At 40.2% G+C, this 67566-nt stretch overlaps 2 protein-coding genes and 1 pseudogene across 3 annotated transcripts; 1 reads left to right on the forward strand and 2 right to left on the reverse strand.

Annotated features, from left to right (window-relative positions):
- Positions 1–391: 391 nt before the first annotated feature.
- CLDN11 (claudin 11) lies at positions 392–15863 on the reverse strand. Its single transcript, XM_080655127.1, has 3 exons — positions 15395–15863; positions 11908–12072; positions 392–1656 (listed from the first exon to the last, which is right to left on the reverse strand). The coding sequence occupies exons 1-3, from the start codon at positions 15618–15620 to the stop codon at positions 1424–1426; spliced, it is 624 nt and encodes a 207-aa protein (XP_080511253.1). The 5' UTR covers positions 15621–15863; the 3' UTR covers positions 392–1423.
- Positions 15864–19496: 3633 nt separating this feature from the next.
- Positions 19497–20283, forward strand: LOC308241304 (small ribosomal subunit protein eS4-like; annotated as a pseudogene). Its single transcript has one exon. The product of its transcript is annotated as a small ribosomal subunit protein eS4-like (transcript).
- Positions 20284–36523: 16240 nt separating this feature from the next.
- SKIL (SKI like proto-oncogene) lies at positions 36524–61672 on the reverse strand. Its single transcript, XM_080657407.1, has 7 exons — positions 61394–61672; positions 57967–59759; positions 43808–43905; positions 41208–41440; positions 39051–39292; positions 38543–38767; positions 36524–37660 (listed from the first exon to the last, which is right to left on the reverse strand). The coding sequence occupies exons 2-7, from the start codon at positions 59062–59064 to the stop codon at positions 37505–37507; spliced, it is 2052 nt and encodes a 683-aa protein (XP_080513533.1). The 5' UTR covers positions 59065–59759; positions 61394–61672; the 3' UTR covers positions 36524–37504.
- Between the last annotated feature and the right edge of the window lie 5894 nt (positions 61673–67566).

Below are 67566 nucleotides of genomic sequence, written 5' to 3' on the forward strand. Positions count from 1 at the left end.
GATTGCTGCCCATTCATATGTGACTTAAAGATGCCACTAATTTCACGCCACTCACCTAAGAAACGAGCGCATCTAGGTTACAACTTTTATGACCACACATTACCACCGTGATACAGTGAGTAGAATATAACTTGTTAATTATTCAAGGCAGTGCAGAATGACTTGTTCTTGCATCACTGATCAGGTTCCCTATAAAGTACTAGAGACTAATGAAGTCAAGTTTTTAAGGCAACAACATGGGAGGAGGCTGTTAAGACCACAAAATGCCAGACAGGATGCTTTTCTAGACCTTTGGCTTTGGAGCCTGACAGAGGAATGGGCCTCCCCCTCTAGTTGTTTACAATCAATATGCGATACCTCTGGATACAACAGAATACTAAAGGCCAGTTTTGCAGACAGTCTGTTATTTTATTGCACAGATTTCATTTGAGGAACAAAATGCACCATGAGTGTTTGGAGAGTCTGGGGTCTCAGATACTGATTCGCCGTCAGTGTTTACACCCGTAAAGCCAAATTCGACAGTACAATTTATGTTAAACAGTAATCACTTCAAGATGGCTAACAGAATAAAAACAGAGACGGGGAAAATAGCTTTTAAAATGTGTTAAGTTGAAGTATATGCATGTGTAGAATTAAAAAGTACATCAGACAAACTAGAAATCAAAAACGTTTGTGGAATGCCAGTTAGAGTTATACTTACGTGTGCTGTTATTTATCATATAATGAAAGTCTATTTGGTTCATTTCCTTCATACTGAATTGAGAATTTCAGGAAAACCATGGTTATAAAAATGATCAATCTTGAAAAAATATGTACAGATAAATGTAAAATCACAAACTAAAAAAAAAAAAAAATTTCCCACCCTTTGCCCTCAACTTAAAAAAGGGAAACTTTCCCATGGAGGGAAAGTTCCACAACTCCCTTCCCTCCCCCACCCCATGTCCCCAATTCTATCTTTTTCTAGCTTATGACTAAGTGACCTCAGAGCTGAAGAGGAGGCAGGGAACAGAGAGGCATCTTTATGAGGCTCCCAGTGTCATCTGTAACAACAGTTTGAAAAATGTTTTTTATTTCTCTCCCCCATACCCAGCTCAGCAATGTTTGCAAGATATCTGAAATTTAAAGAGAGAGAGAGAAAATACATAGAGGTGTAATTTTTATGGGCAAAAAAGAATGCCCAAGAGCTAACAGTGGGCAAAACCATGAGAAAACCACGTGGGCATTATCTGAGCTAAAGATTTATTTTTTAAGGCAACAAAATGGGAGGGGGGTGTTAAGACTACAAAATGCCAGACAGAATGCTTTTCTAGACCTTTGGCTTCGGAGCCTGACAGAGGAATGGGCTTCTCCCATCTGTGGTGAGCAAACCTAGGGCCCTGGGCCCAGCATCTACAGCACCTCCGTGGGTAGGCCGGCAGCTCTCTTATACGTGGGCACTCTTGGCGTGAGTGGGGGAGCTCGAGCCCGAAGAGTAGTAGAAACGGTTTTCACCAAAGGCCTGCGCATCTCCAGAGCAGCAGAGGATGACACAGCCACCCACAAGGCAGAGAATGGCACCAATCCAGCCCGCGTACAGCGAGTAGCCAAAGCTCACGATGGTGGTCTCTTGGTGGGCGCACACAGGGAACCAGATGGTCGCAACAATGGCGCAGAGAGCTGGGGAGACATGGAGAAGGCTGTGAGTGGGCATACCCATCACACACCAAGCACAGTGGGCGGAATACACTTCACTCCACACACACATGCCGCTGGCTTCCAACCAGCTCCAGAAAACTCCATACACACAGCTCTGCCACCCCCTACAATCTGAACCTAAAGGTTTGCATCTGTAGAATAAGTTGACCAAAAGCTGGTGTCAAACTAATAAGTCCTTACTTTTTCAACAGGTGAGAGACAAGGAACTCCAATGTAAAAACCTAGTAATAAATCACTTAAGTCCAAAAATATGTATTTATATTTGTTTACATATCTTGACTTTATATATCTAGAGTTATAATTCTATTATTGCACTTAACTAATTGGGTTATATTTATCTCTTTACATGTCTATTTTCCATTCCAAGTACTGAGTTCCTTGACAGCAGGGAACATGTCTTATCTTTGTAAAATCAGTGTTTAGCTAGTCCGTATGAAGCCCATAGTATGTGCTCAGTGTATATCAGTGGAATGACTGGACGAACTGAGCTATCCAGAAATGAGAATCAAGATAATGCCCAATTCAATTTCCCACTCTATTTTTTTTTCAATTTAGTCAATCCACATTACAAAGACCTAAAAAAGCTAAGAAAATTCTCTTACTGTGGTGAATTATTGCTAGACATCTGTGGAGTCTCAGCTAAGAGTTTGCATTTGTGTTATGTTGTTCACAATCACAAAAATCTCAGCACACAAGTCAACAGTTCTTGGAGCAAAAGAATTTACCCATCCAAGGATTTTATGGTAATAATATTTGCTGTCATGGATCACAATGGTAGAAATGTATGGTCCTGCACCAACCAATCTAACTTTCAGATTTGGTTTAGATTTTAAAGAATAAATTAAGAAATCACCTCTATCTCATTTAGTTTTTCCCCTCCTCCTAAACAAAGTAGCAAAACAAGGGCAAGCAGGAGCCTATACAGACTTGAAACTCCTTTAAACCTCTAGGCCAGCACTGTCAAATAGGTTAGAAATGAGCTACCTGGGCTACTGACCATTTCTCATGAAGCTTATGATACTGAAAAAGCAAATTCTGAATTTTAATTCATTTAAATTTAAATGACCACATGTGGCTAGTGGCTACTATACTGAACAACACAGGTCTAGACAAAGTAACTCCATAACTTCCTTTGTTAACATCTAATTTTTCACAACTATAAGCAGGACAGAAATTTTAGTTAAAGCTTTAAGTTAGAATGGCATATTAAGGTTGACAGATCAAAATAATAATAACAATAATGAGGTTTCCAATGGTTAGCCATAAAGCCTTCAATAAATTCTAGAAAGGTATTTCAATGTTTGCTACCTGGGGTACCCTTGTCACTTTCAACTCAGCAAGCTTCTTCTGATTTCTACTCATACTGAGTGATTTTCTAACTTCCCTCTATACCCACAGAGAAGAAATATAATTTTTCTTTAACACAACACTCAAATCTAATAGCACCATATATTAGTTCTAAACTAAAGAAAAGCTTTACCCATTCTCAAAGACCTTTTAAACTATCACGTTTCCTTTTTTGTAGCTTGTAAGATAGGTTTTTGTTGAAAACAGGTTAAGTATATACCCACATAAGCTGGGTTTAGATACACCTAAATAGATGTGATTCCTATACTTAAAAAATATAGATCCCAAGAAGAAGTCAGAGGGAAAAGTAAATTTGGGTTTGAATGGCTCAGATTGGATAACAGCCTAAATTCACTCCATTAATTGTAAACTAGTCACATATTTCAGTTTATATAGACTACCTAAAAAGCTAAAATCTATCCATATTCTAATGGATGCCTTTTTCCTAAAGAGTGAGGCCAATCATGCCAGCTTTTGTAATATCCTAATAAAAGAGTAATATGCAAATTGACCATCACTCCAACACACAAGATGGCTGCCCCCATGTGGTCAAAGGTGGCTGCCCCCATGTGGACACAAGATGGCCACCACAAGATGGCCAGCAGGGGAGGGCAGTTGTGGGTGATCAGGCCAGCAGGGGAGGGGAGTTGGGAGAGACCAGGCCTGCAAGGGAAGGAAGCTGGGGGAGATCAAGCCTGCAGGGGAGGGCAGTTAGGGGTGATCAGGCCGGCAGAGGAGGGAAGTCGGAGGTGACTGGGCCTGCAGGGAAGGGCAGTTGGGGAGGACTCAGGCCTGCAGGGGAGGGCAGTTAGGGGTGACCAGACCTGCAGGAGAGGGCAGTTTAGGGGTGACCAGGCCCGCAGGGGAGGGCAGTTAGGGGCAATCAGGCTGGCAGGGGAGCAGTTAGGCATCAATTAGGCTGACAGGGGAGTGGTTAGGGGGTGAGCAGGCTGGCAGGCAGAAGCAGTTAGGGGCAATCAGGAAGGCAGGCAGGTGAGCAGTTGGGAACCAGCAGTCCTGGATTGTGAGAGGGATGTCTGACTGCCCGTTTAGGCCCGATCCTACCGGGATCAGGCCTAAACGGGCAGTCAGACATCCCTCGAGGGGTCCCAGATTGGAGAGGGTGCAGGCTGGGCTGAGGGACACACACCCCTGTGCACAAATTTCATGCACCAGGCCTCTAGTTTTTGTATAAGATACCATGAGATATATTTTCTTTCTGTGACTAGAAAGTTCTCAAGAAGACCAGTGTTAATCAAATCTCCCCTTTCCAGCCCAGGGCTTTTAACACCTGAGATACAGGGCAAAGTCTTTTTCTTTCTCTTTTTCTGGCCACAGATTCCAAATCCGGCACTCTTGAGAACTGCTTGGCTATTCTCATGGTCGTACTCTCAGGGAGGCATAGATAAAAGACTTTTTTCTTTATCAGAGCAAGGGACAGAAGTAAAAAACTTCTAGAGTGTTTTGGCCAGAGAGAACTGCTCTAGTCTTTGTATCAGTACACAATCCAGCTACAAACCCTTAGACCCCCAAGTGAGAATTCATCTGCTATGGGCAAAGACAGCAAAATAGGGACTTTCAAACACCCAAGCGTGATTAGAGGGAAAAGGAGGGGAGTGTGAAGCTGAATTCCATAGGACAAAATGATTTGATTCCCAAACAACTGATTTGGTTCACTCAAACCAATATTGCCTATAATAGTTAACTGGCTTCCAAACAACAGTGTATGCTTATGGTTAAATTAAGTTTGATATTTTTTTACTCTTTATATTTAAACATAACACACACATAAGCAATCCCCACATTTCATGTAAACCTAACCTAACTTTCAGATTTGGTTTAGATTTTGTAGAATAAGATTAGAAATTACCTCTCATTTTATTTAATTCTTCCCCTTTTCCTAAGCAAACTAAATACACAAGGTTATCTTCATATAGGGAAAGAATCAGGCTCAATAAATATTCCAAAAGTAATCATCAATCTTGATTTTGAGTGTTTTGAGGGTTTTGTTAGATTTTATTCCAATATAATTATTAGAAAAAGGAAAATGTCTAAACATTTAAATAATGAACCTATAGGACTGGATGAGTGAATGGGTGAATAAATGGACAGACAGACAGATGAATGAGAGGTGGTCTCATTTCAAGTCTACTTTCCACTTTGTTCACACCAAAACTGACTTCCAAAATCATTATACCTTACTCATGACTTACCTCATTAAAGATTGCCTTCTTTTATAACCCAGGCAAAACAAGGCAAATGCACACCAGCAGGTTCTTTACTTCCTAGCAGATAAATGAACTCTGGGTGGAATTCCTGTGGTTCTCAAAGATGAACCACATCAAAACCACTAAAAGATGACAGACCGCCACACAACATGAAAGGAAATGAGAGGTTCACTGGAAACAGTGACCTTCAATTGAACTCACAGTGAAGAATGTTTACAAACTAAAAAAGGAGAATTTAGTCAATTTCAGCTGTGGTTTGAAGGGAAAAGGGGATCTATTTTATTTAATAAAGTTAAAAATCCAAGTCATTACTCAACTAAAAGATGTGAACCAATAGAACTGGCAATAATTTTTAACTTTCTTAAAGACATATAAGACCTGAGAGAGAGAGAGAGAGAGAGAGAGAGAGAGAGAGAGAGAGAGATTGTAAGGTCCTCTTGTTACTTAAGAAAAACTCTGTAAATGTTTTTCTTTAAAAGTCACAGTTACTTATAAGGTAAAGAAAACTGAAGAAACATAAAAGGAATTTTCATTGCTTTTCTCTTATGTCAACAGAATGTGTTTTTAAATTAAGTCTCTAAAAACAGGACAAGGGAGTTTTAATACTGATTTTTCAATTTGTTTTCTTTTCTACCTTCAGCTAATGCAATAGTTAACTGTACCGGGGCGAAAAAATCTGCCTTTTGTGGGGAGAGTACAAGGTGAAAATTGGGGATATTCTTAGCTTCAAAAACAAAAGGAGAGAAGGGAGAAAAAAAGCTTCACTGTGTAGATATAGATTCACCTGGACTTGGTCCTCTACAAGTAAAAATCGTTGCTCTTCATTGAATAAAATTGTTTGACTCTCTTGATAAGTTTCAAATAATGTGATACAAAGGTGTTTTTTAATTAATAGAATACACCCTTATTAAAAGTTAGCAATGATCTTGATGTAGCCAAACACAGAAAATATTTGGAATAATATAATGAAATAATTTTAGAGCAGTATAATGAAATAATTTTAGTCCCTTTAGGAATTAGATGACAAATAAGTGTGATGAAATAAAATAAAATTGGTACAGTATGTTTGGAGGTAACAACAAAGAGAAAGCCACACCACAGATAGACAAACAGACTAACAGGTGCAGAAAGACAGAAGAACACCAGACTGATATTTCTTCCTCCAGCCATGAGCACCTCTGTTCTCAGGTTTTGTCACTTTCAATATGAAGCACTGGAAGGATTGAAAGCATCATTTCTAACAGAAAGCAATATTTTCATTAAAATCACTTAAATTAATCTGGCTTATATTAGTAATACTGAAAAAAATGTTCCTTGATATTATAGCTGAGATTTGCTTCCAAAAAAATCTGGGGACTGGAAGAAAAGGGGAAATACATGGCTGAAGCCAGTTGGCCATGACTTGATCAATTTTTAGAATAAGTTTGTGTGCACGGTGGTTTATTAGACTATTCTCTCTACTCTGTGTATGTTTGAAATTTTCCATAATAAAAACTTATTTAAATCCCCCTCCATTTAACATTTTACAATGTATTGAACATCATCTTCTACAATCCATAGTATTATTACATACAGTCTAAATAGCAATCAGCATCAGCTTTTCACAAAGAGGCCAGTTAACTCAAGGCAACAAGAGATTCTAATGAGCTGTTGGTTAGATTCATATTTATTAATTGTTTCCTTATAACTTGAATCTAGAAAAAAGTTTTCTCTCTTTTTCATTTATCATTCTCTAAATTTTGACTTAAGAAAACATAGCTGCCAAAAGGCATATTCCTCTTACGTAGACTTTTATGACTATCTAATTTTTACAACGATCATCAAGTCAATGGAATATATGAGTACATTATTTTCCTGGCCTGCTTTCAGCACTTTTCCCCCTTTATTTCTATTCCATACATCATTATCTTTTTTTTCCTATAACCTTTTTTAAAAGTCAGTCTCATGGTTACTTGTTCATTTTAATCACAGAATTTAGAAACACCAGGGACCTCACAAAGCAGTCAATTCCTCCAATTTTACTGATAAGATCATTTTAAGCCACAACCATACTAAGATGCCACATCCTGTCCATTATCCATATGAAATTTGATTTAAATTAGGGATTTGTCTGTATAAAACTAATGAGTTTAGAGGAAGACTTTTCTAACAATTCTCTTAAGACCCCACAATTAAGGGCAACACCCAAGAATTCCCATTCCCATAAGACTTCTGATTCTGCATGCATGACAAGCTCAATCTGTCGCACATTTGCACACACCATTTATTTTACTACAATTTCATTATTAACCTGTAAGTTCTCAGTTAAAACAACTTTTTTCCAATACAAATAGGATTCCTGGGACCATATTTTGAAAAAGGAGAGGAGATTAAATGATTCCATTAAAAAGGAAAATACATTTCCTTTCTTTCCATTCCTACCCCATCTCCCCAAGAAAGACCCAAATCAAGTACTTTCTAACTTATAGTGAGATGATCATTAGACTGAATCAGAACTGAGCCTGAGTGTTTTCAGCTGAGTAGCTTAATGTGGCTTTTTATAATGGGACTAGAGGCCCGATGCACGAAATTCGTGCAAGAGTATGCTTTCCTTCTTCTGGCTGCTGGCACTGGCTTCCCTCTAGCACCCGGGACCTGGGCTTCCCTCGCAGTCCCAGCTTCGTCCAGAAGGTCGTCCGGAAAGATGTCCGATCTAATTAGCATATTATGCTTTTATTATTATAGATAAGCAAAAAACTCCAGCTATTGATCTCTATACTCTGGACCTGGAAATTATTATGCTAAGTGAAATAAGCCAGTCAGAGAAAGACAAATACCATATGCTCTCATTTATATGTGGAATGTAATGAACAAAATAAAGTGACGAACAACATAGAAACAGAAGCCTGGATACATGAAACAGACTCACAGCTGTCAGAGGGGAGGGGATTTGGGGGGCTGGATGAAAAAAAGGTGAAGAGATTAAGCAAAAAACAACCTTATAAACCATAGGCACAGACCACAGTGTGGTGACAGCCAGAGGGCAAGGGGGTGGGGGATAGGTGGAGGTGGGCAAAGGGGAGATAAATGGGGAAGAAAAGAGACTTTGCTTTGGGCGATGGGTACACGATGCAGTGTGCAGATGATGTTTTGTAAGTGTAGTTTTCACTTAAAACCCATATGGTTTTATGGCCCTATGTCACCCCAATAAATTCATTCAAAAAAAAAAGAACTTACGTATGTCAATTCACTATTCTTACTAACCTCAGAGGAAGGCATTGCTGTGCTCATCTTATATAAAGGTTTATAAACACTAAGTAACTGCCCCAGTTCGCGTAGCCGAGATTCAGGTAGTTGGTCTGACTCCAAATGATAAGACAAAGTGCAGATAGGTGTCTCCTGCTTCAGCAGGGGCTTGTGAAAAACCCACATTCGGCTCGCCTCAGCTGTGTTCTGCTCTGAGGAGCCTGCAGCTCCCTGAGCTGCACTTTGGGTTAGGAAGCCAGCAGCACCAGACTCCTGTTCCTTCCCCCACAGCAGGAACCAAGTCCTCACATCATTGAACTTACTCTGCTCAGAAGATAAAGCTGTTGGACAACAGACAACATGTTTTAAGCTTTTGGAAAAATAATTAAAGATCCTCAGGGTCACAAAAAAACGGATTCTAATTAACAGTGTTTACAATTTCCATACCAAGATTAACTTTGACACTGTTTCCAGTTCCACCTGGCCCCCTTTGGTCAGCGACCACATCTCAGCTGGAGTGCCATGGGTGACCCTCAGAACCCAGCGTGAGCCCAGCACGGGCTTCTCCCGGCCAGGGAGAGCGACAGAAGCCAATCCAGAGCAGCACAAAGGGAGCCTTCACTCTCTCGCGCTCCTCCCACCCTCTGCCAACAGGGAAAACAAGGCACTTGGGCTCCGTGGAGAGAAAACCTAGAGGAGACCAGCAGGTGCCACACTTGAGACAATGAGCTTTACATTTCCAGAGCTAGCTCGTTCCAGTCCAAACAACAGCCAACCCAAAGGCTGGTGGACACGCCTGAGAAATAAATCCGGACGGGGCAATCAAAGAGGAAGCAGGTAACCCTGGAAATGCAAGGCTGCAAGAGGGTAAGGAGCGGTGGTACCCTCCCTCCAGTCCTAACAGTGAGGGGCCAGAGAGGGGCAGCCCCCCTGGGGTTCAGATCTCTCACCTCCTCCATCGGCAGCAAACAGACTGAGGAACTCACATCACTACTCAGCCTCACTTTGCTTTCCTTTCTATGATTCTGAATACATTCCTCACCCCATTTGTAAAAGGTAAAGAAAGTTTCAAACAACTGGTTGTTATATTTTCAAATAACCCTTCTTATTCAATGGGACAGTTCAGTTGCTTTTAGGGATTTTATAAATACCAAGGTGTCTATGTGTGCCTTGCTTTTCTGTCTTTATTTTCCACAGGGTTTGAGTTTGGTTGTGTGGGGTTTTTTTAATGTATTCCCTTACTTATGGATATTCTGTGACACTTACATGGAAGGCCAGGATTTCTAAAAGGAACCCCTAACACAACGGACCCAGCTTTGGCTCTGCATCCTCAGAGCCCAAGAGAGAGCCTTCCGGACCTCTGTGAGAATGAGGAAAGTCACAGACACAGGCAAATGTCTAGGATGAGAAGGGTTTCTTCTGGTTCTACACACCAGTTTACTTGTATAGCTTTCTGAGGTCTACCTGTCGGAAAGGGAATCCAGATACAAAGATCTGACTGTCAAAAAGTATCCCTGTGGTCCCGGTCAGTGTGACAGGCAGTTGAGCACAGTCCTATGCACTGAGAGGTCACCGTTTTTATTCCTGGTCAGGGCACATGCCCAGATGCCCAAGGTTTCAGACTGCATCCCCTGCGGTGGGGGTTGGGGGGTGCAGGAGGCAGCTGATCGATGTCTCTCTCTCTCTCTTTCTCTCTCCCTCTACCTTCCTCTCTCTCTAAATCAATAAAAACATATTTTTTAAAAGTACCCCTGTGAGTTAGACGAAGCACTTGGTGCTGATTGTATGTTTGATGTGTCACTCCCACACACATTCTTTGTGACTGCAACCAAAATGTCCATGCCCAGATTCTTTTCTGGAAATCACAGTGGTATTCTGGTCTTTTCCCTCCTGTTAACACACACACACACACACACACACACACACACACACACAACCCACTCCTCAGAATTCTCCGTGGCTTCAGAAGCCCTGAAAACCTCCATCCCTTTGCCATCTTGTAAAGAGGTGCTGCTACCTCTCATGTCCCCTCATCTTACTGGTGTCACTGTGGGTGACCATCACTAAGTGGCAATGACCCGGACAGAACCCTGTTCTCTCACCCATTTCCCTCAAGCACATAGTCTGATACCAGTTTGGGGACAGGCATTCCTTGTCCAAGGAGACCTTGACTGTATATCTAACCCATAAGCACACCAGTTTCTCCTCAATGATGTATCAGTCCACTTTACAACAAGAGTTCTTAAAATTCATGTCTTCTATTAGGATTTAGAATGTGTTAATGAAATTAGCATTCAAGGAAAAAATAGAGAGAAATGAAATCACTGAAGAGGATGGAGCTAGAAAGACCCTCCCTAGGTGCTTAAATCAAGCCCTCTGTGTGTGGGAGCAATCAGCAAAACTGAACAAGCACATGCCATTTCCTGGGCGAGGAGTGTCCCTCCCTCCAATCCATGACCACCTTCTCTCCAACTCTCAAAACCCATCGCTGCTGGCTTCCTCTGGTCTGGCTTAGGTGTCTTCCAATGTGTGTGCACAGTGTGTGCAGCTCTTTAAGATGAGCACATGCCACACTCTATCTAGATGTCTGGGTACTCTCAAAGCATAGACTGACATTGTTCCAATACGCCCCAGTGTCTACAGTGGTGCCTGGCACTCAGCAGGTGCTCAATGAATAAAAGACTGAATTATCACCTAGTGATCTAGCCCTCTCGACATCTTACTTTTCTTTTTCTTTTAAACATATTTTTATTGATTTCAGAGAGGAAGGAAAAGGGAGAGAAAGATAAAAACATCAATGATGAGAGAGAATCATTGATTGGCCGCCTCGTGCACACCCCCATTGGGGATCCAGCCTGCAACTCGGCCATGTGCCCTTGACCGGATTCGAATCCCAGACCCTTCAGTCCACAGGTCGACACTCTATTCACTGAGCCAAACCAGCTAGGGCAACATCTTACTTTTCTATCGCCCTCCTCTTTCTCTATTCTTTCATTATACATTAACTGGCTTTATACCCAGAAATTCTGACTCAATGAACCTGCCGTGGGACCTGGGCACAGGTATTTTCAAAAAGGAATTCCCTAGTGAAGTCTGACTGAAGGGCCACTGTGTAACCCTTTTCTGCCCTTCTGGTCTCTTCCTTAGGTATTTCCTACCCTCAAAATCCTTTTTTGCCTTTTGTTTGTTAACTTATGATCATGTTCAGTGACCTCTGCCTCTCCCCCTTCCCACCTCCACCATAGATAGGACTTATCCCCATGAAACATAAAGAGATACACATTGAGGGGGTTCCATTCCACAGAGGATTCCTTGGCTTGCTTTCATGCACCTCAAACTGGATAAAGCAACAGGAAGATCTGACATTCATCACGTTTTTCGGAGTTGGGTGCCATACAGAAAGCTGTCTTACCCAGCAGAATGAGCAGAACCCCAGCCAGCTGGGCCCGCCGGTACTTGGCCACACCAGGCTCATGGCCCATGCGGATGCAGGGGAGAACTGTCAGCAGCAGGAGAATGGCCGGCAGGCCCAGGACTGAGGCTGCAATCATCAGGGCTCGGCAGGCCTGCACGTAGCCTACAAGCAAGAGAGCAGACAGGGCGGGTTAGACCAAGGGATCCCTTGGGTCCTGAATCCTGCCTCTCGGGAAGTCGTTACCACTTGCCTTCCTCCCTCTTGCCCATTCCAGGACTTAAAAGGAGTTAAATGTTGTCCATGACCACGTCACATGTTCAACTTTTAAAGTGATTCTATGACAAAAAAAAAAAAAAAAAAAAGGAGGTTGAGGGCTGGAGAGACTGAATGGGGATCCGATCCCAGGTTTAGGCCACTTGTCCAAACTTCCAGGATGAAGGGGCCAAGAGTCCAATTATTCTATCACCTTGTGAACGATTCAGAATAAAACTCAGATCTTCTAAAAAGCCTTCTGTGAGGGATGGGCTATTGGTTCCAGTCTCTTGTTGATATACTCAACCTGTATGACCTTGGGCAAGTTACTGAACTGCTGTGTCCTCAATTAAAGAGTGAAATAATAATAGTACCTACATTTCTCTAAAAGAATTCAACTAAGATTAAATTAGTTAATTCATGCAGTGCTTAGAACAGTGCCTAGCACATGCTAAGTACACTAAAAAGGTTAGCTATGATTAATTGGTGTTATTATTCCATTATCATCACTTTAAAGGCATCCCTCCAGCCCCACTGATTCCTAGAGGGCAGACACCTGGAGTTAACACAGTGCTCACAATAGACGATGTAAACATACAGTTATAAATGAAAGAATACCTGAGTTGAATAATAAGAGAGGAGCAAAACTACCAGGGCTTTATACTGTCATATAAAATGCCAGGTAACAACTTTATTAAGAAACAGATTACAATCTGTGCAATATTTATGTAAAATAAGTCTGACAAGATACTGGAAGAAGCTGACAAACTTAAATACATTGTTTCTCATTAAGACACTCTCCCTCCTTAAAAAAAAAAAAAAAAAAAAAAAAAAAAAAAAAAAAAAAAAAAAAAAAAGGCTGTATTTATTACTCTCTCTTTTTGGCTCAGAGCAAACTGGAGCTAGTGGCATGGCCTCCAAGAGGCAGAGTTAATGACAAAGTCAAAAAGCGAGCCTCATTTGCCCAGACCCTCAGACCAAATCTGGCCAGCCTGCCCTGTGCCCCAAAATGCAATTGCAACACTGTCTCTTAGCAGGATATGCCCTGCCAGAATTCAGACTCCACAAGGGTATGCTTCGGACCATTGTCCATCCCAGCTTCTTATGAATTAAAGGTAACTAATCAACCAAATAGCTATTGACTTGAACATCCCAAGAGAGCACCCACAGGAAGTCTGAGGCAGGATCTCTGACCGCAGCCCTATGCCTCCCCCCCCCCCCTCCAGCTCCCCCAGCTTGTAGGAGAGCCAGGGCTGACACATGGTTGGCTAGAAACTGAGGTTCTGCAATTCATGATGCAGGCTGTCCATGTGCTATGTGTCAAGGCCATGTCTGGAAATCAAAGATGGAGACTGAGCTCTGTCCCTGTCCCCACCCAAAGTACAAGGAACAGGGAAAGCAGGAAGGATTAAGCCCTCCCTAAAATGCACTCCCCTCGGTCAGAGGGTCTATGTTCTTTGAAAATAAACCACTCAGCACTGACTGCTTAGTAAACTTAATTTCAAGGAAAGGAAGCAGGGAATCGTTTTATGCTTCAAAGGTTCCTACAAATATCTTGCCCAGCTTTTAACAAAAAATTATAGCTACCTTTTATAGAGCATCTACTATATCAGAAGAGTTTTACATTTCTCATCTCGTTTAATCCTCAAAGCAACCCTGAAAGATAGGGGGTTGGTTTGATTTTAATTTTTAAAAGAAGACAACTGGGATTCTCAGAGGTTAGTCACTTGTTCAAATCACCCAGACTGTGAGCACGGGATCCAGCACAGGATCAGAATATGACCACGGTCTGCCTACACCAGCATTAGGTGAAGCTGGGTCCACACGTGGGTTCCCGGAACTCTGTCATTCTAAAAGCCCAAGATGGATAGTGAATGGAGGCCTGGCGAGCATTGTTCACCCCTGCTGTGTGCCAGAGCAATGCTGGTTCCAGGAGGGGATGCAAGGGAAGTAGGAAGCCGCTTCTATCTTCAGGAATTCCAAATGCAGCAGGAGACGGGGACTTAGGAACATGAGCAAAAATCAAGTCAAAATGCGCAGGAATGGGTAAGAACCAAAACCAGAGCAGCAAGGAGGAAGTGGGGGTGGTGGTTGATTCCGACGACAAGGACTAATTAAGGGAGGCTTCAGGGGTCATCAGAAAGGCTCATCCAAGAGGAAACACACACACACACACACACACACACGCGCGCGCGCGCGCGCGCACGAATCGGCTCTCAGACGGGCGGCGTGGGCCGAGTTACTTCGCTTGTTAAGGAAATCGGGATATGCCTCATGCCTTTACGTGAGCAGGGGCCCTGCGGGACATCAGACAATCATGTTCTATTGGCCAGGGCCGATACACCCGCCGGGCAGGGCAGAGATTCAGAGCAAAACCCGGAAGGGGCACCCGCGACCTCGCCAATCACCCAGCTGGCTCGAGGTTTAAATCTGAATTGGAACCGTTGCCCAGACTTTGCCAACCAGGCTGCCAGTGGCGATGGGACCCCTGGGCGGCGTCACTCCCTCCTCTCCCCGTTCTGAGATACAGCTGGCCGGGAGGGGGCGACCCTGGGCGGTGGGCCTTTCCGGGAGGGAGCCCAGTGGCCCTCCAGGAGCGCCGGCTCTCACCTAGGCGCCGGGAGCGCGCGGGAGCGGTGCGGAGGCGGGAGGCTGAGCAGAGCAGGCAGATGCTCGCACGGCGGGGGCACGGGTGGGGAGGTAAGACGGGCTCCGGGGGCTGCGGGAAATGACCCAGCGAAGCCAGTGGGCCCTGACTTGCCAGAGCGTGTCGCCCGTCCCGCGAGGACAGGGAAACTCGCTGGAATGGTTGCGTTTCTCTCTCTCCATCTCGCCTCTGAGGATAGAATCTAACGGGAAGGCAGGGCACCTGGCGAGGAGGCCTGGCCGGGAAATGAAGTCCTTCTGCTCAGGCGACAGTGGGAGCGTGGGGCGGGCGAGGAGACGATCATTAACATGGACTGAGTTTCTGCTATGTGTCTACGTCTCAGGTCATTAACGTTCCAGGGTGCCTGGGCCAGTGGCCACCCCTCTCTTCCCGAATTCCGGATAAGAGAGCTGAGGCTGAGAGGTCAAGTTCGCCACTGCCTAATTCCACTACAGCAAGGTGGGACTCAGGTGTCAAAATAGGCCCAATAGGCGCCCTCAGAATGTTTTGTCTAGCGGCCCCCCTCCCAGCCTGCCCAGAGGATGAGGGTTTGGGGACAGCCCCTTGCAAGGCGGGGGTCCTTACCCGGCAGGATGAGGATGTCCACCAGGGGCTTGCAGTGGTACAGCCCCGTGGCCATGACGCAGTCAGCCCACAGCCCCTTGGAGCCCAGCTCATCCAGCTTGCGGCACGTCGGGATGGTGTAGCCGCAAGTCACCACCCAGTCATTGGTGGACGTGGTGACGATGATACCGATCCAACCCACGAAGCTCGTGACGAAGCCCACAACCTGCAGGCACGTGGCCACCATCGCAGCCACCCCGGCGTCCCCGCGCCTCGGCCCTCACTAGCTGTGCCCGCGCCCCGGGCTGGACGGCGCCCACCCTGGTCCTCCCTCTCCCGCGCTCGCGAGCCGCTGGCCCTCGACGGCCAGTTGCGGGACGCTGGAGGCGGTGTCAGGCCACGAGAGGGTGCGAGCCTAGCTCCGTCGGCGCGACGAGGGAGCGCACGGCTGGGACAGCGACCCGCGCGCAACGCGGACTGGAGTGCGGCTGGGCAGCGCGCCCCCGCCCCCCCTCTTTAAACCCCGTAGCCCGGGCCGGGAGCACCAATCGGTGACGGCCCTGGGTCGGGCCGGCCAATCGCCGGCCGGGGTCTGGTGTGGAGGGCAGCGGGATAGGGAGTTGGACAATCACACAGCCCGGCCCCGCGGGCGTCTTGCAGTCAGTGTTGGAAAGTAAAAGAATTCTACCCAAGTCCAAGACGTGCAGAGCGCCCAGAGGGCTCGCGCGTCAGGCGCAGGTTCTATGTTGCCGGGAATTATTTCTCCTCTTGTTGCCTCTCTCATCTCTGTCCTCGGGTGTCCGCTACGCTCCATCCCTCCTTAACTTCTTCCCACCGGAAAGCAGGGAAGGCAGTCCTCCCGAGGGCTCCCAGTACAGTCCCTCCGCTGAGTTCTACTAGTTACTGATGAGCTGGGAATTGCCCTGAGGAGCAGACGCAAAGCATTCAGTAAACCATAGTTAGTAGTAGAAAGAAAATGATACTTTCTCTAGCCCCAAATCATCAGAGCTGCCATGACCATAATAATAGTGATAACACAAGCGACTCACATTTATCCAGCTGTGTCGTGCACTTTTGTGCATGCATTTATATTTATGTATTATCTCGTAAAATATCTCATTAAATAATTCTCCTAAAACCCCTTTATGGTAGGCATAACTGTTGACACATAATAGGCATGAAGAATGGGCATGAGAGAGGATAAGTTGCACACTTCACACAGCTAGGAAGAAGTAGACTCCAAGGGCCCATCTCACCACCCACCCTCCCACTAACCATTCCTGGTTACCACTTCCTGAAAATTACTAAAGGGCTCACATATCCCATTTCTGACACATTAAAAGCTGGGCTGACTGCTCTGGGCTCACTGTAAATAAGTTAATATCTGCACTCTACAGAGAATACTGCCTGGCCCAGGGTGCTCTACAAATGTAAGCTATCATCATCAACATTAAACCACCTCCTCTCCAGGAATTCAAATAGGGCCCATTATATGCACCTTTTTATCATGTAGAGAAGTCCTCCTTAGGCTACATTTATATTAAACAGCTTTAACTCCCTTTGAAACAAAGTGCATATCTATAATAATAAAAGCATATGCCCTGACCAGTTTGGCTCAGTGGATAGAGCCTCTGCCTGAGGACTCAAGGGTCCCAGGTTTGATTCCAGTCAAGGGCATGTACCTTTGTTGCAGGCACATCGCCAGTGGGGGGCGTGCAGGAGGCGGCTGGTAGATGTTTCTCTCTCATCAATGTTTCTAACTCTCTCTCCCTCTCCCTTCCTCTCTGTAAAAAATCAATAAAATATATTTTTAAAATAATAATAATAAAAGCATAATATGCTAATTATACTGGATAGCCAAACAACCTTCTGGACATCTTTCCGGATGTCCTTTCCAATGAAGCTGTGGCGGGGAGGGGGGGACGAGGCAGAGGCGGTTAGGGGTGAACAGGCAGTCAGGCGAGTGGTTAGGGGCAATCAGACAGGTAGGCAGAGTGGTTAGGGGAGATCTGTCAGGCGAGCAGTTAGGTGCATCAGGAAGGCAGGCAGAGTTGGTTAGGGGTGATCAGGCAGGCAGGCAGAGGCAGTTAGGGGCGATGAGGCAGGCAGGTGAGCAGTTGGGAGTCAGCAGTCCTGGACTGTGAGAGGGATGTCCGACTGCCAGTTTAGGCCCAATCCTGCAGGGATCCCTGGCAGTTGGATGTCCCCCTGAGGGTCCCAGATTGCAAGAGGACACAGGCTGGGCTGAGGGACTCCACCCCCACCCCGAGTGTGCCATTTTTGTGCACCGGGCCTCTAGTCTTATTATATCTATCACCAATCATGAGATTTAAAGATGTGAAAGAGTTCATCAAGCACAAGAACTTCCTACTCAGCACTCTAAGACATGTGTCATAAATCATAGGTACTGAGCTTTCCTGTAGCTATCCCCAGTGCCGGGATCAGGGCAAATCACCATGTCTTCTACTTTTAGGGAAGACTGGCCTGAAGGAGACCCCAAAGAAGTCAAGTGCACAAAAAGAAAAGGTCTGTAATAGATGACAGAGTGACAAGTACAAGGGCCACCATAATCACTAAGGAGAGCACTGGGGTCAGAATGAAAGCTGGGGTGTCTGCGTTCAAACCCTGGCTCCACTTAACTAGCTATGGGACCAAGTTACTTCATCTTTTTGGGCCCCAATTTTCTCATTTGTAAAATGAAAATAAAAATAGTGCCTGCCTCATAGGTTTCTTGATGATTATGTGAGTTAGTATACATATAGAGCTTAATACAATGTTTGATACAAAGTAAGTGCTCAATAAACCTGGGCTAACATTATCCTATCTAATAAAGAGGGAATATGCTAATTTACCATCACTCTGTCACAAAGATGGCTGCACCCACAGCTGAGGCCAAGTTCCCATAAGGAGCCTTAACAAGCAATCAGCAGGGACCTCAGGCCATGCCCCACACCTGGCAGGGCTTGATAGGGGACCTCAAGGTGCGCTTCCTGTCCTGATGCTGGGCTAGGGGACCTCAGACTGCTCCCCCTGCCCCAGCGCCAGGACGGGGGACCTCAGGCCGTGCCCCCCACCAGGTGCGGCTTGACAGGGGACTTCAAGCCATGCCCCCCACCCCGGCACCAGGCCAGAGGACCTCAGGCCGTGCCCCCCACCCCAGCACCGGGCCAGGGGACCTGAGGCTACACCACCCTGCCTGGCGGGGCTTGATAGGGGACCTCAAGGTGTACCCCCAGTGCTGGGTCAGGGGAACTCAGGCCACGCCCCCCACCCAGCGGGGCTTGACAGGGGATCTCTGGCCATGTCCCCCACCTGGCAGGGCTTGATGGGGGACCTCAAGGCACGCCCCCCCATTCTGGCGCTGGGCCAAGGGACCTGAGGCTATGTCCCCTGCCTGGTGGGGCTTGACAAGGGTGGGACTGGCCGGGTCTGGATCTTGCCCAATTTGGGGGGACGGCCAAGTCTGGGTCTCACGCGATTTTGAGGTGGATGTGGGTGGGCGGGGACTTGACTCTGGGTCCCATGGTGCGCCCCAGACTGACAGGAGGAAGGTTTTCATATACATTTTACTAATTTTCTTTCATCTCTGACACTTCTATTATAGAGAAAGGGCAAATAGCAATATTAAATTATTTTCTCTAATTAATTCCCTTTTAATGTGCACGAATTTCGCTCACCAGGCCACTAGTTATAATATGATAATTTAAAACTCTTGCTGTGTTCTTCCTGTATTCCTACAAGTTTGATTGTGGAAACTATTTTATTAGTGATCTATTCATTGTGTTTAAGAGCATTTCATCACCAGGGTCTATTGACCTGAATGTTTTCAGATATTTCCTTACAACTTTAAAAAAATAGCTATTGTACTAAGTACAACATAAAATATAAAACCCAAGCAACATCATTTCATTGAAAGGGCAGTTATAAAATCTGCACTCTTGTGACTCCATCAGCATTTAACATTCTAATGATAAAAACTCAACCAGTGAGGGCGGCAGACACCATTGTGTGAGACACCATTGCGTCGGAGACCAAGGCACGGCAGGTGACTACTTTCTTTTCATAAACTTCATTTTCTTTTTACTAGCAAAAAGAGAGTCCTCTTTCCGTGCCTAGTGCAGCCATGGCTCGTGGTCCCAAGAAGTATCTGAAGCGTGTAGCAACTCCAAAGCATTGGCTGCTGGATAAACTGACCGGTGTTTTGCTCCTCGTCCATGTACCATTGCTCACAAGCTGAGAGAATGTCTCCCTCTCATCATTTTCCTAAGAAATAGACTTAAGTATGCCCTAAATAGGAGATGAGGTAAAGAAGATCTGCATGCAGCGGTTCATTAAGATTGATGGCAAGGTCCGAACCGATATAACCTACTCTGCTGGTTTTATGGATGTCATCAGCATTGATAAGAGAGAATTTCTGTCTGGTCTATGACACCAAGGGTCATTTTGCTGTTCATCGTATCACACCTGAGGAGGCCAAGTACAAGCTGTGCAAAGTGAGGAAGATCTTTGTGGGCACAAAGGGAATCCCTCATCTGGTGACCCAGGATGCTCGCACCATCTACTACCCTGATCCCCTCATCAAGGTGAACAACACCATTCAGATTGATTTGGAATCTGGCAAAATTACCAATTTCATCAAGTTTGACACCGGTAACCTGTGTATGATCACCGGAGGTGCCAATCTGGGAAGAATTGTTGTAATCACCAACAGAGAGAAACACCCTTGTTCTTTTGACCTAGTTCATGTCAAAGATGCCACTGGCAATAGCTTTGCTACACCACTCTCCAACATTTTTGTTATCGGCAAAGGCCACAAACCATGGATTTCCCTTCCCCATAGAAAGGGTATTCACCTCACCATCGCTGAAGAGAGAGACAAGAGACTGGCAGCCAAACAGCTGGTGAAATGAGCTGACGTGACATGATTAGGAGAGTCTTGTACTTAATTAAAGATAATGCATCGGCGGGGGAGGGGGGAAGAAGATGGAGGAAATGGACATGCCCATTAAGATGCTAATAATTCATAACCTAAATTTCATTCCCCTTTCCTATGGGACTTAACAGCTAAATGAATATGACAGTCCCTTACCCTAAAGTCATTCTCACTTCAGCCTCTTCCTTTTTTAATATACCTGAGTTCGTTCATTGTACTTTACACTTTGTAACCAGCCATCAGCCCTGAAAAGCTCTTATTTCATTTATTTGTTTATTCCCTTTTAGTCACATTTCTTACTTCCTATCTCATAGCTGCATAAGCAATTACTCTGATGTATTTTCAATGTATATTTGAGTTTGTAGGTTTCTAGCAAAATAAATAGTTTTGTTTTGACTGTTTATGTAATTGCAATTGAAATGCAAATATAGATTTTAGTTCATGATAATGTATTAATAATGGTTTATTAAATGTAACAAATACACCATACCACTGTAGGATGTTAGTAATTGGTGAAACTGATGCCAAGTATATGACAGCTCTGTACTATCTTAATTTTTCTGTAAGTGTAAAATTACTTTAAAAAATAAAGACTATTAAAACAAACAAACAAAAAAAATTCAACCAGTAAGAATTCAACAATGCCCAGATCACCCACAGGTCACACATACAGAGGTATTTGTAAAGCCAGACTTCAGCCCAGCCAGTGTGCTCAGTGGTTGAGCATCAACCCAGGAACCAAGAGGTCTCAGATTCAGCCCGATCCCCAGTAGGGGGCGTGCAAGAAGCAGCCAATAATCAATAATATTCCTCTCTCTCATCAATGTTTCTATCTCTCTATCCTTCTCCCTTCCTCTCTCTAAAACATAAAAATAATAATAATAAAGCCAGACTTCAGAACTCAGGCACTGAATGGCAGAAAGAGTTGTCTGTCAAGTGGTTAAGATCTTGGAATGGAACCTCCTGAGTTCATATTCTGACTTCATCACTTGGGCTGTCCCTTAACCTTTGCAACTCTCAGGTTCTTCATCTACACAGTGGGGACAGCAGATGCCCCTACAGTGTTATTGTAAGAATTAAGTGGGATAATTTACACAAAGTGCATAGCACAGTATCCAGCATTGATGGACACTAATAAATATTAACCATGCCCTAGCCGGTTTGGCTCAATGGATAGAGTGTCGCCCTGTGGACTAAAAGGTCCTGGGTTTGATTCCAGTCAAGGGCACATGCTAGGGTTGCAGGCTCGATCCCAAGTGGGGGACATACAGGAGGCAGCTGATCAATGATTCTCTCTCATCATTGATGTTTATATCTTTCTCTCCCTTTCCCTCTCCCTCTCCCTTCCTCTCTGAAATCAATAAAAATATATTAATTAATTAATTAATTAATTAATAGCCACAGTTAGTGTTATTCATAAGCAATATAGAGCAATTGAAAATGTGAGTTGCCTTTGATAGAAGCTAAAGCAAAAATAATTACCTATTAATGGGAGAGAAACCATAAAATGAATGTCTAAATGATCGCAGCACAGATATACAAATGGCCACTCAAAGGAGACCAGCAAAGCATAACCTTTTCAATGAATTAGCCATAAGGAGAGAGAGAGAACGTCCACTGAAAAGTAAGTGGGGCAGTCAGGGAAGCATAAGGAACTGGGAACCAATAGCAGACAGAGGCCATGAGAATCCTCTGCTATCCACAGGAGACCGTGTGGTGGCGAGGATGCGGTCCCTTTGGCAAGGCTCTGTGTATAGTGGGGAAGTCCCTCAAGCTATCTTAGCTGAGAGACTTTCCTTAAAATCACCCACATTCCTTGGCTGTGACTCTACTTCCCAACGCCTCCCTGTGATTAGAATCTGGCTTCCCACATGGCCTCGTTTAACCAACTGACATTCCAGGTCTGCCACCATCCCAAACACTCTGCTAATTGTCAGTCTCTCAGTGCTCAGAACTTTCAGAAAAAGGTCTTTCCAGTCATTTTCTCTCTTGTCTTCACATTTCTGCAGCATATAACAGAACTAGTTAGATATACCTGAGACATGACACTAGGTCTTCCGACCTTAGGTCCGATAGTCTTTCCATTATGAAAAAAATGTAAGCATCTTTCCTATGACTTGAGCATAAATTCCTTAATCTTACTCTTATTTGAAGATATTTAAAGGGAAGGCTTAGAGAGCCAGTCAATGCTCTAAACCCCAGATGTGTACTAAACAAAGGAAAACACCTGATTAAATGTTCTCCCATTTGCCTAAAAATTATCCAAAAATGGTCAAACTAATGTGTGATCATGTTGCACTGGCAAATGTGTTCGCTGCAAGCATGGCAAGCCCACGTTGAAAGCAAAGCTTGGGACAAAGGAGTGGGCTCACAGTGACTACTAGTGGTTGTCTTTTATCATTGCATGGCGGGTAAAGCATTTTCTGTGTAAAAGAAACAAGATTAATGGCAACTTCCCACATTTCACCTGTGCAATTATTAGACCCAAATGAAGTGTACATTTCTTTGTGAAAACTTTCTTCATATATAAAAAAAGATGCATCTCTTTAAGAAACCAAACATATGAAAACAGAGGACATGTATGAAATTATTTAGGTCAGATTATTCAGTGAAAAGTAAAGTGCTTTGAAAAAGACCTCCATTTGAAGGATAAATTCCTCTGGCTAATTTAATATTTGATAATATGAAAATCCCACATACATACACATTTTTAGGAACATTGTAGTACAAGTTCATAGTGTGTGCAAAGGTATCAAACACAGCTCTAAAAAATGAAATGCCCTGTGAGTCTTGGGGTTTTGTCTGTTTTTCTGATCACTGAAACCTGAGTGTGGCACAGTACCTAGAAAACATAAAAGTGCTCGATACACATCTGTGCAGTGGAGCTGACTGGAAGGGTTCAAAAAGAGAGAGATTGAATTTGTGAGCCTCGGAGTTTCACCAGGCTACTCTCTCAGCTGGTTCCGGCTGCAATAACAGAATACCACAGATCGGGTGGTTTAGAGACAACAGAAACTTATTTCTCACAGTTTGGGAGGCTGGAAATCCAAGATCAAGGCACCAACTGGCAGATTCAGTGTCTGGTGCGAGTCCTCCTCCTGATTCATTAACAAATCGTAATGTAATGTTCTCAACCTGTGGGTTGAGAACCGCTGCTGTAGAGCCTAAGACCATCGGAAAACACAGATATTTACATTACGATTCATTAACAGTAGCAAAATTACAGTTATAAAGTAGCAATGAAAATAATTTTACGGTTGGGGGTCACCACAACATGAGGAACTGTATTAAAGGGTCGCGGCATTACAAAGGTTGAGAACCACTGCTTTAGAGAGCATTTTATTCCAAATTTCCCCTCCTTCAGCTTGGAGATAAAGCAAAATAATATAAACCTTATACCTGGAATGTTAGTTTTGAGTCTTTTCCAGAATGTTTTCTCTCTTCTGCCTTCAAACAACCAATTATTTACCTGTTTCTCTACCAGAACTTTCAGAACACACTGGATGAAATCATGTCTAATTCAACCTATGAGGTCATACTTTTTGGGGAACAGTAAAAGTCCTTATTTTTAGCTTAAAGTGGAGAGCACATTTTCTAAAAATATAATAGTAATAAAGTATGTAAGTACTAAAAGGAAAAATAAGAAAATTAATTAGAAAGCCGCACCATTAAATTATCTTATAAATTAAGAGCAGCTGTTTCCATTCAGCTACCTAGAACATCAAAATACAGAGCAATTAGTCCAACTTTGTCTTTTACTGAAAATGTATGAATTATAAAGTGATCAAAACTATCATGTCCTCTCGTTATTCATTCAATACAAACTATAAAGTCATCAATTATGTTATCAACACTATACTGCTCCATTAAAAAATGGCTAGAAGCCTATGTCTCCATCATACCAACTGTTTTCTTTTATTTGCTTGTTTCTTACATAAATAAAAATTCTTCTTTATGAAATTATCCTGAATGAGAACATTCTTGGACACCAAGATCCAAGGGAGACATAAGAGCAGGGTGTTAGGGCACTGGGTTGGAATCCTGGCTCCACTACTTACTACTTGAGTTACCGTGGGCAAGTTATTTAACCTTTTTGTCAAGTAACTCTGTTTAGTAACTAATATTCTATTTCCTGCCAGTAAAATGATAATAAAAATAATTATTATTTCATAATAGCCATGTGAGTTGAATGCATTGTTATATGCAAAATTCTTGGACAAGGGCCTAACACATAGTAAGTCTCAATAAGTATTAGCTTTTATACCAAAAAATAATTAATCCATTGTTTGTAAACCTGTTTGAAACCATCACAATCTTATTCTTCCTGTTACACAGCAATGGAATTCAAGACATTTTATAATCTGGTAGCAGATGAACAAGAATTTGAAAGGAAAGCAACTGGTATCTCTTCTCTAACTACAGGATAAGGTATTTCTAGTCACTCCCCTCTTTTTGCCATTAAGATTTAGCAACTAGATACAATTCCTTTTTAATTTCACTGACAATATTTTTGCAGAAATTAGCTTGGCCACTGGAGGGCTCTCACAGCCTCTCATTAATGCTATGTAAAAATGATTTGCTAAGGTTGTAAGAATGAACTTTATAAAATACCGATAGCACAACTGATACACTCCTTTTCAAAAGTAATCAGAAACACATAGCAAAATAATTTAAAATATGTATATTCTTTGATCCAGCTTCTAAAAGTCTAAGAAAATTTATTATTAAAGTGTTCAGGTTTTCAATTTACATTTCAATTAAGTGTTCAATTAAAAAGTAGCTATGCTATAAAATAATGAATTTCAAAATACAAATTGCTAAATTTTATTTCAAAACAACTATACAATTGGAGACTGGTTTTAAAATATATATAAATATATTTGGAAAATATACACAGAAATGTTAATAAGCAGTTCCTTTGGGTAATGAGACTAAGGATTTTTTTCTTTTGTTCTTTAGGCATTTTCCAGTTTTCCATAATGAACATGAGTTCATTTTATAACTTAAAATTTTTAATGTTTTTTAATTTAAAATATTTTCCATATTTTAAAATATTTATTACTAGTGGCTCAGTGCACAAAATCCGTGCATGGGGGGGTGGGGGTGTTACTCAGCCCAGCCTGCACCCTCTCCAATCTGGGACCCCTCAAAGGATGTCCTACTGCCGGTTTACAGGTATCGGGCCTAAACCAGCAGTCAGACATCCCTCTCACAATCCAGGACTGCTGGCTCCAGCCACTCACCTGCCTGCCTGCCTGATTGCCCCTAACCACTCTGCCTGCCGGCCTGATCACCCCCAATTGCCCCCCTGCTGGCCTGCTTGCCCCCAACTGCCCCTGCTGCTGGCCTTCTCACCCCCACCTCCCCTCCCCACTGGCCTGCTCACCCCCAACTGCCCTCCTGCTGGCCTGCTCACTCCAAACTGCCCCCCCCCGCTGTCCTGATCACCTCCAATTGCCCCCCACTGACGGCCTGCTCACCCCCAACTGGCCCCCCTGCTGGTCTGCTTACCTCCAACAGCTCCTGCCATCCCATCCTGGCCTGATCACCCCCGGCGACCCAAGGTCCCAGCCCATCCTTTTTTTCTTTTCTTTTTTTTTTTTCCAGCGCCTCCTTGAGCGGAGGCCAGGGCCAGCAGGAAGCAAGTATCTAGGATTTATTTATCTTCTATAATTGAAACTTTGTAGCCTTGAGCAGAGGCCAGGGCTGGCCAGGGCAGGCAGGAAGCTTGGCTTCCTCCATCGCCAGGGGCAACTCAAGCCTCCTGCTTGCTCCAGCTCCATGGCTGCCGCCATTTTTGTTGGGATTTATTTACCTTCTATAATTGAAACTTTGTAGCCTTGAGCGGAGACCAGGGTCGGCCAGGAAGCTTGGCTTCCTCCATTGTCGGGGGCAACCCAAGCCTCCTGCTTGCTCCAGCTCCATGGCTGCTGCCATTTTTGTTGGGATTTATTTATCTTCTATAATTGAAACTTTGTAACCTTGAGCGGAGACCAGGGTCGGCCAGGAAGCTTGGCTTCTTCCATTGTCGGGGCAACCCAAGCCTCCTGCTTGCTCCAGCTCCATGGCTGGCCGCCATCTTGGTTGGGTTAATTTGCATACTCGTTCCTGATTGGCTGGTGGGCGTGGCTTGGCGTAGCAGAGTGATGGTTAATTTGCATGTTTCTCTTTTGTTAGTGTAGATTATAAGGGTCTATAAAAAGTACTCATGCCCTAGCCAGTTTAGCTCAGTGGATAGAGCATCAGCTTGCAGACTGAAGGTCCCGGGTTCAATTCTCATCAAGGGCACATGCCCAGATTGCGGGCATGATCCCCAATCCCAAGTAAGGGGCATGCAGGAAGCAGCCAATCAATAATTCTCTCTCATCATTGATGTTTCTATCTCTCCTTCTCCCTTCCTCTCTGAAATCAATAAAAAAAATATTTTTTAAAAACTGATAAAACAGAACAACTGATTTTTTAAAAAAGAGTACTCATGTCCCTATACACAGTAGGGCCATTCTGATTGTTATGTCACCATCTCATTGGCAGTCCTCTTCACCTTCAACATAGTTCACCCCTTTAGAATCCCAGATCATACAGACCTTTTATGACACAACTCTCACCACAACCCCTCCCCACCAATGTGCAGCCCCCTACCCTAAAGCAATGTCCCTAGCAGTCATAATGAACTTCTTGGTAATTCCTCATAGAAAAGCGTCACTCTTTCTCATTCCCTGTGCTTTCCACCTGCCCTTTATCCTGCAGGAAATGACTGTCTCCACCCAGCTACTTTCCAGTCACCCAAAATTAATTAGCCTGAGAACTTCCTATGACAGGATTTTCCTGTATCTTCCTACGAAGTTCTGAAGGGTTCCCACGGTGCCTTAGGCATGCTTTTCTCAAAACATGAATTACCCAAATTATGCTGTTTAGTTGCTCATTTAACTGGGTGAATTGTTTTCTTGGAAAGTATTATATTGCACTCATTACTTAGCCTCCAACCTATCCTTGTGCAGTTCCTTCTGCCTATAATGCTTTCCAATAATTTCCCCTCCGCACAGCTCAGATCTCTCAGAGTTCTGTTCTGGTGTCATTTAGAACAGGAGCACACTTTGCCCTCCAAGTTGAGCTAAATGGACTCTTCATATTCCCCTAGCTCTCTGTTAAAAAAAAAAACAAAAAAACAAAAAAACTTAGCCATGCTGCTTGAAATAATCTGTTCAGGTTTCTGGAGTTTTTCAAAGGCAGAAGCTGTGCCTGACATTCTGGTAAGTCCAGTTTCTAGCTGAGTGTCAGTGTCAGGCCAGGGCAAATAGTAATCATTGTTATTGGAGCTAAACACCTTCCCTTAAAGCTTGCCAAACTGAAGTTCTAGCTTTAAGGTCAAAAACTCTGGATCTGGTCTGGTGCAGAGCCACTGGTCCCTGGAAACAAGGGTGCAGCTGGGAAGGGAGCCGCCCCTCGCCGGTCATGCCACAGGTTCCTGGTGCTAAGCCATTCCTAGACGGCCTGCTTCTGGGTGGGGTAGCTAGACGGCCTGCTTCTGGGTGGGGTAGCTGCAGAGCAGCTCCCTCACTGCCAACTATTGAAAGTCAGTCCTCGACAAAAATGTTAAAAGAATCTTTTTAATAAAAATAAAAGAATAAGATAATAATAATAAATGATAAAAGAAAACAGTAAGAAAAAAGGAGAAAGAACAAAATTGACAAAACTTTAGTTAGATTGACTAACACAAAAGACTCAAATAAAAAATAAAAATAAGTAATTTCTACCTATTGTACAGAAATAAAAAGAACTTTAAGAGAATACTATAAACAAGTATGTGCCATCAAATTAAATAACTCTGATGAACAAATTCTTAGAAACACAGAATCCATCAGAAGCAACTTAGGAAGACAATCTGGATAACCCTATCACTAGTAAGGAGAGTACATCAATAAGCAAAAACCTCCCAACAAAGAAAAGCCTAGGACCAGATGGCTTCACTAATTAGTTCTACCAAATAAAGAATAATTAACACCATTTTTTCTCAAACTCTTCCAATAATCAAAGCAAAGAGAATACTTTCTAACTAATTCTATGAGGCCAGGAGTATTCCAATATCAAGACCAAAGACACTACAAACAGAAAAACTTGACAAAACTACAGACTAATATCCCTTATGACTATTGATGCAAAAAAACTCAACAAGAGGAGATCCAAGATGGCGGCGTAGGTAAACACCTAAACTGCTGCCTCGCACAACAATTTCAAAACTACAACTAAAAGACAAAACGTCTATCACCCAGAACCACGGGAAAGCTGGCTGAGTGGAAGTTCTACAACTAGAAGGAAAGAGCAAACAGCATTGAGGGGTGCACAAGCGCTGAAAAGCTGAGGTACGGAGACGCGCGAATCGGGCTGGTGACAGGTGACTGGGAGCGCTGCTGTTTTCAACCCGAAGGGAGATAAGCTCCCGATTACTCCGAACTCATTTCTGGGGAGACTTGGGGGACCCAAACTCCTACGGGGAGAAGCTGGACTGTCTGCCATGGGGTCGGAAAGTGAGGGAGGCTTGCTTGCAGGGCTGCGTGCAGGAATAATTGTTTATTGTGCTGGGGCGCAGGACGCGGGGACACGGTCAAAGACTCAAAGAGGCAGAGCCGCAGAGCCGGCTTACTGGCAGCCATCGCTGTTTGCCACGCCCTAGCCTAGTCACGCCCTGAGACCCCGCCCTGCACAATCTACGAACCCTCCCAAGCTCCAAGCAGTGGCTTTAGCATATGAATGGCCTGCCCTATGGCAGCTTAACCTAGCAAACTTGCAGCCCGGGTCAGACAGCTCCAAAACCTCCAAACCCCAAGCAAAGAGGAGAAAACTGTAGTTCTTGCTGTAGCTCCTGTTGGGTGGCCTCAGACAGTAGCTGACCTGCACCCCATTGGAGATCCAGAAGCCAGTGTACCTAGTGGTCAGTGTGAGACACCAGATTTCAACTCCTCACATCCATAAGTAATACATTCAAGAGGCAGACTCAGTGAGCACCAAAGCCCCACTGAAACAAGTCCTGCACCATAAGCGTGTCTCCAGCGCAGCAGTTCTTCCATTATAGACACAGAGGGTCCTCACAGCCAATTGGCCTGGAGGTCAATTCCTCCCAGTGTACCAACAGCAATCAAGGCTTAACTACACCAAGACTTTGCACTCAGCCCACAAAGGGGTGTACCAAAGGCGTCCACCTCAGGTGATTGGGGAGGCTGAGCTACTGGCCCCTATAGGTCACCTACCACACAAAGCCACTCCATCAACACAAGGAAGCAACAAAATGCGGAGACAAAGAAACATGTCACGAATGAAAGAAATGGAGGAAAGCAAACTACTGGACGACATAGAGTTCAGAACCACATTTATAAGGTTACTCAAGAATCTTCTAAAAACCGCTGAGGAACTTAGTGAGACCTTTAAGGATCTTAATGAGAATGCCAAAAAAATGGAAAAGGACCAGTCAGAAATTAAGCATACACTGTCTGAAATAAAGAATATACAGAAACTCAACTGTAGATCAACGTACCCCAAGAATCAAACCACAGATCTGAAATATGAGGAAACAAAAAACACCCAACCAGAAAAACAAGAAGAAAAAGAATCCAAAAATATGAAGATAGTGTAAGGAGCCTCTGGGACAACTTTAAGTGTACCAACATCCGAATTTTTGGGGTGCCAGAAGAAGAGAAAGAGCAAAATATTGAAAACCTATTAGAAGAAATAATGACAGAAAACTTTCCCTACCTGGTGAAAGAAATAGACTTAAAAGTTCAGGAAGTGCACAGAACCCCATACAAGAGGAATCCAAAGAGGACCACACCAAGACACATCATAATTAAAATGCCAAGGGCAAAAGACAAAGAGAGAATCTTGAAAGCAGCAAGAGAAAAACGGTTAGTTACCTACAAGGGAGCACCCATACGACTGTCAGCTGATTTCTCGGCAGAAACTATGCAGGCCAGAAGGGAGTGGCAAGAAATATTCAAAGTGATGAACAGCAAGAACCTACAACCAAGATTACTCTACCCAGCAAAGCTATCATTCAGAATTGAAGGTCAGATAAAGAGCTTCACAGAGAAGAATAAGCTAAAGGAGTTCATCACCACCAAACCAGGATTACATGAAATGCTGAAGGGTGTTCTTTAAGAAGAGGAAGAAGAAGAAAAAGGTAAAGATAAAAATTATGAACAACAAAATGACATCAAATACATACCTACCAACAAGTGAATCTAAAAATCAAGTGAATAAAAAATCTGAAGAACAGAATGGACTGGTGAATATAATAGAATCAGGGACATAGAAAGGGAGTGGACTGACTATTCTCAGGGGAGAGGAAGTGTGAGGGGTGCGGGAAGAGACTGGACAAAAAGCTTACACCTATGGATGAAGACAGTGGTGGGGGGGTAAGGGCATGGGGTGGGGTGGGGAATCAGGTGGAGGGGAGCTAGGGGGAAAAAAAGAGGAACACCTGTAATAATCTGAACAATAAAGATTTATTAAAAAAAAAAAACTCAACAAAAACCTAGCAACCCAAATTCAACAGCATATTATACGATATATAAATGTTATATGTCAAATATATTTCAATTAAATAAATAATAGCAATTGACAAAATTCAATACTCTTTAATGATAAAAATACTTCAACATGATAAATAGGCCACATATGAAAAACCAAGCTATGAATATGAGAGGTCTATTTATGTCTTCTTTAATTTCTTTCAGCAGTGTTTTATAGTTTTTAGTGTACAAATCTTTCTCCACCTTGGTCAAATTTATTTAAAACATATAGCTGATACCAGACTCACTGGTGAAAAGCCGAAAGCTTTCCCTCTAAGAGTAGAAAAAAAAAACCAAACAGACAGAATGTCTGCTTTCACCACTTCTATTAAACATAGTATTAGATGTTCTAGCTAGAGCAATTAGGCAAAAAAGAAATTAAAAGCATCCAAATTAAAAAGGAAGAAAATTATCTATTTGCAGATGATGTGATCTTATATGCAGAAAACCTTAAAGATTTCACACACACCAAAAAGAAACTGTCAGAACTAATAAATGAATTCAGCAAAGTTCCAGGACACAAAATCAACACATAAAAATCAATTGCATTTGCTATTTACTATCAATGAACAATCTAAAATGGAAATTAACAAAACAATTCCAGCCCAGCCTGTGTGGCTCAGTGGTTGAGCATTGAGCTATGAACCAGGAAGTCACAGTTCGATTCCTGGTCAGGGCACATGCCCAGGTTTTGGGGATCGATCCCCAGAAGAGGGCATGCAGAAGCAGCTGAACAATGATTCTCTCTCATCATTTTTGTTTCTATCTCGCTCCCTCTCCCTTCCTTTCACTAAAATAAAAACATTTTTTTTTAAAAAAAAGAACAACTCCATTCACAATACATCAAACAAAAAAATACTTAATAAATTCAACGAAGGTGGAGAAAGATTTGCAGACTAAAAACTACAAAATGCTGCTGAAATAAATTAAAGATGTAAATAAATAGACCTCTCATGCTTATAGGTTGGAACGCAATATTAAGATGACAATTCTAGGCCTGGCCGGTGTGGTTCATTGGTCAAAGCATCATCCTGTGCACCCTAAGGGGTCATGGGTTCGAGTCCACATTGGGGCACACATCCAGGTTGTGGGTTGGATCCCCAAACAGAGTGAGTGCAGGAGGCAGCCAATCGATCTCTCTCTCTCCCGCTCCCTCTCTCTTCCTGTCTAAAATCAATAAAAGCATATCTTTGGGTGAGGATTAAAAAAATAAAAGACAATTTTATACAGATTGATCCACAGATTAAAGGCAATCTCTATCAGAATCCCAATGGTGTTTTTTGTAAAAGTAGAAAAACCCGTAGTAAAATTTATATGGACTCTCAAGGGACCCCCCAAATAGCCAAAACAATCTTTAAAAAGAGCAAATTTGGAAGACTCACGTTTCATTTCAAAACTTATTACAAAGCTACCATAGTCAAAATAGTGTGGTACTGGCATAAGGATAGCAGACAGCCCAGAAAGCAGTCAGACACAAAATGAAAAATATTTTATGATTCCACTTATATAAGGCCTCTAGAATAGGCAAATTCAGGGGCAAAGAATAGAATTAGGGCTATTAAAAGCTGGGTCGTAAAGGTGAATCAGGGGTTATTTCAAGATAATGAAAAAGTTCTGGAAATGGTGGTGATAGTTACACAGCATTGTGAATGTACTTACTGCCACTGAATTATACACTTTATGTTTATTTTGCCACAGGAAAATGAAAATGGGAAGGTCTGGTAATCAGACTTTAAGATGGCCCGCAATGATCCCTAACTCCTGGAATTCATGCCCTTGTGTGAGTCCCTCCAATTGAGTATAGGCTGGACTTAATGACTCACTTCCAACAAATGAGATAAGGCAAAAGTAACAGTCTGTGACTTAAGGGTCTATGTCATCAAAGGTTGTGACATCACTTTCTCTCCTTTGTAACACTCATTTGGGGGAAGTCATCACCATGCTATGAAGAGCTCCATGGCCAGGTCCGCACAGTGAGGAACTAAGAGCCTGTCTATAGCCCTGAGTGTGAGCTTAGAAGCAGGTCCCCAGCTGTCCAGCACACCGATGACTTCAGCCAGGTAACATCATAACTGCACTCTTCCAAGAGCTCCTGAGCAATCACACTATCCTGCCCCTGGATTTCTGCCCCTCAGATAATATATGATACTTGTTTCAAGCTGCTAAATTCTGTTGTACAGTAATAAGTAACTAATACCAGAAGTAGGGGTAGAGGATATGGGGAAAACATTTAAGCAAGAGTCCAAGCATCATGAAAGAGGATAATCACTAAAAGCTAGTATGTTCATGTGCTTTATATATTTTTTTTAAAGTTTCTTAACTCAGTCACTTAGTGTGTAATGGATAATAGACTTTAAAGTAAAAAAAAAAAAAAGAAAGAAAATGTCGATTTTTAAGGGATAAGCTTGCACAGGATACTAAAATGGCTTGAAACAATTTTATTGGCATTAAAAATTTTTATTTGGAATTTAATCCACAATCTATACAAGTTATTTACAAGGCATGAAAATGGAAAACAGCACAAAATACAATTGAGGTATAAGCTAAGAGCACAGTATGTCATGTTTCAATAAATATAATTCAAAATTTGTAAACTAAGTGACCAGATAGATGAGTCTTGTTTTATAGTAAAACCATATAAAATATCTATTTCATGTGAGGTAGAGGACAGTTTTGTGTCATGTAATACAACCAACCACAGCAATTTTAACCATAAAACTGTACATCATTGGCAAAATTTTATATTGAATTATGGTTAATGTAGTCAATAATTTGTTTTAACAGTTGCAGAACAAGTATTTCATTTACTGCCTTCACAGATTTAAAATTCAGAAATAATTTAAGACTACGGTGTTGGCTTAATATTATCAGGATAAAGAAATACTTATTAACAGGATGGTTAAAAACAAGAATATTTTATTTCTCCCAAACTATAATCCCCCAAAAGGTGTCCTAGATTTAGTAATTTAGTAGGACGTTTTTACTAGAACTACTTTAAGTATGCTGTGCTTTATTTTCAAGTTGAGGTATCTATATTGAAGAAAATCTTATAAATTTTACATTCAACTAATTTAATACACTTTTGTTTTCTGGGCTTAACTTTTAAATTTCAGTTTTTACATTTGATCACTTTCTAATTCAAAAACAGTAGCACTATATAAGACATTTAATTATATTATTTAAAAAACAGGCCCCAATTGCATTATGTAGTTTAAAGCCATTTAAAATGGAAATATTTTACAAACAAAACAAAAAGACTGTCCTTTTAAACAAGATGCAATATAGAATACTATATAAATTTTCCCAATGGAAATGCACAAGTATTCTATACTAGAAAAAAATTAAGCTGTTTATTCAATCCCACAATATATAATACATCAGTAATGTGTCCCTTATTGCTGACAGCTTCAATTGAAAACTATTAACAAGTAGTTCCAAGCACAGAAATAGATGTACAGTCTGAGCACAGCTTTTCATTATTTTTTAATGTCCTGTCGTGCAGATTAAATGCATAAAACCAAATAAAAATGAGGATTGTTCCCTAAGCAATCACAACGTAAGTCTTTTCGTTGAGAAAATTTTAGAGCTGATCCAAAACCTTCAGCACCAGCTTTACAATTAATTTTAGGGAACTACCTTAAGCATGTTACTCATTTATCATTTTACTTTCCCTCAAACAGAGGCCACAGGTGTGCAAATAAATTGGTTGTTCTGTCATGACTTCAAATAAATGAATAATCTGCAAATATTGTACTCAGTCTATTTCACCTACTTTAGTAATTGGTTTTTAATTCAATATGTACAAATGATTTATATTCCAACTGGTAATATATTAAATGTACTATAAAATTAGTTCAAGAAGCATGAAACATCCTAATTCTCATGGACACAGAAATTCAAGCAAAAGAATATGCTTTACAAAAATAAAGCACAAGCCAAACTTACGTTGTCAGTCAAATCCTTTCATAGTGTTACAAGTTAATTTGTGGAATTAGGGTGGTTTCGAGCTTCCTCAATGACAGCAGATTTTACATTTACTACCTTTATAGATTTGGTACCTTTTCCTCATAGAGTACAGAAACTATTATCACCCAAATTAAACATCACCTATCACCCAGTAAGCTAATATTCTATGTTTCCTTCCTTCTAAAGATGCTTTAGCACTTTTGATAGGCTGTTCCTTTAATGCAGCTTTTTAAAGTAATAATTTTTATATTTTTCTTAAAGTTATTATAAAATCTGAGGGAAAATCTGCTTGCCTAATGAATTAGCACACAAAAACAACACCAAAACAAACTTTTAAGATAGCAATCAACACGCAAAATGAGCATGCAAAGAATAGAAGAATAAGTTTATATGGGTAAGATAAATTAGCAGAGGCCACTTTTAAAGTATTACAAAATCTCTGTATTTTCAAGCTAAGGGGTACAGTTTAACTTAAAATTACTTTTCACCAGAATAGGTATATTTACAATTGACTAAAAAACTACATTCAAGGAAGTTAGACAGAAACCTATGGCAACATCAATGTATCTTGGGGAAAATGAAGACTATACAGGTGACAAGTTTTTATTATGTGAAGGACCAGAAAAAAAATATTTCACTCAATTCTAAATTAAGAGTTTATGATAATTTAAAGGTATTTAAGCACTATTTAGAATTTTAAAGTAACATATTTCAAAGATTAAGCAACTTAGAAGTTTTGGGTTAAAACTTAAGCAAGCTTATCATTTACTAAGTAACATGAGCAGAAAGATTGAGTGAATTAGAATAAAAGGAAATTATAAGAGCTTAAGTTAAGTCACCCAAAAAGCTTAGCTGTGACACAACTGATTCACAACTAAAATGAAACTGTATCATAGAATCTCTGTGATTTTTCTTTCTCCAATTTAAATAAAAAGTATTAGGAGGGCATGTCCTTTTTAACATTGTTCTCGTATGTCATTTTTAAACATCTGTTCCTCCTTGAGGAGATTCCAAAAATCAACAAATTGCAGGATTAATACAACAAAATTTAAATGGTAAATAGAAAATACACGTTTAGTTCACACTAGTGAAAAAACTATACTTTGAGAATTATAAAATCCTTTTAGGATACATTAGTACCATTAAGTAAAATATGAAAATAACTGGTTAAATGATAACCTACTGATTTTTGAAGTTCTATACCATTAGAGTACCTATCATCTATGCTGGGAATAGTATATAACCCTAGCTAATTTATTTTAAAAATAGATTTAGCTCTTCAAGTAATTTCATTCAGTACCTTAGGCAAGAACATGAGAAACATAAAATTCATGGGATAATAATGTCAATTAATAGTAGCTTCAGGAAACTTCCTTTAAAAAAATGCATACTAAAAAATTTCACCTAATATCTCTTAAGCCAAGAATTAACTAATATGAACTTTGCCATTAAAGAATGACACTTTTCTGTGCAAAAAGGAAAAAAAAAAAGTGCAGATGTTGCCCCTCTCCTAAACTATGGGATTCCTATCTCCTAAACATTATCTAAAAATCCTTTAGCATAAACTTTCCTATATTAATCTATCAGTTGACTGTAAATTCCTGACTTTGATATTAAGTAGTAATTGAAATGGTCCATTTGTGCAAATTTGTATAAGACTTAACATTTAAACATACAAAAGTCCAAAGTAACCTTCAAGATATTTAATATTTTACAACTTAAAGGAAAACAAAGGCAGTAAGGAAAACAAATCCATTATATAAATTTCAGTAAGCCCATAACTACATATAAAAACTGTACAGGAAGATTATGGATTGTATAGAAACCGATGTACATCAATGGTATCAGTTTTTCTCAAGAACAGTAACATTTCAACACCACTATTTAACAACATAAACATTTAACAAAGTTCAGAAATTTTTACATTTTATTCCCTCTCCTGAAGTTGTTGCATTAAAAAGAAGTCTAAATGTAACCATACTTAAAGCAAAAAAAAAAAAAAATTACAACTGTTTCTTGCGTTTAGCAGCAGGATTATAACAAAGCATATTATCCTTCCCCATTATGGCCATGGGGTGTGCTATAACCTCAGCAATGAAATTCTTCTTTTGACAAAATGTCTCTCAGGAGACATTCAGAAGAGAAATGAAGAAAATTCATTCCATAATAAGAACAAAATAAAAGAAAATTTTGTATATAATAATGAGTATAGCATATCAACTTCGAAAGATTATATTAATGAAAAAAAGGAGATTCAACCCCTTGAGTATCTCCATATATTTGAAATATGACAACCACCATTGTATCTAAAATTGAGTCTTAAATATGGATCACAAAATTCACAACTATTTTTCATCACACAATGCAGCTTTTAAAAAGTATACAACTGTTAAATTTGCATTAGAAATATAGGCAGATTATCTAATAGTTGAAACCATAGAGTATTGTTACTGAGCTATTTGGAAAAAAAAGTACAAAGAAACATACATTTTCATTCATTTGGAAATGTAAAAATTTATGTACTAATATATAATCTCTCCACTTTCTCTGATCTACAAATGGATAGAATGCCTAGTTATCTTCATGCAAATAAGCAGTTCAGAATTCAATTAGCAAAGCAAACAAAAATAAACTCTGCAGGAACACACAGATGAATCTCTTTAAAGGTTTCTATACTTTAGCAGTCTTTGATTTCAAAATTTGCAGCTTTAGCTCTTTTATCATCATCTCTAACTTCTGTCTTGCCTCCCGTTCCTGTCTGAGTTCATCTTGGAGCTCTTGCCTATCAGCCTCGGCATGGTCCAATCTCTGTCTTAGTTCTGCCAACTGTGTGATTTAAAAGACTGTGTCAGTTTTCATTGTTTTGTTTCCATTTAATCCTCACATCATGGCAAAGATTGGCCTTCAAATTACTCTTTACAAAATGAACAATCTCATGCATATACAATACCTTGATTATCTAATACTATTGCTCTGACATTGACTGAGGGAAAAACAAAGGGTTAAGAGGACTGAACAGCCGAAACCGGTTTGGCTCAGTGGATAGAGCGTCAGCCTGCGGACTGGGGGGTCCCGGGTTCGATTCCGGTCAAGGGCATGTGCCTTAGTTGCGGGCGCATCCCCAGTGGGGGGTGTGAAGGAGGCAGCTGATCGATGTTTCTCTCTCATCGATGTTTCTAGCTCTCTATCCCTCTCCCTTCCTCTCTGTAAAATATCAATAAAATATATTTAAAAAAAAAAAAAAGAGGACTGAACACCTAGCGTACTTTCATTATGCCCTACACTTTAGCATACCTCTCATCATCACAGCCTGCCCATGTCACGTATTATTTGTTCATCTTCCCTAAGAGGTGAGCTACTATTCATTTTTGCTCCCGTGCTTTTGAACATAGTGGTCAATAGTTCATGTTTGTTAATTTTTTTATTTGAAAGCCAATATTTTAAAATAATGTAACACTTGATATTCAGATAGCTAGAAATTATCAATTTTGGCAACTACACTACAGAAATCCAATAAAAGTTTCAAGAAATAAATCAAGGTAAAAAAATCATCTTGGTTGATATCACATAAAGTTGTGTTTTTGAACAGAATTGTAAGTTTTGAAATCCCAATGAGCTTGACAAAAAAAAAAATTATTTAACAGAGAAGGGAACAGCTTCAATTTCCACATTGAAAGGGTAACATTATACAAACTGAGTAATTCTTACCTGTGCTGCATATTCAGCCTCGTTGTCTTTTTCTAAATTTGAGTCACAGGTACATTTTTGCTTCATTACCTGCTCTAATTTTTTCTCTAAGTCTTTCTGTTCAACATAAAATTCTTCCATTCTTTGAGCATGCTCATTCTGCAAAGATTCAAGCTCTTTCTGTAAATTCTGCTGTTCTTCAGTGAGTTCCTTCATTGCTTTTGAACTACTCAACATTTCAACTTCCTGTAATATACAGAATCACATTACAATTTGTACTTATTTCCATCCTGTTAAAAATTTCAATTCAAGAAAAAATACTACATAAAATATCTAAAATTCAGCTGTCATATCAATTCTATGTAAAGGTAATTATCTTGAAAAGCTTTTCTCTAAAAATTTAAAATTATATTAAAATTGCTTATGAGTGTAAAACAAAAATCTTAAATTTGCAGCATCTCATCTTGACTTTTTTTAAGAATATGCAAAAGTATCTTCATTAGGGCTATTAGTTAGATAACAATTTTACCATCTCAAGTTGTTGCTTCTTCTGCAAAATTGAGTTCAATTTTTCCTGTTGTTTTACATAAGTTCTCATTACTTCTTCCATGATTTTTCCTTTATCATCTTCACAAATGACATCTTTGACAAGAAGTGGAGATGAAGCTGCTGTATCATGGTCAATTCCCACCTTGCTTGTGTCTCTGATTATGTTACAAGTGGTAGACTCAGGTTTCTTTTTACTTACAGAGTTATTTGAGATTGATGGATCTTTAAGAGGCAAAAATAAAGTAACGAAGTATGAATATCATTCTGCTAAAAGTCAGTAGGACAATGCATAAATGAAATTAAGAAGAAAAAAATAATCCATTTACAAAAGAAATAAAAAAAGAATAAAATATCTAGGAATAACTTTAACAAAAGTAGTACAAGACTTGAACAACGAAAATGACAAAACATTGAAATTAAAGACCTAAATAAATAGGAAAGCATCCCATGTTAATGGATTGGAAGACTTAAAATTGTTAAGATGGTGTCAAGAACTGAATGTTAGTGACCCCCACCCCACTATCCCAGCATTCATATTGAAATCCTAACCCCTGATGTGATGTATTAGGAGATGGGGCCTTTGGGAGGTAATTATAAGGTCATAAGGGGAGAGCCACCATGATAGGATTTACGCCATCATAAGAGTCTCCAGAGAGCTCTCCCATTTCTTTCCACCATGTGAGAACCCAGTGAGAAGATGGCTATCTGTGAACCAGAAAGTAGGACCTTGCCAGGCACCAAATCTGCTAATTTCTGGACCTTAGACATTCCAGCCTCTAGAACCATGAAAAATACATGTTTGTGGTATAAGCCACCCAGCCTATGGTATTTTTATTATAGCAGCTCAAATGGACTAAGATAGCTGGTAATAACAAATTAATCATACTTATCAAAATCCCAGTAAAAATGGACAAGCTGATTCTAAAATTCATATGGAAATGCAAGGAATCCAAAGTATCTTTAAAAAGAGTATCAAAGTAAGAACTCACAATTCCCAATTTCAAAGCTTATTATAGAGCTATGGAAATCAAGATGGTAAAAGAGGCCAGACAACAAAAGGCCTCATGTTGTATCATCCTTTTTATATGAAATGTCCAGGATAGGCAAATCCATAAAGATAGGAAACAGATTAGTGGTTGACAGGGGAGAATGGAGAGTTAACTGCCAATGGATTATAGTTTCTTTAGGGGTGATGAAAATGTTCAAATTTAAATAGTTGTGATCATTGCACAACTTTGTGAATTCACTAAAAAGCCATTGAACTGTACATGTTAAAAGTGTAAATTTAAGGTAAATGAATTATATCTCAATAACTTTTTAACAGTCACTAGAATTCACTAATTTGGGAAATAAAATATAATGCAAATAGAGCATAATAGTACACTAGTAATTATGTACCATATTTAAATCCAAAAGAACCTAAGTTTTGAAATTCTCAAAATTAAAATACAGGACCCCCCCTAAAGAATCTCAATTATGTATGAAAAGTTAAATGACTACAGATTCTTCAATGGCTCCCACAAAGCTGAAATAACTGTCACATTTCCCTAAGCTATAAGCAAAGCTCTGCTGCTACATGGAGGGTAACGAGGCAGCATTTGAGTGAGCATATCATGTTTGGTCCAGTGTTATAAAAGGCACTGTAACTGGGCAGCTTTTTTTTACATGTCCAGCCAACATTCTGCATTTGTGCCATCTGCCTGGCTCCCACAGCTACAAGTTTTCAATCCTTCTTTATTCCATGACTAAGTTTCCCTGAGTCCTATACCTATATACACTTAGATATACTTCTTAGCATTATAAGTTAAACGGTTTCTCAGTTCACAGAAAAGTAAAAAGAAAAATAAGGACCTTTTGAAGAAATTTGACAGCAAAGAAAACGCAGGAAGGGGAAAAAAATAATCAGACAAAAATCACTTGCAAGCATGAAGCTATGTAACCTATATATCTATCTCATTAGCCTCTATAGCTATCACCATTCTAGAAAAGTACAGCAATTGATGTTCTAAGAAGTCACTCAACATTTTTTACAATAAAAACCTCAATTATCTGAAAAAGTCCCTTAACAGAAATCCTCTTTGAAAAATCAAATATCTAACACTTTTTTAATACTGAATTTAAATATAGGGATACTTACCTACATGTCTACATAATTCTCTACTTGTTTTTAAATCCATTTTCTCCTGTTCCTCCAGTGAGACGTCTGGATAAGACACTGTTTTTTGATGTTTTCCACTACTGTAAGGCTTCTCTGACTGTCTTGGTATGGATTTACCTGCCTCTGCCTTTGTGACCTCTTTAGACTGGGAAACAGCAGAAGTGAGTGACACATTTGGGGCAACCACTTTATCACACATGTATAAGTAGTAGCTGAAAACAAAGAAAGGCATAATAAGACACATTACATTTAGGTAAAAAGCAAAATGTGTTACATCTATTTCTATGATTAAAACATTTTTTTCCACCAAAACAGACAACATAACAACTAAGAAAATAAGCGTCACAGAAAAGAATTCTTGAAAAAGTCAGTATTTTAGGCAGTAAAAGCAGAATCATGGAGAGATTTTTGTTATTTTTCAAAAAATAATTTCTAAGCACTAAAAGGATACTCACTAGGAAAGAAAATCAGTTTCTTCTCCTTCCCTCAAAACCACCTGAGAACTAAAAGCATGAAGCACTTTAACAGAGCTGTTTACAGCCCCAAGTAGGTAAGGTTTATTCAGAAAGAAAACACTATATGCTACTTTGGAGGACTGTTTTCTTGCCCATCACTCCTCTAAAGCAACAAATCCCTGTTCTTTCTTATGGTGAGGCTGATTCAGCCCCAGACTACTTGGCTATGGACTGTTTCATCATAGGCCAATGGGGAGCTCCCAGGGCCCTTCCGTCTTAAAAAGCTTAAAAAGGGAGAGAACATGCATTCTGAATGTATCAAACGCCACAAAGCAATATTCCTAAAATACTTTTGTACTTCCTATGTATTTGATAAAACAGTAACAGTAAATTGTGCAAAACTAAGATCAAAGGGATATCTACCAATTTTGCTCGAAGTTCACATAAAATTGTTCAGTACATTATCTGAGAGACTCATGGAACAGACATGAGCAAGATATTTAAGTACCATATTATTAGCTACAATCTTTATGACCTTTAGCCAAAAGATGCAACCATTTAACTGACATAATACTTTATTCTCTAAACTAAGCATGTCAAACTCAAAGGCAACATGGGCCAAATAAATAAGGTGTAAGTTTATGTGGGCCGCAAAAAAACAAAAGCTTCAATTTTCAGAGAAATATAGGTTTATTTCGATAGAGACATGCTGAATACAAAGGGCTGAAATAAATGAGTAATTGTTAACATAAGATAATGACATTTTAATAAAAATTAATATTTTTTCTTGAACATTAACTTACCACACACTGAATAACTGCACAAATTAATAAGCATAAGCAAATAAACCTATTTTTCTTGTTCAAAAGCGAACATTTCCTGTTGCGCACACCAAACAAGTCAGTCCAAGACTAATGACGTGACAATCGGCTGCTAAAATATTCGCAGCTAGTATTAGTGGAGAAAAATGGTGCGCCTGCACGTAAGGCGCGTAAATGAAATGAATGCAATATGATTATAGCAATCAGTCATTAGCAAAAGTTGTAGTTTGTTATTAATAATTATGTATAACAGAATATTGTAAAAATTAAGTTATGAAATTTTTATTAAAACGCTTCTTACATACCATTATTTTGGCTGGGCTGCAAAAATATTCGTTGTGGACTGCATGCGGCCCGCGGGCCACAAGTTTGACATGCTTGCTCTAAATTCTAAATAATTTCTTACATCTCATTGTATAGGACACATCTATTTTGTTCTTTTTTTTTACCAATTACATTAATTCTGAGGATGAAAATTTAACATTCTGCTAAGAAAACTGACAGGTTTAATAATACCCAAAGATTTCAAACGCAGTAAGAACATAAAAATTGTGCAAATGTAAATAAGACTAAGATTCTACATCACCGTGCCTGTGGAGAATACTAGTATATATTTATAGTAGCAGATAAAACTTTAGGACTGAATAAATAAGAAGCATTTTTATTGAAAATATGAAAACTTTACTTTGAGGGATGCAGTTACTATGAAAGCGTCTAAGTTTCAAAAAGATTTCTTTTTAAAAATCAAAGTTGCACATCAAACTTTTGAAGAGTGATTTACCTCTTGAAGAGAGGTAAGGAAATTAAAAGAAAACTTTCGTTTTTACTTCAGGGCAAAAATGAAATGACCTATTTCTAGAAAAAACATAGAAACACAAGAAAGGTTATTTTGGACCCGGCTGGGTAACTCAGTTGCTTAGAACATCATCCTGATACATCAAGGTTGCAGGTTGAATCTCCAGTCAGGGCACATGCAAGAAGCAACCAATGAATGCACAAAAAGTGGAATAACACATCAATGTTTCTCTCTCTTTCTCTTCCCCTCACTAAAATCAGTAAGTAAAAATTTTTAAATTTTTTAAAGGTTATTGTAAATGTTCAACACAATTTACAATTCATTTCATTGATTAACAAGAAAGCCTAAAGCTATATCATGAATTCCCAGGGCCTAGAATAGTATCTGACATATTGAAGGAAGGAAGGAAGGAAGGAAGGAAGGAAGGAAGGAAGGAAGGAAGGAAGGAAGGAAGGGAGGAAGGGAGGAAGGGAGGGAGGGAGGATTAATGAGACAATACTCACTCACCTAGGGTGTAAAAATGAATGTGTCTGAGAAACATGATCACTTTCCTGCTTTATAACAGGATACCATGACGGTAATTCCATTCCTGATGGTGTATCTATCTGTAGAAAAATGTAGAAGGGAATATTATTGGGAGAAGGTGAGATGGTTAAAATTTTAAAGTGTCAACTTGACAGGGTCATAGCATGTCTCTGGAGAACCTTGCGAACGAAGAGTTACATTAAGAGTCATCGTCTAATAAAGCAATCTTTCCTTAAAGTACCATGCCTAGTCACTTGAAACTCAAAGAGACTGCTACATGATCTATCCCATTGCAAACAGTTTCAGTGTGCATGTTAACAGGAATTACCAGAAGTTATTTCATCCAATTGCATACTTACAACATCTATTTTTAAAATCCATTTTAGCCCTGGCCGGGTGGCTCAGTTGGTTAAAACACCATTCCATATACCAAAAGGTTCCGGGCTCCATCCCCAATAGGGTGAGTACAGAAGGCAACCAATCAATGTTTCTGTCTCTCTCTCTCTGTCCCTCTTCTTCTTTCTCCCTCTCTCCCTCCCTCCCTCCCTCAAATCAATAAACATAACCTTTGATGAAGACTTTTAAAACTTTAAAACCCATTTTAAATAACAGTACCCTGCAAATGTACAGAATTGGTAAGTTCTGATTCTTCTTCACTGCTACAACCAGCTAGAATATAACCCATCCATATACATACAGTATTTGTTAGTGTATAGATAACATTCTACAGTAATAAATACCTTGCCAAACTAAACGTGAAATTACTTTGTCTGCCAACAATTATCAGTAAACCATATTTCCTCATAAACTGTATCTGTAAATAAAGGAAAAGGAGACTATAACTGACTTATTGATATCTACCTGATAAGAAATCTATATATGCCTCCTGCTTAATTCCAACAAATACCTCATTAAGTAGACATTATTATCTCTATTTCACAGATTAGAAAACTGAGGTTCAGAAACTGAGACAGAAAAGAATAACCTGTGTTACTAATTTCTCTTATTCAGGTTTGCTTTGCAGTCTTCCCTGCCTATTTAATATTATAGTAATTACCCTGCTCTTTTGGGAAAAGGGTTCCTTGAAAGGGGGCAAGACTCACTAATGGAGAAGGGGAAAAAAAGCTGAAAGAAGCCCTGTTCAAGTGAGCAACAAAGATAGGAGGTTAACAGACAAACCTAGTGGAGTGATGGAGTAGGGAGCTGGGGATGAAATACAGAGGGAAGGATGAGACAAAAAGGAGAGCTGGATATTCTGACCCTGCCTAGTTAACTCTGCAACTAGGTAAGGTATGCGGAGAATGACACCCTCATTTGAGAATGCATAAACACAGCACTCAGGGGATAGCCACTAAATACCAAGAATTAGGAAAACTGTTTTGCCTGACGTCCTAATATTCCAGTTCAGAACCAAGAAACTAAGTAAGGAATGGAAACATCTCCAGATGCTAAGCAGTTGTGATTAAAGCATAACCAAATTCATAAATTGTCCATGGTTTGGTTAGGGAGATCCTACTAATGGAGGAAACTAAAGCAGATTGAAGAGACTCAGGAAAGGAAAGGCCTGACCAGTAACCCACTGCCCCAACACAACGAGCTCACAACAGAAAGGAAACCGCTTTTGGAGCACATATTATACAACTTGACCAATTAGAAGATGATTTAAGGCCAATTAAAAGCCAAAAACAAAAATACGGTGATTTGTATTGGTAGATCAACATTTTTGTTAAGAATTACTGGGCGAGCCCTGGCTGGTGTGGTTCAGTTGGTTGGGCATCATCCCATGCATAGAAAGGTTGCCGGTTTGATTCCCAGTCAGGGCACATGCCCAGGTTTAGGAATCCATCCCAGGTAGGAAGGTGGGGGGATGGGGGCATGGAGGAGGCACCTGATCGATGTTTCCCTCTCACCATCAACATTTATTTCTCTCTCTCTCCATCTCCCTTCCTCTCTCTCTAAAAATCAATTTTAAAATCTTAAAAAAAAATTACTGGGCAAGGAATATGAAAGACTAAGACCATAAGATCATAGGGAAAAGAATGATTATTTTGAAAGCATTTAAGAGTTACACATTCACTGGGGCCTCTAGACTCTATATAAGAGTAGAATTTTTTTTTAAACACACAATCCTGATCAAATATTCTAAAAAAGTTGAGAATCTGAGGCAAAATCAACTACTTATTAATAAAGTAAGCCAATCACTTCTTTACACAGTTTCTTGGCCTACAGCTTAGTTCTACTAGTAAGTCAGAAAGGGAACTGACTGCTGGCAACAGAAATACTAAATGATAGGTGACAGCTGACAGCCTAAAGAGATGAATTACAGAATGTAAACATAAAAACTATTCAAAAAGCAATGCAATTTGAGGGCTTTACCATAGGCCAGGGCAAATAATTTAATGTATCTCAATTGTCCCTTACCCTCATCACAACAGAGTATAGTAATTGATGTTTACGAAGTCTTGAGTCAACATGATATAGTTATTAATTTATATATTATATTATCTATATACACTGAGTGGCCAGATTATTATGATCTCTGAACGCATAATAATCTGGCCACTCAGTGTACTTCTCCTGAGTACCTCATTTAGTTGATATCAAAGATACTATAAATCGTGCACCTGATCAGTTTTCCCCTTTGCACTGGCTGATAGAAAAGCTCAGGGCAAATAGGTGGTTGATCTCCAGCAAAAGTCTAGAATACTTTTGGTACCCATTTGAGATACAAATACACTGAGTGGCCAGGTTATTATGTGTTCAGAGATCATAATAATCTGGACAATCCGTGTATATAAAAGCCTAAGCGACCGTTACGACTAAACAACCAGTCGACCAGTCGCTATGATGCACACTGACCACCACAGAGGAAGCGCTGCTCAGCTAGAAGCCAGGCTCACGGCTGGCGAGCGCAGCTGCAGTGGCAGGAGCCTCTTCCAATTCTGCGGCAGTGCTACTGAGCAAGCATACCAGGATGAGTGCGAGCGAGCAAGCGGCACGGTGCCAGCTTGGGCTCCTCCCTGGCCACCTGCCACTTGGCACACTGCTACATCCCCTGAGGGGTCCTGGATTGTGAGAGCGCGCAGACCAGGCTGAGGCTACTCTTCGCACCACCCCGCACGAATCCAAGCACCGGGCCTCTAGTACTATATATAAATAGCATACCACACACATATATAACATACCACTATTTGACATTTTAGAATTCTTCAATAAAGTTAAAGTTTTAAAAAACATGGTTAATGCTGAAAAAAGTAGTTTCATTACTTAGAACATTCACTTAGGGAGAACATTTGTCACCCCAACACTGTATAATAAAAGAGGCATTAATTAGCATGAATAGCTCGTGCTAACAAATCAATGAAATATAAGATCCACTTAAAATGAGAATTTTTTTAATATATATTTTTATTGATTTCAGAGAGGGAGAGGGAGAGAAAGAAAGAGAAACATTAATGAGAATCATTGATTAGCTGCCTCCTGCACACCCCCCACTGGGGATTGAGCCGACAACCTGGGCATGTGCCCTTGACCGGAATCGAACCCGGGACCCTTCAGTCCAGAGTCTGATGCTCTATCCACTGAGCCAAACCCACCAGGGCTAAATGAGAATTTCTTACCCTGGCAGGTTTGGCTCAGTGGATAGAGCAGCGTCCCGAGGACTGAAGGGTCCTGGGATTGATTCCAGTCAAGGGCACATACCTCAGTTGCAGGCTCGGGTGGAAGGCAACCAATTGATGCGAGACATCTCAAATTAAAGTTTCTCTATCTCTCTCCCTCCCTTCCACTCTCTAAATATCAATCCTATCCTATATAATAAAAGCCTAATATGTAAATTGTCCCCTGGACCAGGAGTTTGACTGGGAGTTTGACCAGTGGGTGGGGCCGACCAGCCAACTGCCCATGGCTCCTCCCCCCCCCCCCCCCGGCAGACCCCACCCTAGCTGGTGATGGCAGGAGGCAGCCGGGTGAAGGGAGGCCCCAGCTGGCAGCCAGCAGCCGGCAGCCGCTAGGGACCCTACCTGTGCACGAATTTCTTGCACTGGGCCTCTAGTGAAAAAATATCCTCAGGTATGGATTAACAAAAAAAAAAAGCGAGAGATTTTCTTCTCTAGAAGTCACTTGTTAAACTCATTATTTAGAAATATATATAATAAAGCAAGCTCTGCTCCACTTTTATATTTGAAACAATCTTGGATGTACTACTCAAGAAATCAATTGTTACCAGATTTTTTAAATTAAGATTACTAAAATTGATTTACATATTCAAAAATTTTCCTATTATGGATATCTGGAATCTCCAATCTTCAGAAAAGCAAATTCTAAACTTCTTCAGCCAAAGATCTTGACTTGAAACCTAACTCAATTTTGATCATTTCAAAACTCTACAGCTTGATTTGTATAAGTCTTACTTTTATTCATGACCCAAACTCAAGTTTATCTTTATTTCTATGATGTCTCTACACTTCAAATGCCACCTTAAGTAATTCTTTGTGCATTCATACAGTGTGGGGCAAATGTAGGTTTACAGTTGTTCATATGGAAAATACAAGAATAAATTTTCATATACTCACAACTATAAACCTACCTTTGCCCTACCCTGTATTTTTAAACATCCATCCCTCTCTAGTTTCTGTTCTTAGCCTCAAAGACTGTCTTATTTGATTTCCCATTCTCACACAATCCCACAAACTAGGGGTTCTAAAAAAAAAAAATCTTCCTTAAAGATCACCTAGTGCTGTGGTCGGCAAACTGCGGCTCGCGAGCCACATGCAGCTCTTTGGCCCCTTGTGTGTGGCTCTTCCACAAAATACCACGGCCTGGGCGAGTCTATTTTGAAGAAGTGGCGTTAGAAGAAGTTTAAAAAATTTGGCTCTCAAAAGAAATTTCAATCGTTGTACTGTTGATATTTGGCTCTGTTGACTAATGAGTTTGCCGACCACTGACCTAGTGCAGTCCCCCAGCCAATGTCTGAACTCCCTATGCAAAATCCGTGATATCCAGTCTCTGCTTGATCCAGTCCTTGAGGCCAAGGACTGTCTTATTTACTCTTATATTTCAGTACGTAGCACCATGCCTGGCATATAGTAGGGATTCAATAAATATTTGTTGAATGAATTCTGAATGACAACGTAGCTCATTAACTCCCAGGGTGGCCCTATATAAGGTTACTCTGCTACCAAGAAATTCACAAATAGTCCCTTTCACATTCTATATCCTACTCCATGAAGTACCAAAGAAGCCAAAGGTCTCTGGGATATATTTTTAGAGATCAGATCTACAAATTAAATAATATAAATTATGGAAAAATGGACATTAACCATAATAAAATGTTGGGAATTCATTTTCCCTAATATGCTATGATAAGCCATAAACACATTTATAACAAATTATCCTAACTGCACATTAAAAATAATTAAGAAAAGCACATATTATACAACTGAACATTCACAGTCATGCCAGACTTTTTTCATCTATTCTGCATTTGTTTCAACATACAAATTAGATCTTTAAAAAAAGAACAATATAATTAAATGGCACAGCAGTAATGCTACTACTAGTTAGCAATAAAAAATTAAGATACTAAGAGAGGAGCATCTACTGCCATTTATCTTACCTTTCAATATAGGAATAATTCATTCCTTTGTGTATTTAAACACTAAAATAGAATACATTACACTACTTGGCAAAGGAGAGATGTACATCATTTAGTGACTTAACTTGAAGCCGTAACAGTTTTAAATGCTTTTATCACCCAACTTCCCCACCATTATCTACCACAAAATGAACAGTTGTCATCCTTACCTGAAACACTAAGAAAAATTTCAGACAATTTATTTCATTTTCTCTAAGTCATAGAACAACCAATAGTATCTATGAAAGCAAAATTAAACAATCCCAAAATGTATGGAAGAGGTCATTTTAAATAAGTAAAAAATTAGGGGATGTTTAATGAAAGTTTCTCTAAGTTTCAACTTACTGTGTTATATATACATAACCCTTTGATAACCAGATATTCTAATAAAGAACCATTGTATTTTGATAGTACAATGCTTACTAACTCACAATGAAGTAATTTAGAGAACTTGATTTCATTTACAAAAAAAAAAAATCAATAGGCATTTTTGCCACCACTTTCTAGATACAAAAGCAATTCCACCCAGTCAGCACTATTCATATACAAACATTCAAATTTGTACTAAAAAAAAAAACACTTTAAAATTCCTAGACTTATCTTCAATAATAAACTTTTAGGTAGCACTCCAGTTTTTAATTATAGGAACAGGCTAATATTTATGACTTTTAATTGTATCTAATGACATACATTGATAAACTAAAGAAATCTAACAATACTTCTAAATATTGGTGGGATTTCCAGCCCCCCTTCCCCCACAAAATTTAATCAGAATTACATTTTTTAAATATGTGGAAAAAATATTTTTAAAAATATAAAAGATAAAGACTATACATTATGTGTATTTATAAGACAGTAAGCATATGAAGGACTAATCCCCCTAATGGTGTGATTACACAAGAAATAAAACATAATGTATATTAAATGCACATCACAACACACTGGTAAATCATTAACAACTTTACTAAACACATGACTGAATACACAGTTAAGCAACAACTCTTTAGGTATAAAGTGAATATAACCTGTCAGGGTCTTTTTTACTGTGTACGACAGTAGGACATTCAAGTGGTCAATAAATGATTTCAGAAAGACACTCTACCAGACTGCTGCCAACAACTCCTAGAGAAAGAAATTGAATCTTTCAGTACAGGATCAAGTTTCCTCAATACTTCCAACATATTGTGAATAAGTGTCTCAACAACTGAAATAGGAATAGTATTACAAGGTAGCAAGTAGCTATTTAAGAGATTGTAAGGCTTAGTCTTGTGCCTCATTTCATTGTAATTATTAGAATTTATCAACCTAATGCAAAACTGGAACAGTATGATCTAAGTATCTCCACTAACTTATCAGACAGATCTTCAGGAGTTACATCAATGTCTGCTGTTCCCGCACACTGAAAGATCGATCATACCACCTAACTCACACAGCCAGTTTTGGGTTTACATTGCTTAAAATTCTTATAATGTGCAACTCTTATCTTAAAACCTTCATGGAAAAAAGCCATGTGAAATCAGTAGTGCAATGTCACTCCCTTTACAATTTGAAAAAACAAACAAACCGATTTTTAAAATCCTGTTAACTCCTGGGACTTTTAAAAATGAATTCTTAACTTTTTTTGTTAACACTGTTACAGATGTCCCCGTTTCCCCCCCCCCCCCCCTTTGCCTGCCCTCATCCAGCTCCCACTGCCCCTTCCCTCTGGCCATCACCACTCTGTTGTCTGTATCTATGGGTTATGCATATACTGTATGTTCTTTGGCTAATCCCGTCACCTTCTTTCATCCATTCCCCCACCCACCTCCATCCTCCCTGACAGCTGTCAGTCTGTTCCATGTATCCATGCCTCTTCCTATTTTGTTCATCAGGCTATTAAAAATAAATTTTTGTACTGGAATTATGTGGTGCCCTATTCATTTAACATTGCAAATACCGGAAATCTCCATGTCATATATATCTTTCACTAAAGTATCTATTGTCAAGTTTCAATCTGTACAAATCAAAGGTTTTGCTATCCCACTTCAGCACATGTGCTTTTAAAAAATTATGATCTCCGATTATTTGGCCTTCAAATAATGTAAATTGACAATAGCAAAATGTAGATTAACTAATTTTACTATATTCAGTGTGCTCATTTTTTATTCTGTCATGTGGTTTTTTTAATAAATACTGATGATCCACTAAATTGATTTCATGACCCTTCTGGCCTTTGCTCAACAGGGGTTCTCAAGAGAATTAAGCCCAAATGCCCCCAATGAATACATTGTACACAATGAATTAACTACTCTCCAAAGCGTTTAGAATGGTACTATATACCATCCCTGGGAGAAATGACAAACCATCACTCTGGTCAAGTCATTTTCTACAGGACTTAATTCTCCCCTCAGGGAACCCCCGATGAGAAAGGCTGCATGGGTGACAAACTACAATTTGAAAAACACTGTTTTAAGCAAACTATCTTAAAATTGGTCCAAAAATATTACTGTTTCAACAACTAGTCCTGTATAAATAACATTTGTACTCTATAGATGCTTTTGCACTGACTTACAAAGCATTACATATATAAAGGAATAAATTCCAATATTGTCACTTCATTTTTAACATTAAATAAAAACCCTAGTATTACTTACCAAGTGATCTTTACTTTCTTAAACATTTTTTTTTATTCCTTGGCCCCATAAGATTAAAAAAAATATATGTACTTTCAATACTCTCTGAAATCTCAAAATTAATTCATTATCACAAATAAAAACAAAAGATTAGCTATGCTTTAAAACTAATCCCATTTTCCTTCTTGAAAATCACTGGTAAATTTATAATAGGACTACTAAGATTTTCTTCATTCAATTACCCAATCCTTTATTAAGTAAGCATTTACCACATTCTATATTCGAAAACTAGATGAATTTCTGCCTTAGGGCAACCTCCACGTAGTCTTTATGTACATATTTCTATGACCCACTTCTAAGTCTAGAAATCAAAATGACTTAAATTAATTGTATACCTTTCCTAATCATTCCTCTTTCTGCCTACCATGGGACTATAATACGTTATTTAGTGACTAAAGCAAACTACATCTTAAAAAAAAAGCTTATAGTTTAATTACATATTCTTTTTGTTTTTTGTAGTCTAATAATATCCTTAAATTATTTTAGGTATTTGAACCCTCAATAGACAGAAATTCTGTACATGGACAAAATACAGGTTTCAAGCCATTACTAAAGCTATTCCCAAACTAGTTTTCTCTCTTTACTTGAACAAATTGAGTTCTGACTCCACAATCACTTTCCATTCCCAGAATTCTATGGGGATTGAAATTAACCCAATTCTTGATTACTTCCTTATTCTCCCAGTGGCATATTATAATGTATGCACAGCTATGAGAACACCATTGGCTGACTACACACTGATTCTGGCCTATCCCTCTTTTGTTTCTTCCTTAAAGTTAATTTTTTCAAACCAAAAGAATCAATTTCTAAGTTTTTTTTTAATCATAGACCTTTTTTAAAACATCAACAATTTTAATGTCTTACCATTTTTTAATGATAAATGAATATAAACCTAGACTCTGTATTTCCAGACCATAAGGGGGCACTATTCCCAAAGCCATTCTAGAGATTTCATTGAAACGTTCTTCCTATAATATAATTCTCTCATAAACTGTTTTACACTTTCTTCTGGCACATTTTATTCTAATAACTAAACAAATATCCAACTAGTGTAATTACTGTGTACAAACAACTAAGAGGAGATACATTTGAACCCAATACTCAGTTATCATATGTCTTAGAAATAATCTTCATATAGTTCTAGATTAAATCAAGATGTTTTGGGAAAGGAAAAATCCCCAAATTCATAGTAGTAAATAGTTCAATAATAGTTTGAAGTACCATCCTGCATTTCTGGACTCTTAACATCCAAAATACTTCACATCCATTCTCTTATTTGATCAGTTATTCAACAGTTTATTCTCAAATTATATATGTGTTTATTAAAGATTAAAACATCATTTTTCCAGGAAATCCCAAACATTCTAAAATAAACTGTGGCAGTGGTATTTTTCAAAAATGTCTTCAGTTTAAAAAAAAAAAAATTTTTTTTTTCACTCAGTGCCTCTGATGTGCCATGCACTAAACTATATTCTAGGAAAACAGGAAAAAGACAGCCTCTAAAGTCAAAAAGATAATTATTAATTTTAGAAAGTTAGACAAAAATATTCACATTGGTCTCTCATATGAGCACAAATACTTTATAAGATTCTAACTTACCCCCAACTTTATCAAAATTTATACTAATAGCAAAATGCAAATAATACCACTAATAAAAGAAAATATCATCAAATCTACCACAACACATTTTGTCCCAACATTACCCTTTATCGTCGTTGCTCATTCTCTGTAGTATATTTCCTTACTTCTTAAATAAGGAAGTGTATTTTCTTCCTAAACAAAAGTATAGTAGCTTACAAGAGAGGGGAAAATTTCTGTACCATTATTACTATTCCAATGACCTCTGCAGAAATGAACTTAAAAATGTAAAATTAAAAATAGTGAAATATTTAATAAGCTTTAAGTGAAAAAAAATTTTTAAGTTTTTTAAGTTGGTATCTTTAGGTCATCTATTTGCATCACAGATAACCTATAGTTTTTTTCCCTAAGCAGAGTAAAAACTGTATCATTTCACTTACCTAATACGTGTTTAGACACTAGGAAGCTAAATTTTAATTTAAAAATATATATACTGATCATCCAAAAAAAACCCAAAAACAACAAAAAACAAACAAACAAAAATATATATACTGCCCAGCCGCTGTTGCTCAGTGGTTAAGCACTGACCTATGAACCAGCAGGTAAGGATTCGCTTCCCAGTCATGGCACATGCCTGGGTTGCAGGCTCTATCCCTAGTAGGAGGAATGCAGGAGGCTGCGGATCAATGATTCTCTCTCACCATTGATGTTTCTCTCTCTCTCTCTTTCCCTCTTCCATCCTCTCTGAAATCAATAAAAACATATTTTTTAAAAATAAATATAAACATATATACTTACAGATCATACACCATCTATAACTTAGTTAAGATTGTCATCTATGTGCTGTAACAGTCAAGAATCACCTATAATTATCTACCAATTGTTAGCTACATGCTGTAGCAGTAAAGAATTACCTATAATTACCTATCAACTGACTACAAATGGGCCTTTGTAATATGCTTGAAAATAATCGTAAGTAAATATCACCCTTCAAATATTATTTACAAATTATCAATTTGCTTAACAACCTTTTTCCATAGAGAGAAATGTAAGATTCAACAAAATTAGAATTAGATCAAATAAATAATACCTACTGAGGATTTAAAGAAAAATTAGGAATATAATTTTCTTGCATATCTTTGTTCACTTTTAAATACAATACTCTTCTAACAAAGTACAAAAAGCTCAAATGATATAAAGAGAAAAATAGTTTAATAACAGCATTTTGCAAAGTAACCGAGACAGATCTAAAATCAAGTATATTTCTTGTGGTGGTGACTTGAGTAAGAAAGTTTAAAATATAGCTTTAGTTTCTACATAGGATACAGTCAGTTCTTCACTTAGAACACTGACCTTATACCACTTACTTCTCCCATCTAAATATAGCTATTAGCTATGCAAATTAAACAAAGCTATTAGCTATGTAAATAGCTTGTTGATCATTACTAATATAATTTCCATCCTTAGAAATAATTTAACAGTCACTACATTTCAAAAACTTGCCTACTGAGTTTCAGGGGTTTTTTTTAATCCAAAAACAGTACTTAGACTACATAAACTACATAAATTACATAAACATATAAAATTACACTGGTATTCACACTAAACATAGAGTCCTTTATATAAGGTTAATATATTCGGTATATTCTTTTATTAAAAAAAAAAAAAGAAAAAGAAAAGCCTGCCAACTTTTTTAAATGAGCTTCTTCTAGGTCTGATTTGGTTTGTTTAGCAACCAGCTCACCGTCACAGAAGACAGTGAAAAATGTTCCCCAGTCAAGGACTCTCTCCTTGCCCCCTTAGGCCCTGTTAAATAGCTGAGTATATACAATACAGAGTTTACGAACCATTGTACAAAACTAAATTATTTAAGTTAATGTTTCTCAAAATTCAGTTTCTGCTACTAAATTAGGTGGGAAAGTTAAAATTACTAGACTTCAAGTCAGAAGACCTGCATTCAACTCTTGATTCTACCATCTACCAGTTATACAACCAAGAGCATGTGACCCATCTGGGACTGGTTCATCTGAGAAAACTTGTTCAACAGACCTTCAAAAAGAACCACTTCACAAAGTTTTGAGGAATAAATATTTAAAATACAAAGTGGCAAGCACAACAAAACAACCACTCAAGTATGCATTACACATGAACCCCCCATAACTTTTTTAAAAAGCTTTATATGCTGGAATTTTAAATTCCCTTAAGTAGCTTAAAATTCATATAAGCTTGGAAACAATGCCAAAATACACCAGTAGGAAATACTGCAAAAAATAATAACAGCAAAAAGATGAAAAAAAAACAAAACCTCACTTCTTCCAAAAATAAAAAATGAATTCAAATTATTAACTTCTGAGACAATAAAAGGCTACATCCAAATGAGGGATAATTTCAGTTTTAACCAAACCCTAGCACTAGCACATTCAGTTTCAGTTAAGTAAATTCATCATGTGGGGGGTTTTTTTAACATTCATCATGGTTCTCAGATATTTTTCTCACCAACACAGAGCAGGAATATTAGACAAAGTAGTTTAACCCAAAAATGCTGTCAGAGCAACAAAAACTGGAGCAAGAATATCTGGCAAATAATGTCATTACCTTATGACTGTAACGGTAGAGCCCCTAAATAGCAAGACATCATAAATACCAAAAGGAGTAATCCATATTTTGAGAATATAGAGAATCTCTAAGCAGCAGCCTTAGCATGGATGGGAGCAGTGCAGCTGTAAACAGGTCCAACAATTTGAGAACTGGCTTGAATTCAATCCTGCTTCAAAATAAGTTATAACTGCACCTGAACAATATGAATTTATCTACCCTGGCCGGGTAGCTCAGTTCGTTAGAGCATTGTCCCCATATGTTCAATCCTCCTGTCAGGTAACATACAAGAATCAACCAATGAATGCATAAATAAGTGGAACAAACAAATCAATGTCTCAACCAACCTCTCTTCCTCTCTCTCTTCCTGGCTCTCTAAAATCAATAAATACATTTTTTTAAATGAACTTTTCTTATAGCATCAGGCAAGGAATTTTGAAGGTGTGCTGACCCTTTGAAAGCAGCAAGTAGCAAACTTGAATCAGAGTTTAAAATTCTATTCATGGGTCTTCAGGAGCAAATCACTGTCTTCAAAGTACACTGCAATTAAATTTCCCTCAAAACCTTAACTGCACCATAATAAAGCACCAGACACCAAATCTTATATTCTAGCCCAAGTTCTTATGTTGCTGTGAATAACCTTGGCATTTAATATGCTTCATTCATTTCTTCTGTGAAGTAGAAAGGACAGAGATTGTTTCAAGTAATAAAAACTAATAGTGGAAAAACTAGATTCTTATAGTGAAACATGGCCAACCTTAAAATTACACATGTAAAACTGCTCAAGAACAATGCTTGCCATCTTAAACACCTAGTATTAGCTATTATGTTGATTTTAATCAAGTAGAAAAATATATTTAAAACCAGACCAACAAACTGAGTATTTAATAACCCAAATCTTGTCTATTACCCAGGCATTCAAACTCTTAGAATGAATATATTAGTTTAGCCTACCAGATAATGCAGTGGAAAAAATAAGCTTAAGCTCTCTTTGCTGATAGGTTTTTATGTTAACATTTACTCTAAAGTCTTTTATTTATTCAAGTTGTCACATTTTTTTAATTATTCCTTTCTTCATAAAAGAATCTTGGTTACTAGAGTCACAAATTCTTCAGACAAATCCTTCACTTCCATTTGTTTCCAATTATGATCAAGCTTAAATATCCAAGTATATTAACAATGTCAGAAATCCTAGGTGTACCATAGAAAAACACTGTTTCAAGCCCATCACCAGAACTGTTTTGACTAGCTATTACACCATTTGCAAATGGAGATAACACCAAAGTGTAAATTATCCTGAATCCTAGGAAAACAACAGATTTAGTCATCAAAAAGCAGGATGTGTGAAAGAGAGAAGTTAGGACTGGAGAAAAAAAAGCTCCAAATCCACTCCCTGGCTATATAATCTTGGGAAAGCCACTTGATCTCTGAGCCTCAGTCTCTATCTGTACAATGGGAATAATCTTACTCCTCTCACTAGGTTGTTTGGAAATGCAAGTGAGAACACACAGAGAAAAGCATTTTATAGCCTAAAATGTGTGATACAAACATATTACATACATCAGGATTTTTTGTTGTTGCATGAGCATAAACAGTTCCTTAACACACGTATTTAAATTAAACCATTATTGCTATTCAAAACTATTTTTTAAAAAACTTGCCTTAGATTGTGTTCTCTTTCCATTTCTCATACTAAACTTCTCCTTCATTTCTTCTAAAACTATCTTCAGTTTCTTTTCTTCAGGTGTCCCTAAGTATTTTTGGTTCACATGAAGATAGCAATGCCATTTGGCTGATTCAAAGCCCCAGTGGCAAGTCCTTTTGTCAGGTAATCTGTGAGAATGCATCACAAATGTCTGGGGTGCAAACATTCCACAGCACTCCAGACACTGAATACAGGGAGCATCAGGCTGAACATAAAACTGGGGTGCAAAGAGACCCTGACATTTGCCCAAGCATTCATGTTCCACTTCAAAGGCACTGCCAGTTTCCTTTAACTGAGCCAATGAGTTTTTAGCAGGAAGTATGCTACCATTTTGAGGAAAAGTGCGTGGTCTCAGTAAAGCATTACATAGTCTCTGTGCATCAGTTAATGTAATCAGCCCACAGGATGGGGCATTGAATGGAAGTATTCCCAGGACCTTTAAGATATGAAGTTGGTCTGAAGTACACCTTGAACAATAGATGTACAATTCGTCACATACTGTATTTATTTGCTGAAGTGAAAATTCTCGGAGAACAGAATTTAAGACTTGGGGCAAACATAGTCTCTTTTCTCCTCCAACCTGAAAACAAGAAATAGATTCCCCTTCCAACACAGTCTGGGTGAGTTCTGTGGAGCTATCCGAAGGGATGAGCAGTGGACCAGGAAGAACCTGAGGAGACGGAAGAGGCAGAAATACAGTAGGTGACATGCTTTCTTGGGAATACCGAGCGGAAAATGCTGCTGGTCCACCCAGAGAACTCTGACTACTTAAATGGAATTGTGCCAAAGTGTGTTTCAAACTGGGATTTAAATGCAAAGGTTCAGGCACCGAGGTACAGGTTCGTTTGACATGCTCTCCATCGGTTTCCATTGGTGCTTCATAGTCATCCAAGTGTTCCTTCTTAACTGTTGGCATCTTGTTTATCATCATTTTTCCATTTGCGTGAATGTCTGTCATCATTTTTTTCACTGGAGGGCTGCCATCATCTCCCATCCCATTCATTTTTTTATTTGAGCCCTGAACCAAGGAGAAATTTGTCTGTAGGTTTTCCATTGCTAAAAACTATTATATTAAATAAGTAAGTCTGACACTTGCATTGTTATTTAGCTGCTTATTTGGAGAAAATGTATACCAATACGTATGGTAACTTACATATGGTAAGTTATAAAAAATTTCTATGGTAACTCATAGAAAATTTAAGTTTCCAAAGAGAGATCTCCCTAAGTCACTCAATAGATTTTGCAACTGTTTTGATTCTGCTTATACTCTAGCATAATTTCACTGCAAGTGTTATAAAATTTGTCTCCAATAATAAAGAGTTTTAAGAGGCACACCTCTGAAAAAGCCTTTGCTTTTTTTTAAGTCTTCAGATATATGTATTAAAATAAAGTTGCCAATTCTCTCAATTCAAGATTTCCAGGTTCAATGCAATGGTTTGGTTGGTTTTAAGCAAAACAAATCAAATTTCTATTAAATTACTTGTGTTATAAAATCTAGACACAAACACAAGTCAAAATGATGCACCGAAATTTAATTTTTGGCACCAAGACACCAAAAAAGGAAAAAAAAGAAAAATGTCTTCTCTAAAAATGATGTTAGTCTATGTTGACAAACTGAAGACTTGTATAAATCCTCACACCAGTAATAAGAGCCTCTGACTTCACTTGAACGTCTACAATTAAAGATGATTTAAAGAAAAATTGCCCAGTTATCTTCAAGGACTGCTATTCATTCTTCTTTTAATTAATCTGGAAGAGAAGGGGGATGGGAGAGAGTTACATTTGAATTTGCTCCAGAGGCCAAAGGGTCAGTTTGAAACCAGTTTCTTAATCTTAAACTGAGTTCACTTTACCAAAGGTGACACCTGAGTGACTTCTATAACTGTAACACCATTTAACTAGAAGAACCTTCATTTAAATAGGAAAGCAATCTGGAGAATAGGTAAAGGGAAATATCATCCCTCAAAAGAGCAAGGGCTACTCTAACTCCGAATAGGAAAAACCTTAAACAGATCATCTCACCCAAAACTCAGTACCAGAGGCTTCACAATTATGCCATTTTAACTTAAGTAACCCATTACTGCATCTCATTATTTAAAAAAAGAAAAAGAAACAAAATTTCATCCAAAAATAAATAAATCAGATACAAGTTAACATATCTGCCACATGTAACGAAGTTACAATCTTAAATACATTAATTCATTTAGTCAGTGTGTGCTATTTTCCTGGAATGACTGTAGGCAAAAATTAACTTTCCTTTAATAGGTTAGTGAATTTGCTTAATGGGAGCCAAAAAGCTATGGCCTCCATGCCTGGGAACCTCCATCCTTGAACAAGTCTAATCCAGGACAAAAAGCACAAGGCAGACAGACCTCACAAAGAATGCAAATGGAGGAAAAGGGGAAAAGAAAAGATTCTTCTTCCACTTCTTTCCTGAGAGAAAACCCAAAAGCTATCCAATATATAGAAAAGTCTGTCTCCCAAACTCCCAGCAACGTACCGGAAAACAGAACCAAAGGGTTAAAAGACCAAGGCCACTAGCCAACGTACTGACTTTCGCCCACCACAGGAACACCTCAGCCAACGCAAACCAAGGAAGGGGGCAGGAGGCAAGACGTCGGACGGGGGAGTCCCCGAACCCTGAAATCCTCCGCCCACGCAGAGCCACCTACCCATCTCAAACCCGAGGAGGCGGTGGAGTGGAGGACAAGGCACCCAGAACGCCTTGGAGAGTGAAGGGGGTAAGGGGAAGTGGAGGAAAAGGAGTCCCTCGGAACCCCGACCCGCGGTCTCGGGACAACCCCAAGTGCCCTTCTAACACGGCCCCACTGCGGAGGCCGCGCGGAGGACTGTGGAAATCCCCCGCGCACCCTCTCCTCGGGAAGTTCTCGAGTGTCACCCCAGCACCCCTAAGGCTGTACCTACGCCCGCCCGGGGCCAGAGGGAGAAGGGTCGGCGAGCGGGTGGGGCGCCGAGCCGGGATCCTCACGGGGATCCTCACGCCGCCGGGTGCCAACCGGCCGGGTTGAGCCCGGGGCATCCCCACGGAGCGCAGACGGGAGGCGTGCGGAGGGGGGGCGGTGACGGGTGTCCGAGTCTCCGGGATTCCGACGGCTCGAGTCAAGTGCAGCGCCCTGGCTCTGCCCACGCCCACCGCCGGGGTCAGCGAGACACGATCCGCCGTAGGGCACCCGCCCCGCGCCCCCTTTGGCCCCCACCCCACCCGGCACCCGCGCATCCGGACCCCCGACTCCGGCCTCCATGCCCCGGGGAAGCTCGACGAGCTTCGTGAACTCCCCGCTCCCCCCGCCGTCGCCGTCGGCTCCCCGAGGGTCGGGTGCCCCTGCCTCCCGCTGCGTCCACCCCAGCGAGCCTGGCCGCACCTGTGCCCGCCGCCGCCGCCACCACCGCCGCCGCCGCCGCCGCCGCCGCTCGCCCGCTCCCTTCAGCTGTGCCGGCGCCGCTCCGAACCCCACACACATCGCTACACACAGCCCTCTGACGTCACCGAGCCCTCGGCCCGCCCACGTCACTGCGGAGACACACGGCTTCCCGCAGACGCCGCCGCCGTCTCCGGCCGCCCGGGGGAGAGCGAGGGCGGCGGGGGGGAGGGGAGGCAGGGGACCGAGCCAGCGGCGGCGCCGCGCGCGCGGGCCCGCAACCTCGCCGCCGCCTCGCGGCTCCCAGGCCCTCGGGGACGCGCACGCCGTCCGGCCTATGGTGGCTCCTCAGGGCTTCCCGCCCCGTCTTGCGCGCGCGCACCCCCTCCCCCCGGGCGCGCCCCCGCGCTCCTGGCCCCGCGCGCCGTCTGGGCGGCTGGCGCGCGACGCCGTCTGCGGTGCACCCGGCGCAGACAGGATGTTCCCTCCCCGCCCCACCCCCACCGCCGCCCGCCCTCCTTCCTTCCTCGAGTCGCCCAGCCGGCTGTCTGGGGCCGCCAGCGCCCCGCCCCCGCCCCACCCGCTGCTCTCTGGTGACGGGCCAGACCCGGGGGCGCCTGGGCCGCTCTGCCGCCGCGCGCAGGGAGCGAGGGGGCAGGGCGGCCCGCGGTGCACTGTGCGCGACCCCAGCAGCCGGCTGGGCGGAGGCCGGCCACTCCGGCTGAGCGCCGCTGCCCGAGGTCAGGCGCGGGCGACCCTCCCCCCGCCGGCCGCAGCTGGGCCGCCCCGCCCCGGAGGCAGCCGGGTGGCGGCGCCCCCTGTGTGGGCCCGGCTCCCCGGGGCGCGCCGGGCTGCTCCCCGCCCCCGCGGGGCCTCCCGCCGCCCCGCCAGCTGCCTGTGCTTCGCCCCTCCCCGCGGCCCCCGCCTGGCCCGGGCGGCCTCCGCCCAGACGCCTTCCCCGGCTGACCTCCCTACGCCACGGGTCCTGGCCGGAGTGCCGGCTCCGGCTCCGACGAAACCGGGGGGCGGCGCGGGCGGGGGAGAAACAGTTTTGCCCCTACTTTTCAGCCTCCCTCCCCACCGGCCTGTTCTCTCGGTTCCAAAACAGAGGTAGAAATTACATGTTTCCACCGTGTGTGCTGAAGGGGTTTTGTGTTTTGTTTTGGAGGGAAACTCGAGAGGAGACGTGGAAAGATACGACCTAAGAGCTTCCGGCCGTGACCCTCAGGGTGGTCTGGCCCGGGTTCCAGGGTTAGCGATTAGCATACAGAACTCTGCGAGCTGCCCCGCCAGGTTTCGAAACACCAAGAAATCCCCTGTTCTCCACCCCACCGCAAGATCAGGAACAGAAATAGTCCACCGAGTCGCAGTGCACAATTCAGAGGACTCGAGCTTTAACCCTTTTTTTCTTTCTGCCCATTTTTGAACAATTTCTCCTGGTGTTCCTGCTTCTGTGTGGCTCGTATGGGGTCCGCATGTGGAGGCAGCCGTAGATTTCACCTGCCCCCTCTTCTTCCCAAAGGCTCACAAGCCTCTCGTTCGCCCCACTCCCAAGTCCTTACGCCCCCATCGTGGTGCTCTCAGGTCGCGCCCCCTCTCCCACCCGCCACCTTCCCCTCCTTCTTGACTGCCTCCTTTCCTGAACATGAATAATTCCGCAGCACTTCCCATCTGTTATTGCCATAGAGACAGAAGCTCGGCAAAGATAATGATGTTCTGTGCCGAGCCAGTGGGGGGAGAACAGCATCTGTGAGTCTGGGGGATAGGTTTTCTAACCTCGAGAATATTCAGAAGGCTCCTCTGAAAATCTGATATGGAAGACTGGACAGTCCTGAGACTTGGCATCCGGTCAACTCGCGGCATCTGGCTTGTGTCTAGCAAGAAGAAACAATTTTTAGAAACCAAAATGACATTTGGAAAAAAAAAAAATGCCTGTTTCATACTCACTTTATCAGCCATAAAAAATAATTACTTGCTAACACGTCCAAAGGCCTAAGGACCAAAATAAATAGGCGTAAATAGACATTAAAGAATTCAAACACATTATCCCCTCCCTGCTCTTTTTCTTTGCTTTCCCCAGGAATCTGTTTTTTGAGGGAAGGATCCTTTGTGCCAGTGATTTTATGTACAGTGGTTTGAGAAATGACAGGCAAATGTGGCAAAAACTAATCAAGCTTTGAGGGCATTTTTTTTTCGTTATTCATCAATGTTCAAGATGTAGCAAGTTAAAATTCATTTTGCCCTTGAATTCCCAAAGTGTTGGCCTCAAAGGTACAAGTTTGAACTCAAGTAAAGCACGTTTCATTTGATACAGATCTGATGCAGATAGGGAGTCTCACACTAACCCACATTTGCAGGTCTACTTAAGCATTTTCAGAAATTATCAGTAAAATTGATTGTATAGTATGACTTGTAGAAACACCGAAACAAATGATAATGGTTCTTTATCTCAGAAACAATTGAACGGACACAGAGAATATAGGCCTTAGAAAAAAATAAGCACTGTGATGTAATGAATATTGTGATTCCTACACACTGATGGTCTTCATTGGTGGTTGAAAAGTCAACCTAAGTATTGGTTAGTAAGTACATCTTACCTTCTTGACTGCCTGCAGATACTGAGCAAGGCCACTGTGGATGGAGTGTGTGCCTGTGTGCATGTAGGAATCCCAAATGCGTGAGGGAGTGGGGCGACCCTACCCTTTGTCTCATCTTCCATCAAGCAGCAGAGTAGAAAGATCCAAATTAACTGGTACTAGGTAGTCTAAAATGTCTTCTTCGGTAGTTATGGCCATCTGGTAACAACAGAAGCCAAGAATTTGGAGGTTATAAATTCCAAGACCAGTTCTGCCCTGTAACCTGAAAATGGTTTGGGGCAAATGCTTTCCTCTTGTCCCTATTCACTGATCTATTGAAAATGACCTACTAATTTTTTTTTAATTTATTGGGGTGACATTGGTTCATAAAACTAGATAGATTTCAGATGTACAGTTCTATAACACATCATCTATATATTGGATTATGTGTTCACCACCCCAAGTCAAGTCTCCTTACATCACCATTTATCCTGCCCGCCCCCCATACCCTTTTCTACCTCCCCCCAACCTCCTTTCCCTCTGGTAATCACCATATTGTCCTCTGTGTCTATGAGGGTGTGTGTGTGGGGGGGGGGGGGGGGGTATTTAGGGTTGGTTTTTTTTTGGTTTTTTTTGCTTAATCCCTTCACCTTTTTCATCCAGTCCCACAACACCCCTCTCCTCTGATAGCTATCAGTCTGTTTTCTATCTGTGAATATGTTTCTATATTGTTTGTTCATTATTGTGTTCATTAGATTCCACATATGAGTGAAATCATACGGTATTTGTCTTTCTCTGACTGGCTTCTTTCACTTATGACCTACTAATATTAAATTATGAAGACTATGATAACTGAAAGGATAGGATAAAGTGCAAACATTCAATGTAAAGCATTTTTATGTTTATGAAGGAAGGGGAAGAAAAGTCCAATAAATGTTAATGGAGCATACAAACACTGGCCTGTGTTTTGTTTACACCTTCTGCTCTTTTCCAAGGAAGAGAAATCATTGTAGCTTGATGTACTTCCTTTCTCCCCTTCCTTGATCCTCAACCAAAAAAAAAAAATTCTTTTTACGTTTTTAGCAGCGAGTCAGATACAAAGTCCTTCAATTTCACAGAAGAATCTCAACTATTCCCTTTTTAATCTCATTTTTTCCTGTTTTCACTTATTTCTACTTGTCAGAATGATGATGATGCTCCTTAACTTTCTCACCACACTTGAGTCTTTTTCCTACCTGTCCTCTTCCCTGTGCGCTTTACTCCCGATGCCAGCTTCATACTACTGTCCTTGCCAGTGCAACGTTCCTCCCCTCCTTGGCCAGGCATTCTCCTCTGCCAACTCAATACTAGGTTTACAAGATCCAATTCCATTTTCATGCTTTCAATAAGATGAGAATGAGATGCTTAAAAACTATTAACTTCCTCTTCCTGAATAGTGTCACACAGCTTTTTTTCAGGTTTTAATTTGGGCTCTGTGAAATTGGAAGGGAAGTAAGAGGAAGAAAGCAAAATGGAATAGCCAGAAAGGGTAAAATAGAGAAAGAGCATGTTAGAAATCTTTGAATTTTCAGTGTTTAAATTGCAATAAAGTGTAAAATCAATGTAACCGACGCATTTAGCACATTTCATTGTCAATTCTAGGAATTTCATTAGTGTTTAGAAAGTTTGACACAGTTTGATTTATTGCAAATCAAAGACCTTTCCTCTGTAGGTCCACTCCTCCCCCCAAAAAATGGGAGGAGTCATAATTAGCTCTGATGTTACCAAGTTATAATTCAAAACCTGCAAGTTGAGAGGTGTTGCTTAATATGTAGTGCTAGACTATAAGTAGCTCAAAGTTGTTCACACTTTCCTGTGAGATATTAACAAGAAATTCCCTTTTAACAAAGAGAAGTCCAGGCAGAGTTTAGGTCATGTGCCAAACCACTTTGCTGTTCAGCAGCAGAACCAAATGCATTTGACCCACATCAGTGGAGTTTCTGTTCTTTATTTCCTCATTCCTCTTGGTGTTCATTCAAATAAGATATAAGGACTGATTCAGATTTGCCAAAACAGAGCAAATATTGAAACTTATAGGGTTGGTAACGCAATACTTAACACTCACTATGTGCAATGCTCTCTAATATTTTATTCTGCTGTATTCTGTCTCTTTGTATTTCAATTCACTAGTAGTGTGGTGCAACCTATACCTTAAGAAAATGCATAAAAGAATAAGAATGTTAACATTTATATAGTGTTTACTATTGTTAGGCTCTATTCTGAGCACTCCACATATAATAACTCATTTAGTCTTCACAACAATCCTGTGAAGTAGTGGGTATTATGACCCCATTTTATAGAGGAAGAAACTGGCATGGGGTTGTACTTAAGATCACATAGCTAGATAAAACCATCCACTTGGATTTTGAAAAAGGTTATACATGATTTTCAAATCTGAGTCCTATGTAAATTCAATCTGGATGTAAAAAACTGGGATTAAATTTCATGTTTTAATAGACTCCAATAGCCAAAAAAATTCTAAGAAAGAACAAAGCAGAAGGTATCATACTTCCCGATTATAAGCTATATTATAAAACTATAGTAATCAGAACAGTATGGTACTGGCATAAAAACAGACACATAGTCTAATGGAACAGAATGGATAGCCCAGAAATAAATATATAAGCATACAGTCAACTAAATTTGACAAGGGAGCCAAGAATAATGAAGAAAAGACAGTCTCTTCAATAAATGGTGTTGGAATAATTGTATATTCACATGTAAAAGAATGGAATTGGACCCATATCTTACACCACTCACAAAAATAGCTCAAAATGCATTAAATACTTAAGTGTAAGAACTGAAACCATGAAACTCCTAGAAGAAAACAGAGGAACAAAGCTCTTTGACATTAGTTTCGGTAATAAGTTTTGGGGTATGATGCCTCAAACATGACCCTCAAAATAAAAAATAAATACAAGTGGGGCTACATCAAAATAAAAGCTTCTGCACAGCAAAAGAAAGCACCAACAAAGCAAAATAAACAACCTACAGAATCAATAAAATATTTGCAAATCATATATCTGATAAGGGGTTAATCTCCAAAACATATGAAGAACTTATACGATTCAATAGCTATAAATAATCCAATTGAAAATGGGCAAAGGATCTGAATAGACATTTCTCCAAAGAAGATATACAAAAGGCCAACAGGTACATAAAAGAATGCTCAATATCACTATCATTAGGGAAATACAAATTAAAACCACAATGAGTTATCATCTCATGCCTATTTAGAATGGTTATCAAAACGATAAAAGATATATGAATGTAGAGAAAAGGGACCCCCTTATGCATTGTTGGTAGGAAAGTAAATTGGTGCAGCTACTATGAAAAACAGTATGGAAGATCCTTAAAAAAAAATCCATTAATATCCAAGTTAAACTAATAATGTATTACTTAGGGAATAAACATTTTTATTATTATTATTATTAATCTGTAAACCTTACAACATTGCTTCAAGTTAGGCAATATTATCTCCAAGTATTAGATGAGAAAACTGATATTCTGAGTTAATTTGAAATCTTTGCTACAGTTTGCTTTCTATACCAGATTAATTGG

The sequence above is a fragment of the Plecotus auritus genome (genome assembly GCF_963455305.1).
Source record: "Plecotus auritus genome assembly, chromosome: 2".
In the NCBI taxonomy this organism is placed as follows: Eukaryota; Metazoa; Chordata; class Mammalia; order Chiroptera; family Vespertilionidae; genus Plecotus; species Plecotus auritus.

Coding starts and splice junctions, on each gene's coding strand:
- CLDN11 (XM_080655127.1), bottom strand. CDS start 15,620: ATGGTGGCCACGTGCCTGCAGGTTGTGGGCTTCGTCACGAGCTTCGTG. Junction 12,073..15,394: donor GGACATCCTCATCCTGCCGG/GTAAGGACCCCC, acceptor TCTTGCTTGTAG/GCTACGTGCAGGCCTGCCGA. Junction 1,657..11,907: donor GGTTCTGCTCATTCTGCTGG/GTAAGACAGCTT, acceptor ATGTCTCCCCAG/CTCTCTGCGCCATTGTTGCG.
- SKIL (XM_080657407.1), bottom strand. CDS start 59,064: ATGGAAAACCTACAGACAAATTTCTCCTTGGTTCAGGGCTCAAATAAA. Junction 43,906..57,966: donor GAAAGAGAACACAATCTAAG/GCAAGTTTTTTA, acceptor ATTTTTCTACAG/ATAGATACACCATCAGGAAT. Junction 41,441..43,807: donor CATTCATTTTTACACCCTAG/GTGAGTGAGTAT, acceptor CTTTGTTTTCAG/CTACTACTTATACATGTGTG.